The sequence below is a fragment of the Heteronotia binoei genome, chromosome 4 (assembly GCF_032191835.1).
Source record: "Heteronotia binoei isolate CCM8104 ecotype False Entrance Well chromosome 4, APGP_CSIRO_Hbin_v1, whole genome shotgun sequence".
Taxonomy (NCBI): Eukaryota; Metazoa; Chordata; class Lepidosauria; order Squamata; family Gekkonidae; genus Heteronotia; species Heteronotia binoei.
The window spans coordinates 184112215-184168764 of NC_083226.1; the positions used below are offsets into that span (position 1 = coordinate 184112215).

The 56550-nt window shown below is 48.6% G+C and overlaps 1 protein-coding gene and 1 pseudogene across 1 annotated transcript; both read right to left on the bottom strand.

The window, feature by feature from the left end:
- Positions 1–2752: 2752 nt before the first annotated feature.
- On the bottom strand, positions 2753–3728 carry LOC132570191 (zinc finger protein 24-like). The gene is made up of 2 exons (XM_060236624.1): positions 3226–3728; positions 2753–2950 (listed from the first exon to the last, which is right to left on the bottom strand). The coding sequence occupies exons 1-2, from the start codon at positions 3646–3648 to the stop codon at positions 2753–2755; spliced, it is 621 nt and encodes a 206-aa protein (XP_060092607.1). The 5' UTR covers positions 3649–3728.
- A 646-nt stretch (positions 3729–4374) lies between these two features.
- On the bottom strand, positions 4375–53130 carry LOC132570192 (zinc finger protein 658B-like; annotated as a pseudogene).
- Positions 53131–56550: the final 3420 nt, after the last annotated feature.

Sequence of the window (56550 nt, forward strand, 5' to 3'; positions counted from 1 at the left end):
GACCCCCTCTCCTTGTATGAGCCCCATAGGTCTTTATGAAAAGTGGCCCAACACCTCTTGGTGATACGTCCCAGAGACGTCCGTCTGGCCTCAACAACGGCCAGGGCCGCTTAGGAGAACATTTTGTAAGAATGACAAAAGCAATATACACGGCACAACAAGCAAAATTGTGTGTAAATGCAGATCTTACAAAAGAACTAAAGGTAAGCAAAGGTACAAGACAAGGATGTCCGTTATCACCACTGTTGTTTATAATGATTCTTGAAATTTTATTACAGGTACAAAATGATAAAGAAATAGAAGGATTAAAAATTAGAGGATTCTCTTATAAATATAAAGCATTTGCAGATGATATTGTGTTCATAATAGAGAATCCGATCCAAGTGACACCGTTGTTATTAGCCAAGATAAAAGAATATGGGGAGATAGCAGGACCATACATAAATAAAGAGAAGTCGAAATTTTTATGTAAAAATATGCAACTAAAAAGACAGAAAGAATTGCAGACTTTGACGGGATGTGAAGTTACTTCTAAAGTTAAATATCTTGGCTTAGAAATAACTATGAAGAACATCGACTTGTTTAAAAATAATTATGAAAAGCTATGGTGTAAGATGGACAAAGATTTGATGAAATGGAATAGACTTAACTTGTCTTTGCTGGGTAGGATTGCTGCAATTAACATGAATATTTTGCCAAGAATACTGTACTTGTTCCAAACTATCCCGATCGTGAAAGATAGCAAACAATTTAATAAATGGCAAAGGAAGATCTTGGATTTTGTATGGGCCGGGAAGAAACCAAGGATTAAGATGAAGATTTTAACAGATGCCAAAGAAAGAGGTGGTTTTCAGCTTTCAGACTTAGGATTGTATCATGATGCAATTTGCCTGACATGGATTAAAGATTGGATAATGCTGTTAGATAAAAAAACCTTTATGGTTAGAAGCTCATGGGAATAAATTTGGCTGGCACGCGTATTTGTATTATCGGAAAATTAAGATGGATGGTCTTTTTTCTCACCACTATATCAGAAACAGTCTATTAAATACTTGGATTAAATATAAGAAATATGGTGATGCGAGGAAGCCACTTTGGATAGTGCCAGCAGAAGTAATAAAAATAACAGCTGAATCTGATGAAGAAAGAGCGATGTCATACAATCAATTGCTAAATATTCAAGGTAAGAAAGTTGAATTAAAATCTGCAGAAGAGTTAAGTAACAAATATGACTGGTTTCAAATGCAACAAATAAAAAGTTTGATGGAAAACGATATTAAGTCTGATGGAATTAGACGTGAGCAAACAGAACTGGAAAGGGTTCTGCTTGGAGATAATGAAAAATTAATATCGAAAATATACAAATTATTATTGAAATGGTCTACAGAAGAGGAAGTAGTAAAATCTCAAATGGTCAAATGGGCAATCAATGTGAACAGAGAAATTCAAATGGATACTTGGGAATACCTTTGGAAGAACTCGATGAAGATATCAACATGTCAGAATATTAAGGAAAACTGTTTTAAGATGATGTATGGGTGGTATATGACTCGGAAAAAATTGGCAAAGATGAGTAAAAAGATGTCGGATAGATGTTGGAAATGTAAAAATCATGAGGGTTCTTTTTTCCATATGTGGTGGACTTATGAAAAAGCGAAAAAGTTTTGGCGGATGATACAACAAGAAATTTCTAAAATTTTGGGTTATGACTTCAAGAAAGTTGCAGAGACTTTTCTGCTAGGATTACAATTAGAAAAATTCCCAAAAGAAGACAGGACTTTAATTTGGTATTTGCTCTCAGCTGCTAGGACATTGTATGCGCAGTTGTGGAAGCAAGAAAAAATACCAGGAAAATGGGATTGGATTGTGAAAGTTTTATCGTGGAGTGAGATGCATAAATTAACAAGAATTTTAAGAGACTATGATTTAGACGTGTTTAAAAATGAGTGGAAGAAATTCAGAAGATATATAGAACAAGAGTGGAACGTAAAAAGACACTGGACAATTTTTTAGTATGAGAAGAAAAAGACATTGAACTTTGATTGGTTGGGGGTACCTTTATAATTGAATTCAATATATAACTTCGGGGGAAGTCTAATAATGGAGGGAGGGGGGATAGAAAATATCATCTGGGTTAGAGATTGAAAGGATATAATTAAATATTGTAACCATATGTTATTAATAAATTGTTAAAACATAAAAACAACGGCCAGGGCCTTTTCAGCCTTGGCCCCTGCCTGGTGGAATGAGCTCCACCTGGGAGATCCGGGCCCTGCAGGATTTAATTCAATTCCGGAGGGCCTGTAAAACAGAGCTCTTTCCCCAGGCTTTCAGCTGAGACAGTGAATATCACCCATCACTCCTTATTGGCCTTCCCCCTTTCAGTCCATCCCAGCTGGACCTGGACAAGAGGCCATGTTTGTGAGGCAGAATCTGCCATTCTAGTCTCTATTGTTTTCTGAAATTTTGGATATTTTATATATATATATTAACGGATTTTAATTGTTGGTTGTTTTTATGATGTAGCCCACCCTGCTCCTGACCTATGGGAACAAAATAAATTGAACAAAATAAATAAATAAATCCACCTTGAGTTTCTCTTCTGGAAGGAAGGTGAGATATGAATATTTAAATGAATAGGACGAATCACCATGAATTTGCGTGATCTCCTTTTAGGGGCATCACAGTGAGTGGACATGGAGCGCCACAAATTAACTCTGTGTTGTGTGAAGAAGGATTTTAATTCTCTTCCTTACCCCCCCCCCCCCACAACTAGTTTCTCCCCATCAAATTCATAGTGTGCCACGGTTGCACCCAGCCACGACGGGTCTTTACCACAGCAGAGGGCATCTTGGGCCTGCTCCGTGGCCTGCGCCCTCTGCCCTTGCTCCAAAGAAGCTCCTTCTGCCTCAGGAATTGTAGCTTCTGTCTTCATGGATGGTGTCCACATCTGAAACAGCAGCGAAGGAGAGGGGTAAGAGTTGGAATGGAAGAGAGACCAAGGAAGACATCTTGCCCCACTCCCAGACTCTGCACCCTCCCATCAGCAGATCTGGTCAGTTATCTGGAGGGATCAGACATTCTCTAGTAGAAGAGTCTGTGAAAGAGCCTGTTTAATCTCCCATTTGGATGATTAGCACTTGGACAGATGTCTGGCAGGGAACCTTTGGGAGAAGGCCAGATATGATTGCTTGAATTGGACATACCTGGATGGAGTCCCCTCACCTGTTCTGCCTGCCTCTTCTCCTCTGCCTGACTCAGGAGGAAACCTTCGGCCAGGGCCACCGCCTGGGAACTGGTCTCCGGCCCACATTCCCTGACCCAGCTCTGCATTGCCTGCGGCAGAACAGTCAGGAACAGCTCCAGGATCACCAGGTCCACAATCTGCTTCTTGGTGCGCCTCTCTGGCTTCAGCCACTGGCTGCAAAATCCATGGAGCTGGCTGCAGACCTCTCGGGGCCCATCGGCCTCCCTGTAGCGAAATTGCCGGAAGCGTTGGCGATGTACATCTGAGATGGCAGTGAGCTGATCATGGATAATTGGCACCAGGCAGTCCCAGAATTCAACATCACTCCCAGCTTGAGCGGGATGGAGGCTTTCAGTTGCTGCCTTGCCAGTTCCAGGTCCTTCTGGGTTCTGCTCTTCCATCTCTTTCCCCTTCTCTCAGGTCACCTCTGACTGGGTAATGATGCCTTTACTCCCTTGGGTATGAAGAGAGGCGTCTCTCTGGAGGAAAGCAGAGTCACAGACAGTCACAGGGAAAGTCAAAGCGAATGGAGATACTGCACTGCATTCTCCACTGCAGGGGAAGCCAAAGTGCTTGGCATTCCGCCCAGCCAATCAGCATGCATGAGTCATCCCATTAGATCCCATTTGGGCCTCCTTTCTGCATTTAAGTAGGAAAAGTTGGAAGGGACCTCCAGGGTCATCTAGTCCAACCCCCTGCACAATGCAGGAAACTCACAAATCCCTCTTCCCTAAATTCACAGGATCCTCATTGCTGTAAGGTGGCCATCTAGCCTCTGTTGAAAAAACTCCAATGAGAGCCCTTCCCGCCATGCACCCCCTCCACCAATGCCCAGGGACTTCCTTCCCGCCCGCCTGGGAGCTGGCAACCCCTCCCTCCCTCCACCTGCCAGCCTGGGACTCCCCCCCCCAGGCCCCCTGCCCGACACCCTCCGGCGGCTGCTGCTGCAAAGGGGAGGGCAGGAGGAGTGCCTGCTGGGGTTGCCAACCTCCAGGTGGGTCTCCAGCTCTCCCCCAGGAGGACCACCCACCTCCGCGGCTTCCCCCTCCTCTTTCCCGGGGCTGCAGACCCTTCTCCACCCCCCCCCCTCCCAAAAAGGAGAAGGGCCTTCCCGGTCCTCGGTGGTTTTAACCCTCTCGGCGCTGCAGAGGGAGGCAAGGGGCGCCCCGCCGTCTCCTGAGCAAGAGGAGCTCCGGCTGCTGCTCAGGGCTTTTGTGGCTCTTCTGCACCAGATCTTGGGAGGCTGCAGGACAGGAAGGGACAGAGAGCCAAGAAGCAAACAGATGGACAGTGGCTGGATGCTGCTGCTGCAGCCCTCAGCCGGGGCAGGAGAAGGACCTAAGAGAAGCCCTGTTGGATCCGGCCCCAGCACCAAGAATACAGAGCATCCCTGCCCCAGACAGAAGAACATAAGATAAGCCCTGTTGGATCAGGCCAATGGCCCATCCACTCCAACACTCTATCATACAATTGCCAACAAACCAGGTGCCATCAGGAGGTCCCCCAGCAGGGCCAGAACTTCAGAATCCCTCCTACTGTTGCCCCCCACCCCAGCACCAAGAATATAGAGCATCACTGCCCCAGAAGAACATGAGAGAAGCCCTGTTGGATCAGCCCAGTGGCCCATCCGCTCCAACACTCTGTGTCACACAGTGGCCAACAAACCAGGCTCCATCAGGAGGTCCATCAGTGGAACCAGGACACTAGAAGTCCTCCCACTGTTGCCCCTCCGAAACACCAAGAATACAGAGCATCTCTTGCCGCAAACAGAGAGTTCCATCTATGCCTTGTGGCTAATAGCCACTGATGGACCTCTGCTCCATGTTCATCCAATCCCCTCAGGAAGTTGCCAGATAGCTGTATTATATAAGTGTTTTTAAACTGAATTTGAGAAGGGCGGGATATAAGTCCAGATATAAATAAATAAATAAATGCTTGTAGCCGCCACCACCTCCTGTGGCAGTGAATTCCACATGTTAATCCCTCTTTGGGTGAAGGACTTCCTTTTATGCGTTCTAACCTGACTGTTCATCAATTTCATTGACTGCCAAGAGCCCCAAGCGTTTTAACCTTTCTTCATAGGGAAAGTGTTCCAACCCTTGAATCATTCTAGTTGCCCTTTTCTGCACTTTTTCCAATGCTGTAATATCTTTTTTGGGTTGTGAACAGAAAGTTCAGATCACAGTACTGCAGCACTGCTGCTTGACCACTCTTTGAAGATTATGACCATGTAGCAGGGTGAGAGATTTCATCTCACTACTTTAATTTGGAAAGGTATCTGCATTAGGGTTGCTAAGAGGCCTGAAAGGGTGGGGGGGATCATCTCAAGAGATGAATAACAGCCCCTCGTGCCTCTGTTAAAGGGAGAGAATGCTTTTTCCCTCTTCAGGCAGTGAGCGACCCTAGAAAACAAAACTCAGTTTAGGAAGGGGCACAGCTCAGATTAAAGAAATGATGATTTGCACCAGGCAGATCAGATTTGTTTTCTATGTTCAGCAGGTTTTTAATGAGTTGGTCTTCATTAAATCCACAGGAGGCTTGGAAGGACTTTGAGTGCCCTTCAGCAGGTCACATTTTCAGGCTAACCGACCTTGCCAGATAGCTTTAAGGACTGGGGGTTTTTGGGGGGTGGGAGTCTGTATTCAAAGAGATATGTTTGATAGGTGTGGAAATCTCATGACTTTTACATTTATTTATTTCTAAGTGGACAGGGACTTGGGGGATGCATCTCACCCCCCCCCACACACAACGTTTCATATTTCCCTTTCCCGAAAGACCTCCTTTTCTCCTGCTTCCTTCTCCTTCCCACCCCATAGCCAACCTATATTTTCTGCCCCCGTCTTCAGCTTAGGTGTAGTGGTGAAGTGCGCAGGAGAACCGGGTTTGATTCTCCACTCCTCCACTTGCAGCTCCTGGAATGGGCTTGGGTCAGCCATAGTAGTTAAGTGCAGAGACTCTACTCTGGGAGAACCGGGTTTGATTCCTCATACCTCCACTTACACCAGCTGGAATGGCCTTGGGTCATCCATAGCTCTCGCAGTTGTCCTTGAAAGGGCAGCTGCTGTGAGAGCTCTCTCAGCCCCACCCACCTCACAGGGTGTCTGTTGTGAGGGAGGACGCTAAAAGAGATTGTGAGCCACTCTGAGATTCAGAGTATGGGACGGGGTATAAACAATATCTTCTTCCTTCCTCTCTCCCCGTTCAGCATCCTCTACCTTGGAAAACTAAAGCCCAGTTCTGAGCTGCTGGCCACTAGGTCAGGCCCTCCAGAACTTCAGGGGGGGGGGGGGAGAGCCTCACTTTCCCCTAAGAGCCAGTTTGGTATAGTGCTTAGGAGTACGGACTCTAATTGGTAGTACATAAACACCTAGTTTCTTTAAATGAAACTAAGTCTCAGGGCCAGATGAATTGCATCCAAGGGTTCTAAAAGAACTTGCGGATGTAATTTCTGAGTCTCTGGCTATTAGTTTTGAAAATTCTTGGAGAACAGGAGAGGTGCCAGAAGATTGGAGGCGGGCGAATGTTGTCCCCATCTTCAAGAAGGGGAAAAAAGAGGATCTGGGTAACTACCGACATGTCAGCTTGACGTCTATACCTGGAAAAGTTTTAGAACAAATCATCAAACAGTCGGTCCTGGAACACTTAGAAAGAATGGATGTGATTACTAAGAGCCAGCATGGGTTTCTCAAGAACAAGTCATGTCAGACCAACCTGATCTCTTTTTTTTTTTTTGAGAAAGTGACTACCTTGCTGGATCAGGGGAATGCTGTAGACACCGTTTAACTTGATTTCAGTAAGGCCTTTGATAAGGCTCCACATACTATCCTTGTTGACAAGTTGGCAAAATGTGGTTTTGATCCTGTTACCGTTAGGTGGATCTATAACTTGTTGACAAATCGCACCCAAAGAGTTCTTGTGAGTGGTTCCTCATCCTCTTGGAGTGACAAGTGGAGGGCCTCAAGGATCTGTCCTGGAACCTGTTTTGTTCAACATCTTTATAAATGATCTGGATGAAGGAATAGAGGGAACGCTGATTAAATTTGCAGATGATACTAAATTGGAAGGGGCTGCAAACACAGAAGACGACAGAAACAGGATACAGGATGACCTTCAGGCTGGAAAACTGGGCTAAAAACAATAAAATGAATTTTAACAGGGATAAATGTAAAGTTCTGCATTTAGGTAGGAAAAATCCAATGCATGGTTATAGAATGGGGGAGACTTGTCTTAGCAGTAGTATGTGTGAAAAGGATCTAGGGGGTCTTAGTGGATCATACGCGGAACATGAGTCAACAGTGTGATGCAGTGGCTAAAAAGGCAGATGCAATTTTGGGCTGTATCAACAGAAGTATAGTGTCCAGATCACATGATGTGATGGTATCGCTTTACTCTGGTAAGACCTCATTTGGAGTATTGTGTTCAGTTTTGAGCACCACATTTTAAGAAGGATATAGACAAGCTGGAACGGGTCCAGAGGAGGGCGACGAAGATGGTGAGGGGTCTGGAGACCAAGTCCTGTGAGGAAAGGTTGAAGGAGCTGGGGATGTTTAGCCTGGAGAGGAGGCGGCGGAGAGGTGATAGGATCACCATCTTCAGGTACTTGAAGGGCTGTCCTATAGAGGATGGGGTGGAATTGTTTTCTGTGGCCCAGGAAGGTAGGACCAGAACCAGTGGGTTGAAATCAAATCAAAAGAGTTTCCGGCTCAACATTAGGAAGAACTGCAAACGTGGGGCCTAAAGGGGTTGCCAACCTCCAGGTGGGACTTCCAGTTCTTCCCCCGGGATGACCACCCACCTCCTGCCGGGAGACCAGCTCACCTGGAGGAAACCCTGGCACCAGGGGGGGGGGGGAGGACTCTGCGGCATTGGCTGTCCCCATCTCGGCTTCCCCTCCCGCAGCTGGCCCTTCCCACCATGCACCCCCTCCCCAAATGCCCAGGGACTTCCCGCCCGCCCGGGTCTGGCAACCCCTCCCTCCCTCCCTGCACCTGCCAGCCTGGGACTCCCCTCCGAGGCCCTCTGCCCTACACCCTCCGGCTGCTGCTGAAGAGGGGAGGGCAGGAGGAGTGCCTGCTGGGGTTGCCAACCTCCAGGTGGGTCTCCAGCTCTCCCCCAGGATGATCACCCACCTCTTGCCTGCAGAGGCCAGCTTTCTTGGGGGGAAGCTCTGACCCCGGAGGGAGGGTGGGAGAGGGGTGGCTTCCTCCTCTCAAGTTCCCCTCCCCCCAGCTGGCCCTTCCCGCCATGCACCCCCTCCCCCAATAGCCAGGGACTTCCCGCCCGGGAGCTTTCAACCCCCTCCCTCTCTCTGTCAAGACTGAGGGATCATGGCCTACCAAATAGGCCCTGTTAAAATCACAATGGATCCACTGCTGCTAACGTTCCCCTCTGGTCAACTCCCCTGCCCCCTTTTTCTTCTTTTGAATTGTAACTGGTGTGAAGGAAACAGTCTGCGCCTTCTCAGGGCTCAGAGGTGGGAGGAAGCTATGCACGAGAATACAAGGCCAGTTGGTCGGCTATCGCCTGAGACCGTATCTAGTAGTTGTGTGTGAATGTTCCTTCCTGTGAAGCCCCCGCCCGTAGGAATGCAATGTGTCGGCTGCATTCTTAGCAAGCTAGAGGCTTGCGCTAGAGCACCGGTATCAATAAATGCAGTCTTAGTATCAACTTTGACTCGTTCTTGAATCCCTCGACTTGACACCCTCCACCTGCCAGCCTGGGACTCGCCTCCGAGGCCCCCTGCCCGACACCCTCCGGCTGCTGCTGCAGAGGGGAGGGCAGAAGGAGTGCCTGCTGGGGTCGCCAACCTCCAGGCGGGTCTCCAGCTTTCCCCCAGGATGATCCCCCACCTCTCGCCTGCAGAGGCCAGCTTTCTTGGGGGGAAGCTCTGACCCCGGAGGGAGGGAGGGAGGGAGAGGGGTGGCTTCCTCCTCTCAAGTTCCCCTTCCCCAGCTGCCCCTTCCCGCCATGCCCCCCTCCCCCAATGCCCAGGGACTTCCTTCCCGCCCGCCCGGGAGCTGGCAACCCCTCCCTCCAGCTGCCAGCCTGGGACTCCCCTCCGAGGCCCCCTGCCCGACACCCTCCGGCTGCTGCTGCAGAGGGGAGGGCAGAAGGAGTGCCTGGTGCGGTTGCCAACCTCCAGGGGGGCCTCCAGCTCTCCCCCCGGGAGGGCCACCCACCTCCTGCCGGGAGAGACCAGCTCACCGGGAGGAAACCCTGGCACCGAGGGGGGAGCATGGAGGCACTGGCTGTCCCCGTCTCGGGATCCCCCCCCCCAGCTGGCCCTTCCCGCCATGCACCCCTCCCCAAATGCCCAGGGACTCGACCTGCAAGCCTGGGACTCCCCTCCGGCGGCTGCGCGGCTTCCCGCTCCTCTTCCGCGGGCTGCAGACCCTGCTCCGCCCCCTCCCCGCCTTCCCGGTCCTCCCGCGGCCGCTCCAGCCGCCAACTCGGTGGCTTTAACCCTCTCGGCGCTGCAGAGGGAGGAAAGGGGCGCCCCGCCGTCTCCTGCGCCGAGAGGAGCTCCGGCTGCTGCTCAGGGCTTTGGGGGCTCTTCTGCGCCAGATCTGGGGAGGCTGCAGGGCAGGGAGGGGCAGATGGACAGTGGCTGGATGCTGCTGCTGCTGCAGCCCTCGCGGGGTCAGGGGAAGGACCTAAGAGAAGCCCTGTTGGGTCAGCCCAGTGGCCCATCCGCTCCAGCGCTCTTCGGTCACACAGTGGCCAGAACCCAGGAGTCCTCAGGAGGTCACCAGCAGGGCCAGAACCTCAGAATCCCTCCGGCTGTTGCCCCCCCCCCCCGCCCCAGCACCAAGAATACAGAGCATCACTGCCCCAGACAGAGTTCCATTTATACCCTGTGGCTAAGAGCCAGATGGACCTATGCTCCAGGTGTTTATCCAGCCCTCTCTTGAAGCTGGCTATGCTTGCAGCTGCACCCACCTCCTGTGGCCGTGAGTTCCTCGTGTTAATCACCCTTTGGGTGAAGAAGGACTTCCTTTTATCCGTTCTCACCGGACTGCTCAGCAATTTCATTGAGTGTCCATCAGTTCTTGTATTCTGAGAAAGGGAGGAAAGTTCTTCTCTTTCCGCCTTCTCTGTCCCATGCAGAATCTTGCAAACCTCCTCCTCTAGCACCTGGGTGGCAAAGCAGCTTGTTGGGCCCCTCAAGCTGCGCTGAGAGAGTGGAAGGTGCCGGGGGTGGGGGGCAGGGAGACCCTTGGTTGATTGAGCAGCAGAGGAAAAGGAAGAAGAAGAGGAACCTCCTGATGACACTTGGGGTGGTTTTTTTGGCCACTGTGTGACACAGAGTGTTGGACTGGATGGGCCACTGGCCTGATCCAACATGGCTTCTCTTATGTTCTTATGTGACACAGAGTGTTGGACTGGATGGGCCACTGGCCTGATCCAACAGGGCTTTTCTTATGTTCTTACGTGACACAGAGAGTTGGACTGGATGGGCCATTGGCCTGATCCAACATGACTTCTCTTCTGTTCTTGACACAGAGTGTTGGACTGGATGGGCCACTGGCCTGATCCAACAGGGCTTCTCTTATGTTCTTACGTGACACAGAGAGTTGGACTGGAGGGGCCACTGGCCTGATCCAACAGGGCTTCTCTTATGTTCTTATGTGACACAGAGTGTTGGACTGGATGGGCCACTGGCCTGATCCAACAGGGCTTCTCTTATGTTCTTATGTGACACAGAGTGTTGGACTGGATGGGCCACTGGCCTGATGCAACAGGGCTTCTCTTATGTTCTTATGTGACACAGAGTGTTGGACTGGAGGGGCCACTGGCCTGATCCAACAGGGCTTATCTTATGTTCTTATGTTTAAGAAGAACTGCAGATTTATACCCCGCCCTTCTCTCTGAATCAGAGACTCAGAGCGGCTTACAATCTCCTTCTTTTATCTTCTCCCCCCACAACAGACAAGCTGTGAGGTGGGTGGGGCTGAGAGGGCTCTCACAGCAGCTGCCTTTTTAAGAACAACTCCTCCCCCTCCTGTGTGTCCGCCAACATCTTCATCTCTGTTTCCCCGGCCTCACATCTCTACTCCCCCCCAAGAGGGGCTGCTAGCGCTTCTCTCCCAGTGCCACTCCCCCCCACGCCCAACTGATGTGAAAGGTCCCTTTGCTCTAAAGGAAGGTCGTAGATCCTTTGTAAAATTATGAGGCTGGCTGGGAGATAGGGTTGCCAGCTCTGGGTTGGGAAATTCCTCGAGATTTGGGGAGAGCAGGGAGGAACCTCAGAGGGGTCTAATGCCAGAGAGTCCCCCCCCCCTCCAAAGCAGCCATTTTCCCCCAGGGAACGGATCTCTGTGGCCTGGAGATAACTTGCAATTCTGGGAGATCTCCAGGCCCCACCTGGAGGTTGGCAACTCCCACAGGGCAGGGTGCCAGCACACTTTGCGGAATAAGTGGTATCTTGCCACCTAGACCAGAGCCTCGCTTTTTGGCTCATCACTGGAAGTGCCCGCTTTCACGCCAAATGCCAGAAAGACTGCTACGGCATATGCCTCAGTCATTGGACTTTGACCCCCCCCCCTTGAAATATTTACAGTGAGTCTGAGTAGAAATATGAAGCCAGAGGGGCTGAGGCAACATAAGGCAGCTTCATGAGTTCATGCATTACTGGGGAGGGGCTGAGCGGTAGAGCATCCACTTGGCACGCAGAAGGTCCCCAGGTTCAATTCCTGGAATTCCCAGTAGAACAAAGCAGGAGTCCAAGAACAACTCCTGCCCCACCCCACCCCGCATCCCTTTATTCTGGATTGCATTAGCGTGGGATCAACAGAAGTATAGTGTCCAAATCACATTAACATATGAACATATGAAGCTGCCTTATACTGAATCAGACCCTTGGTCCATCAAAGTCAGTATTGTCTTCTCAGACTGGCAGTGGCTCTCCAGGGTCTCAAGCTGAGGTTTTTCACACCTATTTGCCTGGACCCTTTTTTGGAGATGCCAGGGATTGAACCTGGGACCTTCTGCTTCCCAAGCAGATGCTCTACCACTGAGCCACCGTCCCTCCCCATGATGTGATGGGATTGCTTTATTCTGCTCTGGTAAGACCTCATCTGGAGTATGGTGCTCAGTTTTGGACACCACATTTTAAGAAGGATATAGACAAGCTGGAACGGGTCCAGAGGAGGGCGACAAAGATGGTGAGGGGTCTGGAGACCAAGTCTTATGAGGAAGAAGAAGAAGAAGAAGAAGAATTGCAGATTTATATCCCGCCCTTCTCCCTGAATCAGAGACTCAGAGCGGCTTACAATCTCCTATGTCTTCTCCCCCCACAACAGACACCCTATGAGGTGGGTGGGGCTGGGAGGGCTCTCACAGCAGCTGCCCTTTCAAGGACAACCTCTGCCAGAGCTATGGCTGACCCAAGGCCATTCCAGCAGGTGCAAGTGGAGGAGTGGGGAATCAAACCTGGTTCTCCCAGATAAGAGTCCGCACACTTAACCACTACACCTCAGGAAAGGTTGAAGGAGCTGGACATGTTTAGTCTGGAGAGGAGGCAGCTGAGAGGTGATAGGATCACCATCTTCAAGGACTTGGAAGGGCTGTCATATAGACGATGGTGTAAATTGTTTTCTGTGGCCCCAGAAGGTCGGAAGAGAACCAATGGGTGAAGTTAGATCAAAAGAGTTTCTGTCTCAACATTAGGAAGAACTTCCTGACCATTAGAGGAACAGGCTTCCTCCTTGGGAGGTGGTGGGCTTTCCTTCCTTGGAGGTTTTCAAACAGAGGCTAGATGGCCACCTGACAGCAATGAAGATCCTGTGAATTTAGGGGGGAGGCGTTTGTGAGTTTCCTGCATTGTGCAGGGAGTTGGACTAGATGACCCTAGAGGTCCCTTCCAACTCTATGATTCTATGATCACATCAGGGTTCCCGCACAAGCACTCTATTGGTCCATTCGAACCAGCAGGGGGCCTGTGATTGGAGCAGGGCAGCAGGGATTAGATTGTTCCCAAATTCCCAAGCTCTGGTCGTCTGGCTCCAATGAGCTAGGCAGGAACACCCCATTCAGTTCTCACTACTCCACATACACAACACCTGGCTTCTCCTCCTGAAGCGTCACTGGGGAGCCTCCCATGCTTCTCAGCCTGGCCTGCCTTGCAGGGCTGTTGCAGGGAGAGAGGAGGCGGAAGAACCCCAAGGGCCCCCCTAAACCCCGTAGCAGAATCAGCGTCCAGTTGGAGGTCTTTGCTTGCTCCACTGAGCAGGACAAGCGGCGCCATCTCTTGGCGGGGCAGTGGCAGCCCAAACCCAGGGATCGGAGCCAGCCAGGGGCTGCTGGGCTCGGTCTGGCAGAAAGCCAGGGGGCACCTGGCAGGATGGGGCTGCTGGCTCCCTTCCACTCTGTCGGGCCGCCCCGTCTTCTCCTGGGCCTCCTCCTCTGGGCGCAGTTCTCAGGTGGGCGGGCGCTGCATTGGAAGGAGGAGGTGGCAGCCGGCCTACGGGGCGGGTGTTCCTCCCTTTGGGGGTCTGCGAGTAGGATCTCCCAGGAGGCACGGTGGCTCAGTGGTAGAGCATCTGCTTGGTAAGCAGAAGTTCCCAGGTTCGATCCCCGGCACATCCAACTAAAAAGGGTCCAGGCAAGTAGGCATGAAAAACTTCCCTTGGGACCCTGGAGAGCTGCTGCCAGTCTGAGCAGACAATACTGACTTTGATGGACTCAGAAGAAGGCAGCTTCCTATGTTCATTTATATGTTCAGGAAGGCTCCTGGCTGTGCTAAAAGCGCCCCCACCCACGGCACTCCAGTTGTCTCCTGAAATCTCATGCTTTAAGGGTGAAATAACCCTCCCCCCACCTTTACATAAGCAGCACCTGAAAGGTGAGATTAGAGGAGAGCCGTGGTTTGCCCTCCATGGGCAGCGCTGGAGGGATCCCCGTCTGGAGGGGGCGGAGCTGGCGGCCGTTCCCAGCCCTACCAAAAAAGCGACCACACAGGGCAATCCCTCCTGGGTGTGCCCACTGTAAGTGACTGCTGGGATCCCCTCCTGGGCTGTTTTGGCAGGGCCGGGAAAGCCCCCCCTCCCTGCCCATGGTGACCTGAGGCCCTGCAGTGCACTCACCAACCCTGGCAGTCCAGTGGTCTCCTAAAAAATCACTTCCAGAGACCCCAAGAATACAAGATTTCAGGACAGCCTTCCCTTCCCTTGGAAAGGTGTGCTGTGTCACGGGCTGGGGCCAAGTCAGGCGAAGTCCAGGGGCAGTCCAAGGTCTGTAGCTGGTGAGCAGGGAGGGTCCAAAGCGCCAAAACCGAATCACAGTCCAGGTATCGCAGGTCAGAGGTTCAGAAGCCGGTCAGGGGGTCCAGAAGTCAATGCCAAAGTCAGGGGGTCCAAAAGCCAAAGTCAGAAGCCGAAGTGGATGCTAGAACGTCAGGTAGGTGACTAGTTGCTTCCACAAAGCCTCCTCCCAAAGCCCACAGTTATATAGCCCTCTGCTGTCTGTTGCTCATTTGGGCTAATTGTTGTCTCAGAGAGGCGGCCAGGATCCCGCTGAGACTCAAGCATCCTCACTCTTAGAAGGGCCAGAATCCTTTTAAAACTCAGGGCTCAGGGAGCGTCTTCCTCGTGAGCATGCCGCCCTCCTCCGATCCCTGAGGTCCTGACGAAGGCGGTCACGCACACGAGCCACCCGAGAGGGCGAGGCAGGGGGGCTTGGATCTTCTCCCGCAGAAGGCAGGGGCACTGGTGCAGGTGGCAGGGGCACAGTTTCTCCTGCAGGGTCCCCAGCACCCATGACATGCTGTGCTGCTGGAGGGCTCCGTGGCCCAGCAAGAGGCCATTGGGCTGTGCGCGTGAAAATCCAGTCCTAGAGCCTTTTGCACCCTTGCCAAAACTTACTGCTTGCACCCCCCCCTCCCTTCTATCCTAAGAGCCCACAGAATAAAACGGAGGGATCGGGAGCCTCAGGGTGACACCAGAGAAGGGGGTTAAAGTTTAAATCCCCTCCTCTAGAGGTGGGCCGCAGCGGAGGCCTGATCCCGCCATTCTATCCTATTGGCCCATAGAAAAGAATGGAGTCCTACTGTGGATTTAATGAAGCCCAACTCGTAAAAAACGCACTAAGCACAGAAAACACAAAGTCTGATTTCCCTGATGCAAATCATCATCTCTTTAATCTGAGCTGTGACCCTTCCCAAAGTGAGTTTTGTTTTCTAGGGTGGCCCACTGCCTGGAGGGGGGGGCGGGGAGACTCTTTAGATGCCCTTTCCACCTATGAAGCCTCTGGGGAAAAGACAGGATTTCCTCCCACCCTTTCAGGCCTGTTAGCAACCTCAAATGCAGATGCTTTTCCAAATTAAAGCAGTGAGATGAAATTTCTCACCCTGCTGAAAGGTCATCATCTCCAAGGAGGAATTCAAGGGGACCTCTGAGGAGTCAGAGGTGGGGAGTAACCTTGGTCCAGGGCTCTCTCCGGGGCATTTCTGGTTTTAGGGGGGGGGGGGAGGAGTGGGAGGAGAGAAACTTGGTTCCCCTTCCGGGGAAAATCTGGGGGTGGGAGAAGCCCTGTTGGATCAGCCAAGTGGGCCATCCGCTCCAACACTCTGTGTCACACAGTGGCCAAAAAACCAGGCACGATCAGGAGGTCCATCAGTGGGGCCAGGACACTAGAAGCCCTCCCACTGTTCCCCCCCCCCACATCAAGCACCTAAAATACAGAGCATCCCTGCCTCGGACAGAGTTCCATTTATACCCTGTGGTTGAGCCACTGATGGACCTCTGCTTCAGATGCTTATCCAATCCCCTCTTGAAGCTGGCTATGCTTGCAGCTGCCACCACCTCCTGTGGCAGTGAATTCCACATGTTAATCACCCTTTGGGTGGAGAACGTTTTGGCTGGCAGATAGGGTTGCAAACTCTGGGTTGGGAAATTCCTCGAGATTTGGGGAGGGCAGGGAGGAACCTCAGTGGGGTCTAATACCAGAGAGTCCCCCCTGCAAAGCAGCCATTTCCCCCGAGGGAACGGATCTCTGTTCTCAGGAGATAACTTGTAATTCCGAGAGATCTCCAGGCCCCACCTGCAGGTTGGCAACTCTCACAGGGCAGGGTGCCAGCACACTTTGCAGAACAGGTGGCATCTTGCCACCTAGAACAGAGCCCTACTTTGACTTATCACTGGAAGTGCCCATCTTCACGCCAAATGCCAGGACATCGACAACTGCCTACGCCTCCGACTTTGACACACACACAGAGGAAATATTTTGAGTCTGAGTAGAAAATATTAAACCAGAGGGGCTGAGGCAGCATAAGGCAGCTTCATGAGTTCATGCATAAGAACATAAGAGAAGCCCTGTAGGATCAGGCCAATGGTCCATCCAGTCCAACACTCTGTGTCACACAGTGGCCAAAAAACCAGGTGCCATCAGGAGGTCCATCACTGGGGCCAGGGCACTAGAAGCCATCCCACTGTTGTCCCCCCCCCCCCGCAAGCACCAAGAACACAGAGCATCCCTGCCCCAGAGATTAGAACATAAGAGAAGCCCTGTTGGATCAGCCCAATGGTCCATCCAGTCCAACACTCTGTATCACACAGTGGCCAACAAACCAGGTGACACCGGGAGGTCCATCAGTGGGGCCAGGACACGAGAAGCCCTCGCACTGTTGCCCCTCTGAAGCACCAAAGATACAGAGCATGACTTGCCCCAGACAGAGAGTTCCATCTATACCTTGTGGCTAATAGCCACTGATGGACTTCTACTCCATATGTTCATCCCATCCCTTTGGGAAGCTGTCTATGCTTGCAGCCACCGCCACCTCCCGTGGCAGTGAATTCCATGTGTTAATCACCCTTTGGGTGAACAAGGGTTTCGTTTTATCCGTTCTAACCCGACTGCTCAGCAATTTCATTGAGTGCCCACGAACCCCAAGCGTTTTAACCTTTCTTCATAAGGAAAGTGTTCCAACCCTTGAATCATTCTAGTTGCCCTTTTCCAATGCTATAATATCTTTTTTGAGGTGCGGTGACCAGAATTGCACACGGTACTCCAAATTTCATTTCATTTCATTTTATTCTATTTATATCCCACCCTCCCCACCGAAGCGGCTCAGGGCGGCTCACAACACAAAAGTTGTAACGTAGGATTAAGTTTTAAAATACATCAATTACATCAGTTAAAACAATAAAACAATATAGTAATAAAACAATAAAACAATAAGACAAAGTGGTCTGCCAAAGTACTATACTACAGCCTTCCTAAGAAGTTCTCAAGTACCGATCAGTTATATGCCAACCGGAAGCGGACTGTCTTGCAGGCCCTGCGGAACTGCCCAAGGTCCCACAGGGCCCTCACCTCTTCCGGTAGCTGGTTCCACCAGCAAGGGGTTGTAATTGAAAAGGCCCTGTCCCTGGTCGACTTCAGATGGGCCTCCTTTGGCCTGGGGATTACAAGCAGATTTTGAGATCCCGATCTCAGCACTCTCTGGGGAACATGTGGGGAGAGACGGTCCCTAAGGTAGGCAGGTCCTAGGCCATATAGGGCTTTAGGTAATAACCAGCACCTTGTACCGAACTCGGTATATCATTGGCAGCCAGTGCAGTCCCCGGAGCCCCGGCTGGATGTGTTCCCGTCTAGGGAGCCCTAATAGCAGCCGGGCAGCAACATTCTGCACTAGCTGCAACTTCCAGGTTCGGCACAGGGGCAGCCCCATGTAGAGGGCATTACAGTAGTCCAACCTCGAGGTGACCGTTGCATGGATCACCGTTGCCAGATCGTCATGCTCCAGGAAAGGGCCAATTGCCTCGCCTGCCTAAGATGAAAAAATGCAGACTTAGCAGTGGCTGCTAACAGTCAGGAAGGTCCCCAGGTTCAATTCCTGAAATTCCCACTTTAAAAGGACCCAGGGGCTCGTGTGTGTCAGGGGTGATGGGAAAGACCTTGGGCTGAGATGCTGCCAGTCTGAGTTGAGGCAGGGCCCAGTTTTGGCAAGGCCGGGAAAGCCCCCCATCCCCCGTGGTGACCTGAGGCCCTGCAGTGCGCCCACCAACCACTTCCAGTGACCCTGAGATGACAAGATTTTAGGACAGCCTTGCGTTCCCTTGGGCTGGCCCTAGAGCCTTTTGCGCCCTCGCCAAAACTAAGGACTTGTGCGTCCCTCCCTCATTCTGTCCTATGAGCCCATAGAATAAAATGGAGGGACTGGGAGGCGCAGTGAAGGCCTGATCCTCCCGTCTATCCTGTGGCCCCTACAAAAGAATGGAGTCCGTTCTTTCCTATGGGCCAACAGGCTAGAATGGAGGGATTTAAACTTACCGTCTCTTTCCCTCCCCCTCCCCGCAACAGACGCCCTGTGAGGTAGGTGGGGCTGAGGGAGCTCTTCAAGAACCGCTCTTGATGATAAATATCAAAAAAGGTTGTTAGACCATGGTTTCCGGTAATTGAATATTTATCGCAAAATGGTATTATACCAAATAACCCTTTGTATGCTAACTTGATATACTTTTAAAGTTTGAAACCATGAAAGTTATATATATTTGACAATTCAAGGAAAGGAAAGGTCCCCTGTTACGGGGTGGTTTCCCATTGCCTTCCCCAGTCATCTGCACTTTCCCCCCAGCAAACTAGCTACTCATTTTACTGACCTCGGAAGGATGGAAGGCTGAGTCAACTCTTGGGCCGGCTACTTCAACCAGCTTTCGCTGGAATAGAACTCATGTCGTGAGCAGAGAGTTCAGATCACAGTACTGCAGTACTGCTGCTTTACCACCCTGCGCCACGGGGCCGCTTGACAATTCAAAGGAAACCCTAGATACCATTATGTTAATACAGCGTTTGTATTTTGTTTTGTATTTTTAATGCATGATGTGTTAGGTAATATAAAATGTAATAAAAATGGAAATGAGGAAAGAAAAAGAACTGCTCTTGAGAAAACATCTCAGAGAACTGCAGCTGATCCAAGGTCACCCAACAGCTGCATGTGGAGTGGGGAATCAAACCAGTTCTCTCGATTAGAGTGTCTGCTCCTAACCACTATACCAAACTGACTCAGAGGGGAAAGTGAGGCTCTCCCCCGCCCCCGAAGTTCTGGAGGGCCTGACCTAGTGGCCGGCAGCTCAGAACTGGGCTTTATTTTTCCAAGGTAGAGGATGCTGAACGGGGAGAGAGGAAGGAAGAAGATATTGTTTATACCCCATCCCATACTCTGAATCTCAGAGTGGCTCACAATGTCTTTTACAACAGACACCCTGTGAGGCGGGTGGGGCTGAAAAGGCTCCCACAGCAACTCCTGCGAGAGCTATGGCTGACCCAAGGCCATTCCAGCAGCTGCAAGTGGAGGAGTGGAGAATCAAATCCGGTTCTCCCAGGTAAGAGTCTGCGCATTTAACCACTATGGCCGACCCAAGGCCATTCCAGCAGGTGCAAGTGGATGAGTGGAGAATCAAACCTGGTTCTCCCAGATAAGAGTCCGCACACTTTACCACTACACCAAACTGAAATGCTGAAAACGGGGAAAGAAAATATAGTTTGGCTATGGTGTGGGAAGGAGAGAAGGAAGCATGAGAAAAGGAGGTCTGTCACGAAAGGGAAATATGAAACAGTGTTTGTGGTGGGGAATGAGATGCTTCCCCCAAGTCCCTGCCCACTTAGAAATAAATAAATGTAAAAGTCATGAGATTTCCACACCTATCAAACATATCTCTTTGAATAAGGGCTCCCCTCCAAAAAAAAAATTAGTCCTTAAAGCTCTCTGGCAAGGTCGGTTAGCCTGAAAAGGTGACATGCTAAAGGGCACTCAAAGTCCTTCCAAGCCTCCTGTGGATTTAATGAAGACCAGCTCATTAAAAACCTGCTGAACACAGAAAACACAAAGTCTGATTTGCCTGGTGCAAATCATCATCTCTTTAATCTGAGCTGTGCCCTTTCCTGAGTTTTGTTTTCTAGAGTCACTCACTGCCTGAAGGGGAAAAAAGCATTCTCTCCCTTTAACAGAGGCGCGATGGGCTGTTATTTATCTCTTCAGATGCCCATTTCCACCCACAAAGCCTCTGGGGAAAAGACAGGATCTCCCCCCACCCTTTCAGGCCTGTTAGCAACCCTAATGCAGAGACCTTTCCAAATTAAAAGAGATGAAATCTCTCACCCTGCTGCATGGTCATAACCTCCAAGGAGGAATTCAAGGGAACCTCTGAAGAGTCAGAGATGGGGAGTTACCTTGACCCAGGGCTTCCTCTGGGGCATTTCTGGGTCATGATTTTAGGGGGAGGGGGAAGGAGCAGGAGGAGAGAAACTTGCATATCCTTCCTGGGAAAATCTGGGGGTGGAAAGAGAATCAGGATTAAGGAACATGTTCAGCAGTACTGCAGTACTGTGATCTAGACTCTCTGCTCACGACCTGAGTTCAATTCTGGCGGAAGGTGGATTCAGCTAGCCGGCCCAAGGTTGACTCAGCCTTCCATCCTTCTGAGGTCGGTAAAATGAGTCCCCAGCATGCTGGGGGGAAAGTGTAAAAGATTGGGGAAGGCCATGGCAACCCACCCGTAAAAAGTCTGCCATGAAAACATTTTGAAAGCAACGTCACCCCAGAGTCGGAAACGACTGGTGCTTGCACAGGGGACCTTTCCTTTCCTTCCTTCACCTTCCACAAGGTTCACATGCCAACTCCACAGATACTATTCCATTTCCACAATGATGGATAATACTCTGTGTGTGTGCACGTCTAACCTCTTAGAACTTACTGAGTTGTTGGGTAAGGAGACACAAGGTTTTCTTTCCAACCCAAATAAATCCTATCACCAGAACTCTTTGGGCTTCAAGGTAATAACACCCAAAAAACACGCACAGCAGGCTGGACGGGGGAGATGAGAGGGTTGTGTAATGCCTCTCAAGAGCTACTTGTCAGATTTAAGAAGTTTCTCAACTAAGGCTGCCGGCTGGTCACACGATGTTTATGCCCGTAGCAGAGAGGCTTCAGGGATCTCTTATCCTCAACTCGTCCATTTCATGACAGGATTTGGAAAAGGAAATGTTTCTGCCAGTTTTGTAGATGTCAGAAAAACTTAGATTTGCAGATAACATGAAGTAGCAAGTTTCATTGGGGAGGGGGACCACTAAAAAAGCCCTCCTTTGTGTAACTACTTTCTGAGCCTTCAGCACCTGGGTGTCTGAAGAAGACCCTCCGATCTAATCCATTAGATTGGCCTGCATCTGACTCAACGCTGTCGCTAGGTACATTTGCATACCGGTTTGCCACTCTTCAAGGATCTCCTGTGAAATCACAACATGCGCCGGCTCAGGGATCCCCAGTAAGGGTGTCGATCCCTCTGTCTTACTCATCTCAGACGGGCTGAGTTTATCTCCTACACCTCAATTTACTTATTTAACAAAAATGTTATATCTCCCCCTTTCCCTGCTCAGAATAAAATTAAACTACTCAATTCATTAGTTGACAGGATCACGCTATACCAACTTTAATTATCTATTTATTTTTTAAAGTAATTAATTACAGTTAATCAAGTACTGATTGCATCTTTAATTACAATTAGTTATAATCAAACTTAACCATTACTTCTATTTTGCTGTGGTTAAACACCCAAAACCGTTCACAATATCTCTCAGTAACAGAATTACTTCTATTTTCTAATAATTAAACATTCACACCTATACACCATGCCTCTCATACCCTCCTCTTTTCAATCATGCTTTATCATTGCATCCTACACCCATCACTCATCCATGTTAACCCAAGCACTCCAACTTCCACTCTTTATCAGTCATCCCACACTCTTCTATACAGTCCAGTATCTCTCCTGAAATTGAAAGTTCAAATAAACACGTCTTTCTGTCAGCCACTTTGAATCTTCCAACCTTGTTCTTCCTTCCTTCTTCCCGCCTTGTTCCTTCTACAGTTTATAGTTTAACTATCATAAATCTAGTTCCACCAATTCACTGTATCCCCGTCTATAAGTTTTCCACTTCACAGATATATTTATTAAGCAACCAACCGCACCTAGTCACTTAGCATTCCACTCACACAAAACCAACCACATTTACTCTTTTCTCTCTCTTTTGCTTCCAGTTACTGCCACCTTAACGTGTTATCACCCCATCCTTTCATTTAAAGGCCAAAATGTTTTCATTAAGTCTTCTCTCTTCCTCTTCCTGTTGCTCTTCTACTTTACGTCCACTTGCTCTGGAATAAATCTCACCAGCCCGTTTCATTTAGTGTTTTGATTTCCGCTATTCTGTCCCTTCCAGAACACCGTCCAAATAGCACAAAAGCAGCAGTCACATACAATTATTTTTACAGCCCCAAAAATCATGCAGTCAAAATTAATGGAATAGAAAGTTTGTATTTATAAGAATAATCAGCTATAGGTCCATCAGCAGCCGCAATCTGCCTGCTAACCAACTATACCAAATGCTAAACCTTTAATCCATTTCAGCTGTTGCCGTCGTCGTCAGTTCCAAACTTCTCCTCTTCTCCGTCGCCGCCCTCAGTTCACCCCCCTTTCATCTCCCGACCATAAATTCCAAGCCGCTGCTTATTCTTTAGCACATAGTAAATCACTTAGCTCTGTCTATTGCCTTTTGTTGGAAGTCTCTTCTCAGTTGTAAAAACCTTGCTGCCCTTTCTCCTCCTCTCCGGCATTCACAGCTCCTTCGCCATTAAGGCGTCCGCAACAACCTGTCCTTTGTGGTTACCAGGAGGCTCAAAATGAAGCCGACAGCCCCAGCTCGACCCTCCTCTTGCTCCCCCTGCCTTGAGAACCCCCCGACTGGGGTCCTACTGGGTCTACCTGCTTCTGGTGACCTCAAAAGCCCATGATCTACCTGGCTGATCTGTTTCTTTCACTTTTCCCAGCATGTGCTTAGAAACTGCTTGGCGTTCATAATATTAACAGGGAGTTGTAGGCAAAAAACATCTGATGGGAGTTTTGCCAAAACATATCTGGAGAGCTACCGTTGGCCACCCCTGCAGTAGAAGACAGAAACAGGATCCAGGATGATCTTGACACACTGGAAAACTGGGCTAAAACCAATAAAATGAATTTTAACAGGTATAAATGTAAAGTTCTGCATTTAAGTAGGAAAAGTTGAAAGGGACCTCCAGGGTCATCTAGTTCAAACTCCTGCACAATGCAGGAAACTCACAAACACCTCCCCCTAAATTCACAGGATCCTCATCGCTATCAGATGGCCATCTAGCCTCTGTTTAAAAACCTCCAAGGAAGGAGAGCCCACCGCCTCCCGAGGAAGCCTGTTCCATTTAGGTAGGAAAAATCCCATCCAAGGTTATAGGACGGGGGAGACTTGTCTTAGCAGTAGCATGTGTGAAGAGGGCCTTACATGAGTCAGCGTATGTTCCACTAATACCCCTAGATCCTCTTCACACCTACTACTGCTAAGACAAGTCTCCCCCATCCTATAGCCATGCATTGGATTTTTCCTACCTAAATGGAACAGCCTTCCTCGGGAGGTGGTGGGCTCTCCTTCCTTGGAGGTTTTAAAAGAGAGGCTGGATGGCCATCTGACAGCAATGAGGATCCTGTGAATTTAGGGAGCGGTATTTCCGAACTTCCTGCATTGTGCAGGAGGTTGGACTAGATGACCCTCGAGGTCCCTTCCAACTCTATCATTCTAATGTTTTATATGAAGAGTAGTTGTCTTTTAGGTGTAAAATATGAAGAAAGACCTTTTTTGGGGGTAAGCATTTTCACCGTTTCTCTTTCTGGTGGTTCTTAGATTCTCTAGATGATTTCCAAGCTGAGTTAAACTGCACATTCTGAGCAATTTTCCTCTGTATTGCGATTGAGGACTTCTATTGTTAACCAGTCTCCTATCGTTAATCAGTCACTCTGAGCACTCAAAATGTTTCTTCCCTGTGGGTTCTTCGGTCTGGTGAACGATGGCCAGTCCAAATGTATCTCTTTCCACACTCTGAGAATTAAAAGGGTTTCTCCCTGTATGGGTTCTTTGATGGACTTGAAGACTGCGACTCCAACTGAATCTCTTTCCACACTCTGAACATTCAAAAGGTTTCTCCCCTGTGTGGGTTCTCTGATGCAGTTGAAGACTGCTACTCCTACTGAATCTCTTTCCACACTCTGTGCATTCAAATTATTTTTGCTCTGTGTGAATTCTTTGATGCCCTTGAAGACTGCTACTCCAGCTGAATCTCTTCCCACACTCTGAGCATTCAAAAGGTTTCTCCCCTGGTTCTTTGGTGCAGCTGAAGACTGATACTCTGACTGAATCTCTTTCCACACTCGGTGCATTCAAAAGGTTTCTCTTCTGTGTGGATTGTTTGGTGCTGCTGAAGATACCCATTTGTACTGAATATCTTCCCACGCTCTGAGCATTCAAAAGGTTTCTCCACTGTGTGGGTTCTTTGATGCTCTTGAAGACTGCGACTCCAACTGAATCTCTTCCCACACTCTGAGCATTCAAAAGGTTTCTCCCCTGTGTGGGTTCTTTGGTGCAGCTGAAGACTGATACTCTGACTGAATCTCTTTCCACACTTGGTGCATTCAAAAGGTTTCTCTTCTGTGTGGATTGTTTGGTGCTGCTGAAGATACCCATTTGTACTGAATATCTTCCCACACTCTGAGCATTCAAAAGGTTTCTCCCCTGTGTGGGTTCCTTGATGGACTTGAAGATTGCTTCTCCGACTGAATCTCTTCCCACACTCTGTGCATTCAAAAGGTTTCTCTTCTGTGTGGGTTCTTTGATGCTCTTGAAGACTGCTACTATGACTGAATCTCTTTCCACATTCTGTGCATTCAAAAGGTTTCTCCCCTGTGTGGGTTCTCTGATGCGTTCGAAGATGACTATACTGACTGAATCTCTTCCCACACTCTGAGCATTCAAAAGGTTTCTCCCCTGTATGGGTTCTTTGATGCGTTCGAAGATGACTACTCTGACTGAATCTCTTTCCACACTCGGTGCATTCAAAAGGTTTCTCCCCTGTGTGGATTGCTTGGTGCTGCTGAAGATACCCATGTGTACTGAATCTCTTCCCACACTCTGAGCATTCAAAAGGTTTCTCCCCTGTGTGGGTTCCTTGATGGACTTGAAGATTGCTTCTCCGACTGAATCTCTTCCCACACTCTGTGCATTCAAAAGGTTTCTCCCCTGTGTGGGTTGTTTGATGCTTTTGAAAACTGCTACTCCGACTGAATCTCTTTCCACACTCTGAGCATTCAAAAGGTTTCTCCCCTGTGTGGGTTCTTTGATGATCTTTAAGACTGCAACTCGTCCTGAATCTCTTCCAACACTGTAAGCATTCAAAAGGTTTCTCCCCTGTGTGGGTTCTTTGATGATCTTTAAGACTGCAACTCGTGCTGAATCTCTTCCCACACCCTGAGCATTCAAAAGGTTTCTCCCCTGTGTGGGTTCTTTGATGCTCTTGAAGACTGCGACTCCAACTGAATCTCTTCCCACACTCTGAGCATTCAAAAGGTTTCTCCCCTGTGTGGGTTCTTTGGTGGACTTGAAGACTGCTACTATGACAGAATCTCTTCCCACACTCTGTGCATTCAAAAGGTTTCTCCCCTGTGTGGATTGTTTGGTGCCGTTGAAGCCTGTGACTCTGACTGAATCTCTTCCCACACTCTGAGCATTCAAAAGGTTTCTCCCCTGTGTGGGTTCTTTGGTGCAGCTGAAGACTGATACTCTGACTGAATCTCTTTCCACACTCGGTGCATTCAAAAGGTTTCTCCCCTGTGTGGATTGCTTGGTGCTGCTGAAGATTCCCATTCGTACTGAATCTCTTTCCACACTCTGAGCATTCAAAAGGTTTCTCCCCTGTGTGGGTTCTTTGATGGACTTGAAGACTGCTTCTCTGACTGAATCTCTTTCCACACTCTGTGCATTCAAAAGGTTTCTCCCCTGTGTGGGTTCTTTGATGGACTTGAAGACTGCTTCTCCGACGGAATCTCTTTCCACATTCTGTGCATTCAAAAGGTTTCTCCCCTGTGTGGGTTCTTTGGTGCCGTTGAAGATACACACTCGTACTGAATCTCTTTCCACACTCTGAACATGCAAAAGGTTTCTCCCCTGTGTGGGTTTTTTGGTGCAGCTGAAGACTGATACTCTGAATGAATCTCTTTCCACACTCGGTGCATTCAAAAGGTTTCTCCCCTGTGTGGATTACTTGGTGCTGCTGAAGCCACCTATTCGTACTGAATCTCTTCCCACACTCTGAGCATTCAAAAGGTTTCTCCCCTGTGTGGGTTCTTTGATGGACTTGAAGATTGCTTCTCTGACTGAATCTCTTTCCACACTCTGTGCATTCAAAAGGCTTCTCTCCCGTGTGGGTTACTTGATGCTGTTGGGGACAGCCACTCCAATTGAATCTCTTTCCACACTCTGAGCAATCAGAAGGTTTCTCCCGTGTGGGTAGGCCTCGAAAAGTGACGTTTCCTTTCAAGCCATTTTTAACTCTGACTGGCATTTGCTGATGAAGTTCCTCGTCCTCCTCATTTCTCTGATCATCCTCTGCTGGAATAAATAGAGAGGCCCTTTTAGTACCTGGGAGGTTTGTAAGGTCCAAAGGCATCTATGTGACTACATAAGGAAAGGATTGACAGCCCCTTGGCCTCATCCAGCTTGCCTGATCTTAACCAACTTTCCCCAGAATATTTAGTATTGAAGGATACCTCACACTCCCTGAAGAGCCACAGGAGAGCTCTTGCCCAGAACGAGTTTCTGCAATTCCAGATTTCAATCCCCAGAAGGCCACCCTCCCTCTCTTCCTCCTTACTCAGAGGGCTTTATGCTTGTTGCTCAGAAGTAAACCAGAAATCCCCTGTGGTTATCCCCTGCCTCTTCCCTTGACATAACCATAAAGGATACTCACTCTCAGCCAGCTCATTTGGGAAGGAAATATGCTCTTCGGATCCTCTTGTTGAACTCTCCAGCCTTTCTTTGGATGCAAAGCCATGCTCTGTTTCCACCACTATCTTTCTTATACTTCTCATTTCTTTTGCAGAAGGAGAGAAAGAGAGAGAAAGAGACTGATCATTCTTATATGGGAAAGGAAAGAAAGTCAAGAATAAAAATTCTTCTGGAAGGATGAAGTCGTGGTCAAGATCAAAGTGAAGAAGAAGAGGAGGAGGAGGAGATTGGATTTAAACCCTGCCATTCACTACCCAAAGGAGTCTCAGAGCAGCTTACAATCTCCTTTTCCTTCCCCTCCCCACAACAGATGCCCTGTGAGGGCTGAGAGAGCTCTGACAGAAACTGCTCTTGAGAGAACAACTCTGACAGAGATTGGACTGACCGAAGGTCACTCCAACAGTTTAACCTGGAAGAATGGGGAATCAAACCTGGTTCTCCCAGATAAAAGTCCACTCACTGAACCACTACACCAAACTGGCTATAAGGGATACGGATCTCTGAGGCAAAGCACCCCCTCCCAAGGGTTAATGTGATTATTAAGTCACCTAGTCCAACTCTTGGGGGGGAGGGGGGTGGGCTCCCTCTTGGGTATCCTGCCCCCCCCAGGGAAAGTGTATGCGCAATACATAGCCTCTCCTTTCCCGGTGTAGTGAACGTCGCGTGGTCACTGTCCGGCTATGCCTGGCAAATGGTCACTGCAATGGCCTCTCCTGCATTACTGCATCCGTGGCAATACCTTCCTGCTGGTCCCCCCCGTTTCTCACAGAGTTTGCCACGTCATGGTGCAACCGAATGTCCGGCAGTATAACCGGGTGGGCAGGCTGGGCTCACCAACCTCGCCAGCCAAAAGAAGGAAAACTCGAACATCAAACCCGGGCAGATAGAGCTCATTAATGTAACACCTACCACCTGGAGGACTCGCTGCTGGCGTCCCGGCTTACTGGGCCATGGCAGATGACCCCAAGGTGAAAGGGTGGAGCCAGTACCACGCACACTGTGCTTCACCTAAAAATTCCTCTGCGCAGGCCTGAAGGGCATATCCACATCCACAACCCACAACACACCAAGTCCTGCAGCGATGGGCAAAGGGCGAAACGGCAGGTGGAAGATGCCACTGGAAGCCGCAGTCCCGATCCTGCATGTAGGCGGTTCAGGGTATTGGTCGCCTGATGCTGACCCGGAGACGAAAGCATTTTTCGGCAGCACCCTGAACGACCAAGCAGCCTTATCTAGGGACAGCACTGCTTGCTCCGCACGGAGAGGGGCCTAGAAAAGGTGGCCTAAACAAAGCTCGTCTCCCCCACCCCAGTTGGCTAGCCACGGTCAACGGGCATCCTTACTTGCGGTCAAAAAATAACAACAAAGAAAAGGCATGCACCTGCCTCACAAAGTGTGCAAAGACTTAAGCTTGCGTGTTGGAACATCAGAACCATGCTTGACACAGTAGACAGAGGTCGCCCTGAACGACGCTCTGCTCTAGTTGCCCACGAATTTCTCAGGTTGAATATTGACATAGCAGCTCTCAGTGAGGTCCGTTTCCCTGAGGAAGGTAGTCTTCAAGAACATGGTGCTGGCTATACCCTCTACTGGTTGGGTAAGTCAAAGACTGAGAGCCGCCTTTCTGACATTCGCTTCATGGTCAGGAACTCCATTGCCTCCAAACTCAAAAACCTGCCAACAGGTCATTCAGATGGCATCATGTCCATGCGCCTCCCACTTCAAAACAAGCAGCATGCAACACTCTTCAGTGTGTATGCCCCAACCCTTCAAGCAGATCCTGCAGAAAAGAACAAGTTCTATGCTGATCTACGCAACCTCGTACGGAAGACCCCTACAGAGGACAAGGTGATCATCCTTGGCGACTTCAATGCCAGAGTAGGTAAAGACTCGGAAGCCTGGAAAGGAGTACTTGGCAAACACGGCATTGGAAACTGCAATGATAACGGGCGCCTCCTGCTAGAATTCTGCACGGAGCACCAGCTCACCATCACCAACACTATCTTTCAGCAGAAGAACAGCCTGAAGACAACCTGGATGAACCCAAGGTCCAAGCACTGGCACCTTATCGACTACATTCTGGTGCGGCAGAGAGACCTTCGAGATGTCTTACACACCCGAGTAATGCCCAGTGCGGAATGTCATACGGATCATCGTCTTGTACGCAGCAATCTCCGTCTTCACTTTAAACCCACACCCAGGAGAGGAGGTATCCCTCGGAGGAAGCTTCAGGTTGGCAGCCTTCAGTCAGCCGAAGTTAAAGCTGCCTTCCAGGCAAAACTCCAGTCAAGAATTGAGGACCCCAGTTGCCCCACAGACCCTTCACAGTCCCGGGAAAAAATAAATCTTTCGCGCTGCATGTAGCAACCTCCAGCGCAAGCTTCGAGACATTCAGAACGAGTGTTGGACCAAGCTTGCAGAGAGAACCCAGCTGTGTGCAGACACTGGGATTTAAGAGGGTTCTACGAAGCCCTGAAGGCAGTATATGGCCCATCATATCAGGCTCAGAGTCCCTTGCGTAGTGCAGACGGCCAAGTGCTGCTCACAGACAAGGCATCCATACTGAACCGGTCGTCGGAGTATTTTCAGGTTCTCTTCAGTGCCAACCGCGTAGTTCAAGATTCAGCAATCCACCTCACCCCACTTCAACCAGTGAAAACAGAGTTGGATGCGATCCCCACCCTAGAAGAGACTGTTAAAGCCATCAAGCAACTGAAAAGTGGCAAGGCAGCGGGAGTTGATGGAATCCCACCAGAGATCTGGAAGCATGGGGGCACAGTACTAAATAGCACACTTCACAAAGTACTTGTCACCTACTGGGAACAAGGCAAACTACCACAGGACTTTCGCGATGCAATCATCATCACTTTACACAAGAACAAAGGGGAAAAGTCAGACTGCTCCAACTACTGGGGGATAATCCTGCTCTCCATTGCAGGCAAAATCCTTGCCAGAATACTCCTGAACAGACTGGTGCCCACCATTGCAGAAGAACTCCTCCCAGAGAGCCAGTGCGGCTTCAGAGCTAACAGGAGCACCACCGACATGGTATTTGTTCTCAGGCAGCTCCAAGAGAAATGCAGGGAACAGAACAAGGGTCTATATGTGACTTTTGTCGACCTTACCAAAGCTTTCGATACCGTTAGCAGGAAAGGCCTGTGGCAAATCCTGGAATGTTTAGGATGTCCCCCAAGGTTCCTCAGCATGATCATCCAGCTACATGAAGACCAGCGAGGCCAAGTCAGACACTGCAACGACCTCTCGGAGCCCTTCCCAATAGGCACAGGTATAAAGCAAGGCTGCGTTCTCGCGCCATCTCTCTTTACGATCTTCTTTAGCATGATGCTTCAAAGAGCAGGCAGTAGATCTAGATGATGACGATGGTGTCTACATCCACTATCGCACCAATGGCAGCCTGTTCAACCTGAGGTGACTAAAGGCTCACTCCAAGACAATGGAAAAACTTATCCGAGAGCTACTGTTTGCTGATGATGCTGCACTCGTCTCCCACTCGGTATCAGCTCTGCAGCATATGACGTCCTGCTTTGCAGAGGCTGCTAAGCTATTCAGCCTAGAAGTTAGTCTGAAGAAGACAGAAGTTCTCCACCAGCCTGCACCCCAGGAAGATTATCACCCTCCCTGCATCACTGTGGGTGAATCAGTTCTGAAGACAGTCCAGCAGTTCAGCTACCTGGGGTGCATCATCTCCTCAGATGCCAAGATAGACAAGGAGATTGACAACAGGCTGGCAAAGGCAAACCGTGCATTTGGCCGACTGCACAAAAGAGTGTGGAGCAACAAGCATCTGAAAAAAGGCACAAAGATCAATGTTTACAAAGCGGTTGTGATGACAACCCTCATCTACGGCTCCGAATCGTGGGTTTTATACCGTCATCACCTGCGACTCCTTGAGCGCTTTCATCAGCGCTGCCTTCGCACCATTCTCATTCGCCATCGAAATAGAGGGGCACCAAAGAAGAGGTACAAGGACTCCTTGAAGAAATCGCTTGGTACCTGTCGCATCAACCATCACCAATGGTCTGACCTAGCCTCAGATCGCAAAGCATGGAGGCACACCATCCACCAGGCTGTCTCTTCCTTTGAGAACGCACGCATACCTGGTCTTGAGGACAAAAGGAGATTGAGGAAGAATCGCACTGCTACAGCACCAACCCCAAATCAGACTTTTCCCTGAAGCCACTGTGGCCAGACCTTCCTGTCCCGCATTGGTCTTGTCAGCCACCAGCGAGCCTGCAGCAGACGTGGACTACTGCACCCTTCTTAAATCTTCGTTCGCAAAGCCAAGCCAAGAGAGAGAATGAATGAATGAATGAATAAATAAATAAATTCATTCTCATCCCCTTAAATAAATAAATAAATAAATAAATTCTCATCCCCTTTGGCTCAAACCAGGGCACCTTCTCCAGTTGAGGGATGGCGACAACACTGGCCTCAGTTGCCCCTGGGTGAGTACACACACACTCAAACACTTGAAGCTGCCTGCTACTGAATTAGACCGTTGGTCCATTGAAGTCAGTCCTGTCCGCTCAGTCTGGCAGCAGCTCTTCCAGTCTCAGGCAAAGGTTTTTCATATCACCTCCAACCTGATCCTTTTAACTGGAGATGCTGCTGCGGGTTGAAACTGGGACCTTCTGCATGCCAAGCAGAGGCTCTGCCAGTGAGCCACAGTAGTGGGACAGGCCTCAAAACAGTGTACTGCTATTGAATCTTTAGATTCATACCTCATCACAATGGCAGCAATTGGCACCTTTGGCCCCTATGAAAGATCCTTACCCAGAAAGGCCACGCTCCCATAGTTCTCCAGCATGACTTCCCTGTACAGAGCTCTTTGTCCTGGATCCAGCAGGGCCCACTCAGCCTCCGTGAAAGAGATGGACACCTCCTCAAAGGAAAAGGGACCCTGGAAGAAAAAGCAGATTCCCTCCTCAGACATCACGCCAGGCAGAGGTGGCACCTTGGAAGGGAGTCGTCTGGGAAGGTACAGGGACAGACGGAAGGAACGGGGTTCAGAGGAACTCTCACTCACACACCTTGTAGAGACTGCAGGAGCAAAAGCGCCCCCCCCCCCCCGAAAGGAAGAGGGACCCAGGCTGTCCCCCCTCCCTGCTCATCTCCCCTACCTGGACTGGAGCTGCAGCAGTCGTTTTCACATCTCTGAAAAGAGGAAGACTCAACAGCATCTCTTCACTGCTTGTTACTGAGATAAAGGAAGAAGGAAGAGTGTTTGCTTGTTTCTTCCCTCCTGCACACACCTCCCCCCCTCCCCAGGAGTCTGAAACCTTCCCTGAGCAAATTCTTAACACTTTTTACTACATTATGGGAGAGGCAGAAGAGAAGTATCAGGGACCTAGAGCGAGTTAGAGCGATTCCTCAGTGGTCTGAAACCTTCCCTGAGCAAATTCTTTAACACTTTTTATTACATTATGGGAGAAGCACCAGGGACCTAGAGCGAGTTTCCTCAGTGGAACCGGCTTCCCCCTTGGGAGGTGGTGGGCTCTCCTTCCTTGGAGGTTTTTAAATAGAGACTAGATGGACATCTGACAGTAATGAAGATCCTGTGAATTTACGGGGAGGTCTTTGCGAGTTTCCTGCATTGTGCAGGGAGTTCGACTAGATGACCCTAGTGGTCCCTGTGGCGGAACCGGCCCGATTCTGCCTTCAGACCCGGTCCCGTCAGCTCCCTATTGAGTCGCCAACTCCTGGAGGGAGCTATGTCTCCTCCTGCCCCTTGGGCGCGCTGCCACCACCTGCTCAGTCCCGGGGTTCAGATTGAGAGGAACAGGACTCCCAATCCCCCTCTCCAGCTGTGAGGCTAGGCCTCCCGGTCCTCTGCCACCCTGCACTTGGGTTTCACAGAGACCTCAGCGCTTCTTTGGGGCACCCCTGGAGGATTGGCACCTTATCCAACTGCATGCCCTCCCCCTTCCCCGGGGCCCCCTTCTCAAAAACAGCGTGGTCTAAGCGGTCGGGGATCTATGTGGTACAGAGATTGACTGCCAGCATTTAAACAGTAAAAATATATTTATTTAAAAGAGAAAAATATAGGAAAAGAAAAACACAAAACAAAAACAGTTGCATTTAAAAAGTTAGCACCGCACAGCAAAGCACAGCAAACAGCATAACAAAATAAAGGTGGTTTTTAAACGCATCGTATTGTCCCTGGTCTATACTTGATCTGCCTAAGAAAATGACTTACTTTGTCTGCCTGCCTGGGGGCCCCCAGGCAGGAGCCTCCATTGCTCACCACATGCTTGCTCGAGCGCTGGCTCAAATCTCCCAAACTCTTCCTGCCTAGCACATGGCAAGAACAACAGCCCTTCCTGTCTCTCTAGGAGACTTTCCCCCTAGCGTTGTTGGTTTGGCTCTGGAAGGGAGGGGGGGAGTGAGGGGAAGGCTACAAAGCCTGCGGAATGGATTTACTGATCCCTGCCTTTTTGGATGAAGCACCAACACTCTCAGATGGCGTTTCTCCACAGTCCCTTCCAACTCTATGATTCCTGAGCATTAGAGCAGTTCCTCAGTGCAACAGGATTCCTCCTCGGGAGGTGGTGGGCTCTCCTTCCTTGGAGGTTTTTAAACAGGGGCTAGATGGCCCTCTGACAGCAATGAAGATCCTGTGAATTGAGGGGGAGGTGTTTGTGAGTCTCCTGCATTGTGCAGGGGGTTCAACTAGATGACCCTAGAGGTCCCTTCTAACTCTATTATTCTATGACCTATGAGCTTTGGGGATTCGAAATGCTGCCAAAATATTTCAAACCTTTATGAGATGTGGGGCTGGCCTGGGAGGAGTGAAGGGGGTGGAGGATGTTGAAATGACATAGCATGACATGTTACCATCACATTCACAATCTACCAGAGAGAGGGCCTTCTCGGTAGCAGCCCCCTACTGGTGGAACCAGCTACCGGAGGACCCGAGGGCCTTGCGGGACCTCGCCCAGTTCTGCAAGGCCTGTAAAAACACACTCTTCCAGCTAGCCTTTAACTGATCTGGAGTTATCGTATTGCGGGAGCAAATGTAAGAATACTGAAGGCATCGGAAACGAAACAACTACAACTTATATCAGCACCAGATTGTTTTAATGATTGATTTATTTAAATGGTCTTATTAATGTCATGCTGTTTTTAAATGGATTGTTTTCATTTGTTGCTGCGAGCCGCCCTGAGCCTGCTTCGGCGGGGAGGGCGGGATATAAATCAAATCAAACAAATTCAGCCCAGATGTGACTTGAGTGCATCTGGAAACTTGAGAGTAACAGGAATGAGATTTAAGAGTGTCTTTTGGCACACTCATGTTACAACCAGCTGGACCTGGACAATAGGCCATGTTTGTGAGGCAGAATCTGCCATTCTAGAAGAAGATGATGAAGAAGAAGATATTGGATTTATATCCCGCCCTCCACTCCGAAGAGTCTGAGAGCGGCTCACAATCTCCTTTACCTTCCTCTCCCACAACAGACACCCTGTGAGGTAGATGAAGATATTGGATTTATATCCCGCCCTCCACTCCAAAGAGTCTCAGAGCGGCTCACAAGCTCCTTTCCCTTCCTCCCCCACAACAGACACCCTGTGAGGTAGATGAAGATATTGGATTTATATCCTGCCCTCCACTCCGAAGAGTCTCAGAGCGGCTCACAATCTCCTTTCCCTTCCTCCCCCACAACAGACATCCTGTGAGGTGGGTGGGGCTGGAGAGGGCTCTCACAGCAGCTGTCCTTTCAAGGACCACCCCTTCTGGACCTGGACAAGAGGCCATGTTTGTGAGGCAGAATCTGCCATTCTAGTCTCTATTGTTTTCTGAAATTTTGGATATTTTATATACATTTTAACGGATTTTAATTGTTGGTTGTTTTTACGATGTAGTCCACCCTGCGCCTGACATACGCGAATGACAGGCTTAAAATTGAACAAAATAACTAAGTAAAGCCACCTTAGTTTCTCTTCTGGAAGGAAGGTGAGATATGAATATTTAAATGAATAGGAGGAATCACCATGAATTTGCGTGACCTCCTTTTAGGGGCATCACAGTGAGTGGAAATGGTGTGCCACAAATTAACTCTGCGTTGCTTGAAGAAGTATTTTAATTCTCTTCCTCACCCCCAACTAGTTTCTCCCCATCAAATCCACAGTGTGCCACAGTTGCACCCAGCCACGACAGGTCTTTACCACAGCAGAGGGCATCTTGGTCCTGCTCCGTGGCCTGCGCCCTCTGCCCTTGCTCCAAAGAAGCTCCTTCTGCCTCAGGAATTGCAGCTTCTGTCTTCACGGATGGTGCCCACATCTGAAACAGCAGTGAGGGAGAGGAGTAAGAAATGGAATGGAAGAGAGACCAAGGAAGACATCTTGTCCCACTCCCAGACTCTGCACCCTCCCATCAGCAGATCTGGTCAGTTATCTGGAGGGATCAGAAATTCTCTAGTAGAAGAGCCTGTTCAATCTCCCATTTGGATGATTAGCACTTGGACAGATGTCTGGCAGGGAACCTTTTGGAGAAGGCCAGATATGATTGCTGGAATTGGACGTACCTGGATCGAGTCCCCTCACCTGTTCTGCCTGCCTCTTCTCCTCTGCCTGACTCAGGAGGAAGCCTTCGGCCAGGGCCACCGCCTGGGAACTGGTCTCCGGCACACATCTTCTGACCCAGCTCTGCATTTCCTGAGGCAGAACAGTCCGGAACTGCTCCAGGATCACCAGGTCCACAATCTGCTTCTTGGTGAGCCTCTCTGGCTTCAGCCACTGGCTGCAAAGTCCATGGAGCTGGCTGCAGACCTTTCGGGGCCCATTGGCCTCCGGGTAGAAGAATTGCCGGAAGCATTGGCGATGTACATCTGAGATGGCAGTGAGCTGATCATGGATAATTGGCACCAGGCATTCCCAGAATTCAACATCACTCCCGGCTTGGGTGGGATGGAGGCTTTCAGTTGCTGCCTTGCCAGTCCCAGGTCCTTCTGGGTTCTGCTCTTCCATCTCTTCCCCCTTCTCTCAGGTCTCCTCTGACTGGGTAATGATGCCTTTAGTCCCTTGGGTATGAAGAGCGGCGTCTCTCTGGAGGAAAGCAAAGTCACAGACAGTCACATGGAAAGTCAAAGCGAATGGAGATACAGCACTGCATTCTCCACTGCAGGGGAAGCCAAAGTGCTTGGCATTCCGGCTAGCCAATCAGCATGAATGAGTCATCCCATTAGATCCCATTTGGGCCTCCTTTGTGCATTAAAGTAGGAAAAGTTTGAAGGGTCCTACAGGGTCATCTAGTTCAACCCCCTGCACAATGCAGGAAACTCACAAATTCCTCTACCTAAATTCACAGGATCCTCATTGCTGTCAGGTGGCCATCTAGCCTCTGTTGAAAAAACTCCAAGGAAGGAGAGCCCACCACCTCCCGAAGAAGCCTGTTCCACTGAGGAACCGCTGTAACGGTCAGGAAGTTCTTCCTCATGTTGAGCTGGAAAATCTTTGGATTTAATTTCAACCCACTGGTTCTGGTCCAGCCTTCCGGAACCACAGAAAACAATTCCACGCCATCCTGTATAGGACAGCCCTTCAAATACCTGAAGATGGTGATCCTATCGCCTCTCAGCCGCCTGCTCTCCAGGCTAAACATCCCCAGCTCCTTCCACCTTTCCTCCTAGGACTTGGTCTCCAGAGCCCTCTCCATCTTCGTCGCCCTCCCCTGGACCCTTCCAGCTGGTCTGGCCCCTTCTTCAAATGTGGTGCCCCAAACTGAGCCCCATTTGTCTCCAGCTCCAGCTGCCCCTTTGTCTCTAGCTGCAGACAGAGCCAAGGTGTGGGCAGGGAGGCGCTTCCTTCCAGACTCCCCTCCCCCGCCCCCACTGCAAACGGGGCTGCCAACCTCCAGGGGGGTCTCCAGTTCTTCCCCCGGGATGACCACCCACCTCTCGCCGGCAGAGGCCAGTTTTCTGGGGGGGAGGGAGGGGGGGAGAGGGGTGGCTGTCCCCGTCTCGGGTTCCCCCCCCCAGCTGGCCCTTCCCGCCATGCACCCCCTCCCCCAATGCCCAGGGACTTCCCGCCCGGGAGCTGGCAACCCCTCCCTGCAGCTGCCAGCCTGGGACTCCCCCCGAGGCCCCCTGCCCGACACCCTCCGGCTGCTGCTGCCTGCTGGGGTTGCCAACCTCCAGGGGGGTCTCCAGCTCTCCCCCGGGAGGACCACCCACCTCCGCGGCTTCCCGCTCCTCTTCCGCGGGCTGCAGAGCCTTCTCCGCCCCCTCCCCGCCTTCCCGGTCCTCCCGCGGCCGCTCCAGCCGCCAGCTCGGTGGCTTTAACCCTCTCGGCGCTGCAGAGGGAGGCAAGGGGCGCCCCGCCGTCTCCTGCGCCGAGAGGAGCTCCGGCTGCTGCTCAGGGCTTTGGGGCTCTTCTGCGCCAGATCTGGGGAGGCTGCAGGGCAGGGAGGGGCAGATGGACAGTGGCTGGATGCTGCTGCTGCAGCCCTCGGCCGGGGCAGGGGAAGGACCTCAGAGAAGCCCTGTTGCCTCCCGCCCCAGCACCAAGAATACAGAGCATCCCTGCCCCAGACAGAAGAACATAAGAGAAGCCCTGTTGGATCAGCCCAGTGGCCCATCCGCTCCAACACTCTGTGTCACACAGTGGCCAAAAACCCCAGGGGTCCTCATGAGGTCCACCAGCAGTGTCAGAACCTCACTTTCTCTCCTGCTGTTGCCCCCCACCCCAGCACCAAGAATACAGAACATCCCTGCCCCCGACAGAAGATCATAAGATAAGCCATGTTGGATCAGGCCAATGATCCTATCCCCTCCAGCGCTCTTCTGTCACACAGTGGCCAGAACCCAGGGGTCCTCAGCAGGGCCAGAACCTCAGATTCCCTCCTGCTGTTGTCCCCAGCGGCAAGAATACAGAGCATCACTGCCCCAGATAAAGAACATAAGAGTTGGATCAGCCCAATGGCCCCTCCACTCCAACACTCTGTGCCACACACTGGCCAAAAACCCAGGTGCCATCAGGAGGTCCACCAGTGGGGCCAGGACACTAGAACCCCTCCCACTATTTCCCCCCAAGCACCAAGAATACAGACCGTCCCTGCCCCAGACAGAGTTCTATTTATACCCTGTGGCTAAGAGCCACTGATGGACCTCTGCTTCAGATGCTTATCCAATCCCCTCTTGAAGCTGGCTATGCTTGCAGCTGCCACCACCTCCTGTGGCAGTGAATTCCACGTGTTAATCAGCCTTTGGGTAGAGAATTCTCTTTGGCAGTCAGATAGTGCTGCCAACTCTGGGTTGGGAAATTCCTCGAGATTTGCAGAGAGCAGGGAGGAACCTCAGTGGGGTCTAATGCCAGAGAGTCCCCCCTCGCAAAGCAGCCATTTTCCCCGAGAGAACGGATCTGTGTCCTCAGGAGATACCTTGTAATTCCGAGAGATCTCCAGGCCCCACCTGGAGGTTGGCGACTCTCACAGGGCAGGGTGCCAGCATACTTTGCAGAACAGGTGGCATCTTGCCACCTAGAACAGAGCCCTACTTTTTGGCTTATCACTGGAAGTGCCCACCTTCACACCAAATGCCAGAAAATCAACGACTGCATACGCCTCAGTCATTGGACTTTGACACACACAGGAAATATTTTGAGTAGAAAATATTAAACCAGAGGGGCTGAGGCAGCATAAGGCAGCTTCATGAGTTCATGCATAAGAACATAAGAGAAGCCCTGTGGGTCAGGCCAATGGTCCATCCAGTCCAACACTCTGTGTCACACAGTGGCCAAAAAACCCAGGTGCCATGATGAAAAATATATAAAAAAAGGTTAACTGAATATTTATCACAAAATGAAATTATACCAAATAACTTTGTATGCTAATTTGATATACTTTTAAAGCTTGAAACCATGAAAGTTATATATATTTGACAATTTAAAAAAGGTAAAGGTAAAAGTAGTCCCCTATGCAATCACCAGTTGTTTCCGACTCTGGGGCCACGTTGCTTTCACAACATATGAACATATGAAGCTGCCTTATACTGAATCAGACCCTCAGTGCATCAAAGTCAGTATCGTCTACTCAGACTGGCAGCAGCTCTCCAGGGTCTCAAGCTGAGGTTTCAAGACTTCCCCAGTGTTACTTACAATATAAAAGCAATAAAGGTAATTTAACATTTTAAAAAAACAACTGTTTAAAAAGAAAAAAGGAACTTATACTTCTTTATGGTTATTACCTCATTCGATTAATGATCCAATATATTACTAAATTAAGTCGTATTATCTATCTTATTATAATCTTTTAAGAAAGAACAAAATATTTTCTCATACTCTCATTTTAACTATCATTCTTGTCTCAGTAAATTAAAAATAGCTGATAAACAAGTTATCCATTATCAAATATCACCAAGTGTCCTTTCACTCTCCAATGTTCTCTCCACATAGTTCTGAAACTTTCGCCATTCATTATTAAATTTTTCCATATCAAGTTCCTTTAGTGTTCTTGTTAATTTGTCCATTTCACTCCAGTGCATAGTTTTCATAACCCAGTCCCATTTTTCTGGAATTTTATTTTGCTTCCACAACTGCACATACAATGTCCGTTCTCCTGATTAGAGTCTGTCCTCCTAACCACTATACCAAACTGGATCAGAAGGGAAAGTGAGGTTTCGCCACCCCCGAAGTCCTGGAGGGCCTGGCCTAGTGGCCGGCAGCTCAGAACTGGGCTTTACTTTTCCAAGGTAGAGGATGCTGAATGGGGAGAGAGGAAGGAAGAAGATATTGCTTATACCCCGTCCAATACTCTGAATCTCAGAGTGGCTCACAATCTCTTTTACCATCCTGCCTCACAACAGACACCCTGTGAGGTTGGTGGGGCTGAGAGGGCTCCCACAACAGCTGCCCTTGAAAGGACAACTCCTGCGAGAGCTATGGATGACCCACTTAACCACTATGGCTGACCCAAGGCCATTCCAGCAGGTGCAAGTGGAGGAGTGCGGAATCAAACCCGGTTCTCCCAGAAATCACGTCAAGGGCTGCCCCTAGAGCTTTTTGCACCCTCGCCAAAACTAACGACTTGTGCGTCCCTCCCTCATTCTGTCCTATGAGCCCATAGAATAAAATGGAGGGACTGGGAGCCATAGTGGAGGCCTGATACCTCCGTTCTATCCCATGGCCCCTATGAAAGAATGGAGTCCGTTCTTTCCCCGAATGGAGGGATTTAAACTTACCGTCTCTTTCCCTCCCCCTCCCCGCAACAGACGCCCTGTGAGGTAGGTGGGGCTGAGGGAGCTCTTCAAGACCCGCTCTTGATGAAAAATATCAAGAAAGGTTGTTAGACCATGGTTTCCGGTACTTGAATATTTATGGCAGAATATTATACCAAATAACCCTTTGTATGCTAACTTGATATACTTTTAAAGTTTGAAACCATGAAAGTTATATATATTTGACAATCCAAGGAAAGGAAAGTTCTCCTGTGCAAGCACGTCGTTTCCAACTCTGCGGTGACCTTGCTTTCCCAATGTTTTCATGGCAGACTTTTTACGGGATGGTTTGCCATTGCCTTCCCCAGTCATCTGCACTTCCCCCCCAGCAAACTAGGTACTCATTCTACTGACCTCGGAAGGATGGAAGGCTGAGTCAACCCTGGGGCCGGCTACTTCAACCAGCTCTCGCTGGAATAGAACTCCTGTCGTGAGCAGAGAGTTCAGATCACAGTACTGCAGTACTGCTGCTTTACCACCCTGCGCCACGGGGCCGCTTGACAATTCAAAGGAAACCCTAAATTTCGTTATGTTAATACAGCGTTTGTATTTTGTTTTGTGTTTTTATTGCATGATGTGTTAGGTAATATAAAATTTAAGAAAAATGGAAATGGGGAAAGAAAAAGAACTGCTCTTGAGAGAACATCTCAGAGAACTGCAGGTGATCCAAGGTCACCCAGCAGCTGCAAGTGGAGGTGTGGAGAATCAAACCTGGTTCTCCCAGATAAGAGTCTGCACACTTAACCACTATGGCTGACCCAAGGCCATTCCAGCAGGTGCAAGTGGAGGAGCGGGGAATCAAACCTGGTTCTCCCAGATAAGAGTCTGCACACTTAACCACTATGGCTGACCCAAGGCCATTCCAGCAGGTGCAAGTGGAGGAGTGGGGAATCAAACCTGGTTCTCCCAGATAAGAGTCCGCGCACTTCACCACTATGGCTGACCCAAGGCCATTCCAGCAGGTGCAAGTGGAGGAGTGGGGAATCAAACCTGGTTCTCCCAGATAAGAGTCTGCACACTTAACCACTATGGCTGACCCAAGGCCATTCCAGCAGGTGCAAGTGGAGGAGTGGGGAATCAAACCTGGTTCTCCCAGATAAGAGTCCGCGCACTTCACCACTACACCAAACTGGAAAGCTGAAAATGGGGGCAGAAAATATAGGTTGCCTATGGGGTGGGAAGGAGAGAAGGAAGCATGAGAAAAGGAGTCCTTAAAGCTATCTGGCAGAAAAATTAGTCCTTAAAGCTATCTGGCAAGGTCAGTTAGCCTGAAAATGTGACCTGCTAAAGGGCACTCAAAGTCCTTCCAAAGCCTCCTGTGAATTTAATGAAGACCAACTCATTAAAAACATGCTGAACATAGAAAACACAAAGTCTGATTTGCCTGGTGCAAATCATCATCTCTTTATTTGAGCTGTGTCCCTTCCTGAGTTTTGTTTTCTAGGGTCGCTCACTGCCTGAAGGGGAAAAAACCATTCTCTCCCTTTAACAGAGGCACGATGGGCTGTTATTTATCTCTTCAGATGCCCATTTCCACCCACAAAGCCTCTGGGGAAAAGACAGGATCCCCCACCCTTTCAGGTCTATTAGCAACTTTAATGCACAGTCCTTTCCAAATTAAAGGAGTGAGATGAAATCTCTCACCTTGCTGCATGGTCATAATCTCCAAAGGGGGATTCAAGGGGACCTCTGAGGAGTTAGAGGTGGGGAGTCACCTTGGCCCAGGGCTTCCTCCGGGGCATCTCTGGCTCATGGTTTTAGGGGGCGGGGGAAGGAGCAGGAGGAGAGAAACTTGCTTCTCCTTCCTGGGAAAATCTGGGGGTGGGAAGAGAATCAGGAGTAAGGAACATGTTCAGCAGTACTGCAGTACTGTGGTCAGAACTCTCTGCTCACAACCTGAGTTCAATTCCGATGGAAGGTGGATTCAGGTAGCCGGCCCAAGGTTGACTCAGCCTTCCATCCTTCCGAGGTCGGTCAAATGAGTCCCCAGCATGCTGGGGGGAAAGTGTAAAAGACTGGGGAAGGTGTGGTGTATGTCCCTTTAAGAGGGTTGTATATAAGTTAAGTAGGAAGTAGGGAGTGGTCATTGCAGCTGTAGGATATGGTTTTATGTTGTGTGTATTGACTGACGTGGAGATAATAAAACAGACTTGAAGACTGACGTGGAGGCTTATTTCAGAGACATAACAGAAGGCCATGGCAAACCACCGCCGTGAAAACATTTTGAATGCAACGTCACCCCAGAGTCGGAAACGGCTGGCGCTTGCACAGGGGACCTTTCCTTTCCTTCCTTCACCTTCCACAAGGTTCACAAGCCAACTCCACAGATACTATTCCATTTCCAAAATACTACTGTGTGTCTGTATGGGCGTCTGACCTCTTAGTGACACGTGTAGAGTCTGTCTCTGGACTCGAACCAAGGACAACTCTAACACTCTTGGGTCCAGGAAGGATTGTTTATTGAAAGCGTGATTTGCAAATGCATGGAGAGCCCGGACAGTAAAATACCACCCGTTGACTCTGCCTGCTGTGAGGCAGCACAGCTATTATATACTTTTGCCTAAAGCCCTCGTGCGACCATCCAATTGGCTGATCCCCTCATGGCCCCAAGCCATGAATAACTTTCCCCCCTCCCGCATTTCCCTTATCTTATTTTTCTACATACCAACCTTTCACCTCCTCTTACAGCTCCTGGTACAGATTTTCTCCAACTCTAACACATTCCTCTCTTCAGACTAGAGATAAACAACAGCCCCCTCGCTCAATCCCTCCTCTTTTTTATTTTTGCATTGTTTCTCTAGTCTAAGTCAATGATAATACTCTTATACTCATGACTGTGGTTTTTGATCCTGGTTTCCAGCTCCTTATGATCCCTCCACATACAGGTAAGCAATATATACAACAGCATACAAGCACTCCAATACATATTATCAGAATAAAAATCATGAATAATCCCTTAACCCAGCTCAAATTCGGCAGCCACCCTGTCAACCACCTCCACCAATCTGTTCCTCCCGAGCTGTACAATTCCCTAACTTGCGTCCCTATCTGTTGTAACACTCTCACGTCCGTTTCTATCTTCCCTGATTCATTAGTTTAAACAATTTATTGGTAGCATATGGTTACAAAACTTAACTATTTCTTAAATTTTTTTTTCCGCATTAACCCATATGACATTTCCATCCCCCCTCCCTCCAATGTTGACTTCCCCGAGGTTATAAATTCAAATCAATACTAAAGGCACTTCTAACTGCTCAAAGTTCAATGTATATATTCTTACAACTAAAAAATTGTCCAATGTTTCTTTACTTTCCAAGTTTTCTCCATATATCCTTTAAATTTTCTCCACTCCCTTTTGAATATCTCTAAATCATAGTCTCTTAGTGTTCTAGTTAATTTGTCCATTTCACACCACGATAAAACTTTTATGGTCCAGTCCCATTTCTCCGGTATTTTTTCTTGCTTCCAAAGCTGCGCGTATAAAGTCCTAGCAGCTGATAACAGGTACCAAATTAGAGTCCTATCTTCTTTTGGAAATTTTTCTAATTGTAATCCAAGTAAAAACGTCTCTGCAGTTTTCTTAAAATCGTAGCCCAAAATTTTGGAGATTTCTTGTTGTATCATCTTCCAGAATTCTTTCGCTTTTTCACATGTCCACCACATATGGAAGAAAGAACCTTCATGTTTTTTACATTTCCAACATCTATCTGACATTTTCTTACTTATCTTAGCCAGTTTTTTCGGAGTCATGTACCACCTGTACATCATCTTAAAACAGTTCTCTTTAATACTTTGACAAGTTGATATCTTCATTGAGTTCTTCCAAAGGTGCTCCCATGCATCCATTTGTATTTAATAATAATAATAATAATAATAAATTTTACTTGTACCCCGCCCTCCCCTGCCGAAGCAGGCTCAGGGCGGCTAACAATACGGTGACCAATGGTGCACCAACAATAAAACAGTCACATTAGAAACATTAAATTAAACATTAATTAACCTTAAAAACCTGATTAAAACAATTAACTAAAACATATTATAACGCTATCCTTGACGCTCTTCTAGTTGATGCTGATGGCGGATTTTCTTCGTTGTTGGTATAATTTTTTATTTTTTATTTTATTTTTTATTTATTTAAGATTTATACCCCGCCCTTCCCAGAAGTGGCTCAGGGCGGCTGATTCAGTTATTCATAAGCTAATTTAAAAAGGGTGGTCTTGCAGGCCCTGCGGAACTGATCAAGGTTCCGCAGGGCCCGCACCTCCTCTGGGAGTTGGTTCCAGAGATGTGGGGCTGCGGCCGAAAAGGCCCGAGAGCGAGTGTTCTGTAGTTTGATTTGTCTTGGCCCAGGGGTAGTCAGTCTGTTCTTTCCTACTGACCTCAGTGCTCTCTGGGGTTCATACGGGGAGAGATGGTCCTTCAGGTAGGCTGGTCCTCGGCCATATAGGGCTTTAAAGGTGATAACCAGCACTTTGTACTGGACCCGGTATACAATCGGTAACCAGTGCAGTTCGCGTAGCCCCGGCCGTACATGTTCCCATCTTGGGAGACCGAGCAACAGCCTGGCCGCCGCGTTCTGCACTAGCTGTAACTTCCGGGTCCGGCACAGAGGCAGCCCCACGTAGAGGGCGTTACAGTAGTCCAATCGTGAGGTGACCGTCGCATGGATCTCTGTTCACATTGATTGCCCATTTGACCATTTGAGATTTTACTACTTCTTCTTCTGTAGACCATTTCAATAATAACTTACAGTATATACTTTTGATATCAATTTTTCATTGTCACCAGCAAGACCCCTTCCAGTTCTGTTTGTTCTCGTCTAATTCCCTCTAATTTTATGTCCTTTTCCATCAAGCTTTTAATTTGTTGCATTTGAAACCAATCATAGTTATTATTTAGCTCTTCTGAGGTTTTTAATTCAATTTTGTCTCCTTGAATCTTAAGCAGTTGATTATATGACATTTCTCTTTTTTCTTCGGATTCAGCTGTTATTTTTATTACTTCTGCTGGCACTATCCATAGCGGTTTTCTCTCGTCCCCGTATTTCTTGTATTTTATCCAAGTACTTAGTAAAGTATTTCTGACATAGTGGTGAGAGAAAAAACCATCCATTTTATTCTTCCCATAGTACATGTACGCGTGCCAGCCGAATTTATTTCCGTGAGCTTCTAACCATAAAGGTTTTTTGTCTAACAGCGTTATCCAATCTTTTATCCATGTCAAACAAACTGCATCGTGATACAATCTTAGATCGGGAAGTTGAAAACCTCCTCTCTCTTTGGCGTCCGTTAAGATCTTCATCTTTATCCTTGGTTTCTTTCCGGCCCAAATGAAATCAGAAATTTTCCTTTGCCATTTGTTAAATTGTTTTGCATCTTTTATAATCGGGATGGTTTGAAACAAATACATTATCCTTGGCAAAATATTCATTTTAATTGCAGCTATCCTGCCCAGTAAGGACAAGCTAAGCTTGTTCCATTTCATCAAATCTTTGTCCATCTTACACCACAGTTTTTCATCATTGTTTTTAAATAAATCAATGATGATATCTTCCCTGATTCATTGATCCAATGGCAGCAGGTTGTATTTAACCAAACACATAATCCTCCCTGGGAATTTAATAAGTAATCCAGAGCCAAACGATGTTGATACAATTATCCTCCTAAAGACTCTATTTCTGCTTGTAAGGTCTTGACTGTTCCAGCTGTAGTGTTTGCCAGTTTTTCAACCGTATAGCTTAACTTCCTTATGGCTTCTATATTCCAGTACACCCCCACTCGTGGAAACACTACAGCCATCCCTTTTTCATTACTGAGTGGTTGGGTAAGGAGACAACCCAAATGAATTCTATCGCCAGAACTCTTTGGGCTTCAAGAAAATGACACCGAAAAACACGCACATGCAAAAAACACGCACGCACAGCAGGCTGGATGGGGGAGATGATACGGTTGTGTAATGACTCTCAAGAGCTACTTGTCAGATTTAAAAAGTTTCTGAACTAAGGCTGCCAGTTGGTCACACGATGTTTATGCCCGTAGCAGAGAGGCTGCAGGGATCTCTTATCCCCAACTCGTCCATTTCATCACAGGATTTGGAAAAGGAAATGTTTCTGCCAGTTTTGTAGATGTCAGAAAAACTTAGATTTGCAGATAACATGAAGCAGCGAGTTCCACGGGGGGGGGGGGGGGGGAACCACTAAAAAAGCCCTCCTTTGTGTAACTACTTTCTGAGCCTTCAGCACCTGGGTGTCTGAAGAAGACCCTCCGATCTGATCCATTAGATTGGCCTGCACCTAACTCAACGCTGTCGCTAGGTACATTTGCATACCGGTTTGCCACTCTTCAAGGATCTCCTGTGAAATCACAACATGCGCCGGTTCAGGGATCCCTGGTAAGAGTGTCGATCTCTCTGTTTTACTCATCTCAGACGGGCTGAGTTTATCTCCTACTCCTCAATTTACTTATTTAACAAAAATGTTACATCTCCCCCTTTCCCTGCGCAGAATCAAATTAAACTACTCAATTCATTAGTTGACAGAATCACGCTATACCAACTTAAATTATCTATTTCTTTTTGAAAGTAATTAATTACAGTTAATCGAGTACTGATTACATCTTTAATTACAATTAGTTATAATCAAACTTAACCATTAATTACTTCTGTTTTGCAGTTGTCAAACACCCAAAACCGTTCACAATATCTCTCAGTAATAATTACTTCTATTTTCTAATAATTAAACATTCACACCTATACACCATGCCTTTCATACCCTCCTCTCTTCACTCATGCTTTATCATTGCATCCTACACCAATCACTCACCGAGAACTCCATCTTCCACTCTTTATCAGTCATCCCACACTCTCTTCTATACAGTCCAGTATCTCTCCTGAAATTTAAAGTTCAAATAAACACGTCTTGCTGTCAGCCACTTTGAATCTTCCAACCTTGTTCTTCCTTCCTTCTTCCCGCCTTGTTCCTTGTACAGTTTATAGTTTAACTATCATAAATCTAGTTCCACCAATTCACTGTATCCGTCTATAAGTTTTCCACTTCACAGATATATTTATTACGCAGCCAACCGCACCTAGTCACTTAGCTTTCCACTCACACAAAACCAAACACATTTACTCTTTTCTCTCTCTCCTGCTTCCAGTTATTGTTGCCTTAACGTGTTATCATCTCATGCTTTCATTTAAAGTCCAAAATGTTTTCATTAAGACAGAGGTGGCCAACGGAACCTCTCCGGAAGTTTTTTGCCTACAACTCCCATCAGCTGCAGCCATCAGCCAAAAAACACCAGGCAAAAAACAACTGGAGAGATACTGTTGGCCACCCCTGCACTAAATCTTCTCTCTTCCTCTTCTTCTTCCTGTTCCTCTTCTACTTTCCGTCCACTCGCTCTGGAATAAATCTCACCAGCCTGTTTCATTTAGTGTTTTGATTTCCGCTATTCTGTCCCTTCCAGAACATCGTCCATGTAGCACAAAAGCAGCAGTCACATACAATTATCAAAAATCATGCAGTCAAAATTAATGGAATAGAAAGTTTGTATTTATAAGAATAATCAGCTATAGGTCCATCAGCAGCCGCAATCTGCCTGCTAACCAAGCATACCAAACGCTAAACCTTTAATCCATTTTAGCTGTTGCCGTCGTCACTTCCAAAATTCTCCTCGTCTCCGTCGCCGCCCTCACTTCACCCCCCTTTCATCGCCCGGCCATAAATTCCAAGCTGCTGCTTATTCTTTAGCACATAGTAAATCACTTAGCTCTGTCTATTGCCTTTTGTTGGAAGCCTCTTCTCAGTTGTAAAAACCTTGCTGCCTTCTCCTCCTCTCCGGCATTCACAGCTCCTTTGCATTAAGGTGTCCGCAACAACCCGGGCTTCGGGGATACCAGGAGGCTCAAAATGGAGCTGAAAGCCCCAGCTCAACCCTCCTCTTGCTCCCCTGCCTTGAGAACCCCCCGACTGGGGTCCTACTGGGTCTACCTGCTTCTGGTGACCCCAAAAGACCATCTCCCACAAGAGCGATGGGGAATGCAACTGCTCGTCGCTATGCTGAAACCGGAAGCTTTTTGTTTAACTTCTTTCTGAGCTTTCAACACCTGGGTGTCTAAAGACCCTCCTCAGAGCCAGATATAGGAATGTTTCACCCCTCTCTAGATCCTCTGAGGAATATGACAATCAGATCTGTGCTTCAAGCTCTTGCCACACCCTGAGGATTTATAAGGTCGTGAATCTCTTTCAATCGGCAGAACCCATCTCTGCTTTCTTCCCTGTGAGATCTATTTGAGGGCTTCAAACATGGCTGAAGCTCCTTCCACAATCCAAGCATTTTTAACATTTCTTCCTAGTTAGGGTAAGATTTCTGTGTAGATTCATGCTTTGTACAAGAGTTAATATAGTGTCAACGGCCTTTTGATAAGGTTCCACATACTACCCTTGTTGGCAAGTTGGTAAAATGTGGTTTGGATCCTATTACCGTTAGGTGGATCTGTAACTGGCTGACAGATCACACCCAAAGAGTGCTTGTGAATGGCTCCTCATCCTCTTGAAGTGGAGGGACAAGAGGAGTGACTCAGGGATCTGTCCTGGGACCTGTTTTATTCAAAATCCTAATAAGTGATTTGGATGAAGGAATAGAGAAACCACTTACTAAATTTGCAGATGATACTAAATTGGGAGGGGTTGCAAATACAGTAGAACAGGGGCGGCCAACGGTAGCTCTCCAGATTTTTTTCCCGTACAACTCCCATCAGCCCCAGCCAGCATGGCTGATGGCTGGGGCTGATGGGAGTTGTAGGCAAAAAACATCTGGAGAGCTACCATTGGCCACCCCTGCAGTAGAACCCAGAAACAGGATCCAGGATGATCTTGACACGCTGGAAAACTGGGCTAAAACCAATAAAATGAATTTTAACAGGTATAAATGTAAAGTTCTGCATTTAAGTAGGCGGCGTTGCGGTGCTGATGCTGTTAGACCTGTCGGCTGCATTTGATACAGTCGACCATCGGCTACTGACGCGCCGCCTCGCCGACATTGGGGTTGAGGGGTTGGCCTTGCAATGGCTTTCCTCCTTTCTCCTGGGTCGGGGACAGAGGGTGGCTATTGGGGGTGAGCGGTCCCGGAGGCGCACACTGGATTGTGGGGTGCCTCAGGGAGCAGTGCTCTCCCCGATGTTGTTCAACATCTATATGCGCCCCCTTGCCCAGATTGCCCGGCGGTTTGGGCTGGGTTGCCATCAATATGCAGATGACACCCAGCTCTATCTACTAATGGACGGCTGGCCCGACCCCGCTCCAGGGAATCTCGACTGGGCCTTACAGGCTGTTGCGACATGGCTCAGGCTGAGTGGGCTGAAGCTGAACCCAGCGAAGACAGAGGTCCTTTGCGTGGGTCGCAGCGCTCTGGGAAGGGAAATAGCTCTCCCGGCCTTCGATGGTGCGCTATTGAAAGCAGCGCACCAGGTAAAGAGCCTGGGTGTTTTACTGGAGCCTTCATTATCGATGGAGGCCCAGATAGCAGCCACTGCCAAGTCAGCATTCTTCCATCTGAAGCGGGCAAGGCAGTTGGCCCCTTTCCTTGAGCGCCGGGACCTCACAACAGTGATCCACGCAACGGTCACCTCAAGACTAGACTGCTGTAACGCCCTCTACTTGGGGCTACCTCTGTGCCGGACTCGGAGATTGCAGCTAGTGCAAAACGTAGCGGCCAGGCTGTTGTTGGGACTCCCAAAACGGGAACATATACGGCCGGGGCTACGTGAACTGCACTGGCTGACGATTATATACCAGGTCCAGTACAAAGTGTTGGTCATTACCTTTAAAGCCTTATATGGCCGAGGACCTGCCTACCTGAGGGACCGTCTCTCCCCATATGAACCCCAGAGAGCACTGAGGTCAGCCGGGAAAAACCTAATGACCATCCCTGGGCCGATTAAATACCAGAATACTAGAGCACGGGCATTTTCAATCGCGGCCCCTACCCTATGGAACCGACTCCCCGAGGAGGTGCGGGCCCTGCGGAACCTTGATCAGTTCCGCAGGGCCTGCAAGACCACCCTTTTTAAACTTGCACACTTGGACTGCTACGAAGATCGGTAATTAAAGATTCGCCAATGCGGTTTGAAGACCTATACCGCTGAATAACTGTACTTATTGGATTGGTTTTAATGTTATTAAGTTTAATGTTTTAATGTTTTATATTGTTAAATCTAAAGGCTTTTATCTAATATTGTATGTTTTTATAAAATGTTGTTAGCCGCCCTGAGCCTGCCGAGGTGGGGAGGGCGGGATATAAATAAAATTTATTATTATTATTATTAAATGTTGGAAGGGACCTCCAGAGTTATCTAGTCCAAACTCCTGCACAATGCAGGAAACTCACAAACACCTCCCCCTAAATTCACAGGATCCTCATCGCTATCAGATGGCCATCTAGCCTCTGTTTAAAAACCTCCAAGGAAGGAGAGGCCACCGCCTCCCGAGGAAGCCTGTTCTATTTAGGTAGGAAAAATCCAATCCATGGTTATAGGATGGGGGAGACTTGTCTTAGCAATAGTATGTGTGAAGAGGGCCTTACATGAGTCAGCGTATGTTCCACTAATACCCCTAGATCCTTTTCGCACATACTACTGCTAAGACAAGTCTCCCCCATCCTATAGCCATGCATTGGATTTTTCCTACCTAAATGGAACAAGCTTCCTCAGGAGGCGGTGGGCTCTCCTTCCTTGGAGGTTTTTAAACAGAGGCTGGATGGACATCTGACAGCAATGAGGATCCTGTGAATTTAGGGGGCGGTATTTCCGAACATCCTGCATTGTGCAAGAGATTGGACTAGTTGACCCTCGAGGTCCCTTCCAACTCTATGATTCTAATGTTCTATATGAAGAGTAGTTGTCTTTTAGGTGTAAAATATGAAGAAAGACCTTTTTTGGGGGTAAGCATTTTCACCGTTTCTCTTTCTGGTGGTTCTTAAATTCTCTAGATGATTTCCAAGCTGAGTTAAACGGCACATTCTGAGCATTTTTCCTCTGTATTGCCATTGAGGACTTCTATTGTTAATCAGTCTCCTATCGTTAATCAGTCACTCTGAGCACTCAAAATGTTTCTTCCCTGTGGGTTCTTCGGTCTGGTGAACGATGGCCACTCCAAATGAATCTCTTTCCACGCTCTGAGAATTAGAAGGGTTTCTCCCTGTATGGGTTCTTAGATGCTGTTGAAGAATGCCGCTCCAAGTGAATCTCTTTCCACACTCTGAGCATTCAAAAGGTTTCTCTCCTGTGTGGGTTCTTTGATGCCCTTGAAGACTGCTACTCTGACTGAATCTCTTCCCACACTCTGAACATTCAAAAGGTTTATCCCCTGTGTGGGTTCTTTGGTGCAGCTGAAGACTGAAACTCTGACTAAATCTCTTTCCACATTCTGTGCATTCAAAAGGTTTCTCTCCCATGTGGGTTACTTGATGCCGTTGGAGACGGCCACTCAAACTGAATCTCTTTCCACACTCGGTTCATTCAAAAGATTTCTGCTCTGTGTGAGTTCTTTGATGCTCTTGAAGACTGCTACTGCAAATGAATCTCTTCCCACACTCTGAGCATTCAAAAGCTTTCTCCCCTGTGTGGGTTCTTTGAAGGTTTTGAAGACTGCGACTGTGACTGAATCTCTTTCCACACTCTGTACATTCAAAAGGTTTCTCTCCTGTGTGGGTTCTTTGATGTTCTTGAAGACTGCTACTCCGACTGAATCTCTTCCCACACTCTGAGCATTCAAAAGGTTTCTCCCCTGTGTGGGTTCTCTGATGCAGTTGAAGACTGCCACCCTGACTGAATCTCTTCCCACACTCTGTGCATTCAAAAGGTTTCTCCCCTGTGTGGGTTCTTTGATGCTTTTGAAGACTATTACTCCAACTGAATCTCTTCCCACACTCTGAGCATTCAAAAGGTTTCTCCCCTGTGTGGGTTCTTTGATGGACTTGAAGACTGTGACTGTGACTGAATCTCTTCCCACACTGTGAGCATTCTAAAGGTTTCTCCCCTGTATGGGTTCTTTGATGCGTTCGAAGATGACTACTGTGACTGAATCTCTTCCCACACTCTGAGCATTCAAAAGGTTTCTCCCCTGTGTGGGTTCTTTGATGGACTTGAAGATTGCCACTCTGACTGAATCTCTTTCCACACTCTGAGCATTCAAATGGTTTCTCCCCTGTGTGGGTTCTTTGGTGCAGTTGAAGATACGCACTCATACTGAATCTCTTCCCACACTCTGAGCATTCAAAAGGTTTCTCCCCTGTGTGGGTTCTTTGATGGACTTGAAGATTGCCGCTGTGACTGAATCTCTTTCCACACTCTGAGCATTCAAATGGTTTCTCCCCTGTGTGGGTTCTTTGGTGCCGTTGAAGATACACACTCATACTGAATCTCTTTCCACACTCTGAACATACAAAAGGTTTCTCCTCTGTGTGGGTTCTTTGGTGCAGCTGAAGACTGATACTCTGACTGAATCTCTTTCCACACTCTGAGCATTCAAATGGTTTCTCCCCTGTGTGGGTTCTTTGGTGCAGTTGAAGATACGCACTCGTACTGAATCTCTTCCCACACTCTGAGCATTCAAAAGGTTTCTCCCCTCTGTGGGTTCTTTGATGGACTTGAAGATTGCTGCTATGACTGAATCTCTTTCCACACTCTGAGCATTCAAATGGTTTCTCTCCTGTGTGGGTTCTTTGGTGCCGTTGAAGATACACACTCATACTGAATCTCTTTCCACACTCTGAACATACAAAAGGTTTCTCCTCTGTGTGGGTTCTTTGGTGCAGCTGAAGACTGATACTCTGACTGAATCTCTTCCCACACTCTGTGCATTCAAACGGTTTCTCCCCCGTGTGAGTTCTTTGATGCTCTTCAAGATGTCCATTCCTGAATCTCTTTCCACACACTTTGCAGGAAAATGGTTTCTCCCCTGTATGGGTTCTCTGATGTTCCTGAAGATTTCCAAACCTCTTGAATCTCTTTCCAGACTCTGTGCATTTGAATGGTTTCTCCCCTGTGTGGGTTCCTTGGTACACAGGGAGCTGCGATCTACTTCTGAAGTACTTTCCACACTGAACGGATTTACTTGCCTTCATTATCATGTGCTTAGTTATGTTACGCTTTCTTCCATCTTGATTCTTAGCCATATGGCCACCGTACTTTCTCTTAGGTAGGCCTCGAAAACTGACGTTTCCTTTCAAGCCATTTTTAACTCTGACTGGCATTTGCTGATGAAGTTCCTCATCCTCCTCATTTCTCTGATCATCCTCTGCTGGAATAAATAGAGAGGCCCTTTTAGTACCTGGGAGGTTTGTAAGGTCCAAAGGCATCTATGTGACTACATAAGGAAAGGATTGACGGACCCTTGGCCTCATCCAGCTTGGCTGATCTTAACCAACTTTCCCAAGAATATCTAGTATTGAAGGACACCTCACACTCCTTCAAGAGCCACAGCAGAGCTCTTGGCCAGAATGAGTTTCTGCACCTCCAGATTTCAGGCCCCAGAAGGCCACCCTCCCTCTCTTACTCCTTACTCAGAAGGCTTTATGCTTGTTGCTCAGAAGTAAACCAAAAATCCCCTGTGGCTATTCCTTGCCTCTTCCCTTGATAAAGGATACTCACTCTCAGCCAGCTCATTTGGGAAGGAAATATGCTCTTCGGATCCTCTTGTTGAACTCTCCAGCCTTTCTTTGGATGCATAGGCATGGTCTGTTTCCACCACTGTCTTTCTTATACTCATTTCTTTTGCAGAAAGAGACAGAGAGAGAAAGAGTCTGATCATTCTTATATGGGAAAGGAAAGAAAGTCAAGAATAAAAATTCTTCTGGAAGGATGAAGTCATGGTCAAGATCAAAGTGAAGAAGAGGAGGAGGAGGAGATTGGATTTAAACCCTGCCATTCCCTACCCAAAGGAGTCTCAGAGCAGCTTACAATCTCCTTTTCCTTTCCCTCCCCACAACAGATGCCCTGTGAGGTGGTGGGGCTGAGAGAGTTCTGACAGAAACAGCTCTTGAGAGAACATCTCTGACAGAGTTAGGACTGACCCAAGGTCACTCCAACAGTTTAACCTGGAAGAATGGGGAATCAAACCTGGTTCTCCCAGATAAAAGTCCACTCACTGAACCACTACACCAAACTGGCTATAAGGGATACGGATCTCTGAGGCAAAGCACCCCCTCCCAAGGGTTAATGTGATTATTGTCACCTGGTCCAACTTTCAGGTGTTTGCGATTTGTGTCTCTCTGCAGCATTATCTTCTTCAGGGCCAGACTCCAGAATGTGACAATTGGTTAATCATGAGAACCTGTAACCAGTAGTGTAACCAGGAGGGAGGTGGTATTAGGATGGTGCTGACAATCTCTGGAAGATTCCATCAAGAAGGGCCCTTGATTGGGTCGTTAGGACCACTTGAGGTAAAGGTACAACGTATACTACGGGTATCGCCCAGAGGGAAGCCATGCTAGTACACCTTGTTATTATCCTGCTTCATCATGAAGAACAGTTTTATGTAGAGTAACTTAGGCTACAGCTGGTATATTCATGCTACAACAAGAGTTGTCATCTAATACAAAGTGTTTCATGTATTAGATAGTTCAGTCGGTGTTGTAGGTCAACCAGGCCTCAGCAATAGTGAGGACTCCTCAGTACAACAGGATCCCCCTGTAGCCAGCCGGCTGACCAGAAGGAATATGAACTGCAGGCTTGTCAGGATTCACAGCCAATAGCTAGGGCAGAGCCACCGAAACCCTCAGCAGGTAACCTCAGTTGGCTGTCCCCAGCCTTCCGGTATCACCCACAAAATTAGAGCGCTGCAGACGGAGGCTGAGAACAGAGCTACAGACAAGACGTCAAAGTGCACGGTCTCCTGGCCTGACGCCAGCTGCTTGCTGATAACAAAGATAGGTAGTTGCAGGATTGTTCCCAGGCACTTCGCTGCAAGCATGATCCTTATCCGTGGGTTATAAAGCCAGCCAAGAGAGGCTGTCAGGCATGGATACAATGTGTACGAAAGATGCTAAGCCACCAACTCTGCCTTGCTTGGCTTCTTGAGCCCTGACTTTGGACTAAACAAGCCTATCTTCCTCCATTCTGGCACCTGATACTCGAAGTCTGCAAGCCAGCGCAACTAACTTTTCTTCTTTTTTTGTTGCCGAGCTGCAGAAACTGTGCTGTTTAGCGATGTTTAAAAATCTTTAATGAACTTTTATATATCTTAAAAGAGGGTCTGCATTACTTGTGCACACTCTCCTCCTGTGCCCACTGAACTGGGTGCTGCTTGGGTACAAAGAGTGAGGACTCAGGGAGACCCAGGCTTCGGTTCTGCATATGACCGTTTCCAGATCACAGGCAGGTGTATTGTAAAGTTTAGACACAGAGAAATAATGATTTCTGAGGGTTCTCATCCCCTTTGGCTCAAGCCAGGGCACCTTCTCCAGTTGAGAGATGGCCACAACACTGGCCTCAGTTGCCCCTGGACAAGTACACACACACTTAAACACATGAAGCTGCCTGCTACTGAATTAGACTCTTGGTCCACTGAAGACAGTCTTGTATGCTCAGTCTGGCAGCAGCTCTCTTTGTTGTTAGCCGCCCTGAGCCTGCTCTGGCGGGGAGGGCGGAATATAAATAAAATGTGAATGAATGAATGAATGAATGAATGAATGAATGAATGAATGAATGAAGCTCTCCACAGGTAGAGGTTTTTCACATCACCTCCAACCTGATCCTTTTAACTGGAGATGCTGCTGGGGGTTGAACCTGGGACCTCCTACGTGCCAAGCAGAGGCTCTGCCAGTGAGCCACAGTAGCAGGACAGGCCTCAAAATGCTGTATTGCTATTGAATCTTTTGATTCAAGCCTCATCACAATCGCAGCAATTGGCACCTTTGGCCCCTATGAAAGATCCTTACCCAGAAAGGCCACGCTCCCATAGTTCTCCAGCATGACTTCCCTGTACAGAGCTCTTTGTCCTGGATCCAGCAGGGCCCACTCAGCCTCCGTGAAAGAGACGGACACCTCCTCAAAGGAAAAGGGACTCTGGAAGAAAAAGCAGATTCCCTCCTCAGACGTCACGGCAGGCAGAGGTGGCACCTTGGAAGGGAGTTGTCTGGGAAGTTACAGCGACAGACAGAAGGAACAGGATTCAGAGGAACTCTCACTCACACACCTTGCAGTGACTGCAGCAGCAAAAGC

Coding starts and splice junctions, on each gene's coding strand:
- LOC132570191 (XM_060236624.1), bottom strand. CDS start 3,648: ATGGAAGAGCAGAACCCAGAAGGACCTGGAACTGGCAAGGCAGCAACT. Junction 2,951..3,225: donor AGAAGAGGCAGGCAGAACAG/GTGAGGGGACTC, acceptor CTGCTGTTTCAG/ATGTGGACACCATCCATGAA.